This window comes from Scomber japonicus, chromosome 8, assembly GCF_027409825.1.
Source record: "Scomber japonicus isolate fScoJap1 chromosome 8, fScoJap1.pri, whole genome shotgun sequence".
Classification (NCBI taxonomy): Eukaryota; Metazoa; Chordata; class Actinopteri; order Scombriformes; family Scombridae; genus Scomber; species Scomber japonicus.
This window is the reverse complement of record NC_070585.1, coordinates 17901163-17973251: the sequence shown is the minus strand read 5'-3', so window position 1 is coordinate 17973251 and position 72089 is coordinate 17901163. Positions and strand designations below refer to the sequence as shown.

Here is a 72089-nt window from a genome sequence, read left to right as displayed (position 1 = left end):
CCATTCTGAAGTAGGCTGGTGATCCTTCCTGTCGAATTTACAGGCCCACAAGTCCCTGTGGCTGCAGTGAGAGAGAAAGCATGTTTGTCTTGTCAGTGAGCCAGAATAGCTTTCCCTCAGGAAACTCCTTAAAAACGCACAGTCAGACCTGAATAGAGTTCTGTGAGTCCTTCGCCACAGCTGAGGCAGCACAAGGCAAAGCCAGAAAGATTTCCAATCTTTCCTCCCTTTATTTTCAACTCTGTGATACCATGAGAACCTATTGTTATATCTGAGACAGCAGGAAATAGAGGGAATATCGAGAAATTGAAACTCAATTGTCTGGCTCTGAGGTGTCAGTTATGAGTTTGATATGTGCTTCCAAGAATCTCAAACACCAGCCAGACACACCGGGCCTGCTGATTGACGTCATCGGTGGCAGCAATGTGATTTTTACTAAGCACAATCAGTTAATCACCTGCATCTGTGTGGTTGCTCCTGTTAATTCATGCCACGATGAAGTTCTATATGAACAATCAGTGCAACATTTTCCCAGATATATGTGGGTCATTGAGACAAAGAAGCAGGACCATCAACGTTTCCTTGACCTTGTTTGACTTTTACACAAACACAACTCTGTTCGTTAGGAAATATGAAAAGTTGTTTGTACTGCACAGTCGATTCCTAATGTCTGTTATAAACATTAAAAGCTTGACTTTTTCAAAATTCTGTTGCCAACCTCAGACCCACCAAGAGCAAAAAAGCCTTTAGTATTATCCTATCCTGCTTCAAACTGTAGTCTGGATTCTGTATTGAGACCAACATACATCAACAAAATATTGATTTTAGTTTAACACACTAAAAATATTTATTGCAGTGTATCTGCAACATGTTGCTTGAGGCCTACACATGTGGAACTATAAACCATATAGAATCACATAAATGTCAGTTTTACAGTATAATGTGCCACTGACTTTTTTTTTGTTAGAGTAGCATAGATCCTGTCCCAGTATACTAACGGCTCTATACTACAGAAAAATGGAGCACTTCCTGTATGTGTGACTGATTTACTTCAGCTGCATGTGTTGCTTGACTTATAGTCTGTATCATATGTATTTAGATGAAAGAATCAATTAGAAACACATCCAGCACGCTTAACAAGGCCTTGAAATATGCTAATATTCCTAGAACTGTGTCCTTACTGTATATAAGAAAAAATGTTGTTTATTTGCAAACAGACTTTGCAAAGTTTTACAGTGTTTGGAGAATTCTATTATATAGCCTTGAAATAGCCTCATGCCTGTTTACTGGTTTCTTAACATCCTCTCTTATCCTGTGTTCCTTTGGGGTTACAATGCTCACATTATTACTGAATATTATTTTCCTACAGAACTTAAATATGAAAATCATGTTAAAGTAATTTACAAGATGCCAGCACACTACACTACAGTTTACCAAACATAACTATCTACATTTTATTGCATATTGCAGTGACCTAAATAATGTCCTTATGAAAGACCTAATTACTCTATGCATATGTGTTGTGGTGCAGTTCAGTCAAGGAATCAAAGCAAACAAAGCAGAGTAAGCGAGACTTAAGCATACACGCTGCAGCACATATTGTATGTACACACAAACCTTCTGGTTAGGTTGCGTGTGAAGACTGTCTGCAGAGCGAGACAGACTGCTCTCGGCTCCGTCTGCATTAGAGGTTATGCAACAAAGGCTTGGCCACACATCACGCTACCCTCTGATTGGCTTGATGGTGTTCACTGATTTGACTACACTTCCCCCGAAAACAGGGAGTTCAACAGAGAAGTTCAACTGAGTGAGGCTGTTTTGAATGAAATACTGTACAGTACTTCATTTTAGACCATACACAACACTGCAAAATCCTCTACGTAGAAGTCTGCTTTTCCCTCTCTTTTGGCAGCTAAACACAATAGAGATCTTAAGCAAAAAGAAAAAAAATACCTCACAACGGTTCTGGGAGGGAGTGAACCGACTGAACTGAAAAGAGGAAAAACATGAAGCTAAATCAACAAATCTAACCTCCTCTGGGTTCTAGTTTCAGTAGTGTAATCAAATATGGGAGGGAACTGTACTTTCAAAGCGTGACAAGTCAAAAATGAAAAAGCTGGAGTTACATAAGAATCTGAATTCCAGTTATGCTTGCTATGAAACGCTTGGGAAAGATATTCTTTTTTTGTTTGACCTCCTCATCCAAGACCAAATATAGAGTGACCAGTGCTAAGCCCAAAGCCTCAGCAAAGTCCTCAACTATGTAGCCTTATAAAAAAACATAATCTCATTCTGGTTAAAGCTTGTAAACAATCGAAGACCACCGAAGAAGCAAAGACCTACACTGGCTATGTCATGCTGCATTTCATTCGACAAGGCAAAAAGCAAGCCTAACCCCCTTGAAAAATGTTATTTTGTGATGCAAACATGATGTTTATTGGGATCACTGCAATTTATCCTGAACTCATTTGATATGATATTATTAGGTTAGGCAGGAACACAAACTGGTGTTTCAGAGGAAATACCAAAAAGTGTGTGAGTTCATTCTAAAATGATTCAGTTAACACTGACACATTTGTTATTCATTGAGAAAGATGTGAAGAAGTCTGTAGCCAGCTCACACACACTTACATGCTCATTCATGTCATGGTCATTTTTCTCTGTCATTGCTCAGTTGCCAAAACCTCAGGTCTTACATAAGCAAACAGCTCTGCATCAGTACATCACTCCAGGCATGTTTTATTGCTGTTTGATATTGCCACAAAAACATACACCCATTTGTTCTGCTGACAAGACAAATAGGTGCAAACAGGCATGACCTGGTAGCATGTCTCCTTCCCTCTGACCTTCTCTCCGTCATGTCGGTATCATTCTGTGGTATTAAACTGCCTGGCCTTGGCCTGCATCAGGGACAGCAGCACAAGAAATGAGACAAAAGCCCTGTCTCCTTTCCTGCCTCTGTGGTCCAGAGGTGATTCACCGACTAAAACAAATACAACACCAGTCATCAGGACGTCTACTTGATGCCAAACACTGCTGTGCATGTTAAACTCTGAGGGCTCTGACCTGCCTGGCATAACTCCCTGTACAGCTTCTACAGGATCTGTTCTAAGAAATGTTTAAAAATTGCCTCATACATTGATTTTCAGTGCTCAGGTCATCCAATGAATTATACTCTATTTGACTGACATTAGTGTGTCTGGAACAATTTCTGTGATAAACTGTGATCATGTCTCTTGATATAAATCGTAATTGTTTAGCTGTTCTTTTTTTGTGTCGTATGCTTACATCTGCACATATACTATATACTATGATATATAAGTCATGTATACTATATAATGTATTATTATTTCTGTATTTAATTACACATTTTACCATTATACTGTATGATAATCATCCAAGACATATAGGAAGGCTGGAGGGCACCATGGGTATGCATATGAAATAAAAAATAAAAAAATAAAAAAACCTCAGTAAATGAAGCAGCTGAGAAGATTTGCAGTTCAAAAGCGTTGATGCAGCCACAGATCAGCCACACTGGAAAATAACCTAGAAATATGCTGAAATAGTTGCATGATGTGCATTCAATTTTGAATCATTGTGATTTGTGTCATTCAAGCTGCGGAAGTGGCATTTTGGCAGATCTAAAGTGGTCTAGCAGCAAACATGCGATCTGGCTGCTAATATACACAAAGGGGCATCTATATCCAGCTTGTTCAGTATGTACAGTACAGTGAGTGCTGGAACAGCCACACACTGCAGGCACTTTACAGTATATATCATATTCCCATACGCAGCTGTCACTTGTAGGCCTCTGGCTAGAATGGTCCAATTCATTAGTGGGGCCCGAGGTTAACTCTTGGGTTTATTTATGAGGTAACATGACAAATTCATAATATTTCTTTTTTTCAAACCATGTTATCAAGCCGTGTATGAGGTGTGTGAGTTATTCGTGACTTAGGAGAGGTGGCAAGCTGATAGTAGGCACAAGAGTGTGTGTGTGTGTGTGTGTGTGTGTGTGTGTGTGTGCATATGTAAGCGTTTGCCGTTAACATTACAAGTAAAAAAACTTGTGCATTCAAAAGTAAGTACAGAGATGCAGCAGCAAAATGTGCAGTATTAAATATGATCATTAGTAGTTTGTTAATACTGAGACATCAGTGTGGAAGCAGAATGTTACTTCTAAAGAACTAATTCTTTACTAATTATTTTATTTAATGAAATATTCTAAAAAAAATAAAATCATTATACAAGTCCTCTTAACCCCTCCCCCCAACACACACACACACACACACACACACACACACACTTTAAAGTTCACACTGCATGTGCAGTGTTTGTTGGCTCACGAGCCTGTATGTGCATGACCAGCCGTCTGTGTGTGTACATTATGTGTATTGTTTGCTCTGAACGGTCTGTTTCTTTCCTCATGGGAACGCACAACCTAAATATAGAGAGCAAGGTCTGACCTGCTGCTGTGTATTTGTCCTCTACATAAAATAGATACAACAGGGTACGAGACGGCAAGAATCAAGGACAGCTGTGCCATATGCTTCTCAGCCACAACTGTGATAGCTGTAAATGCTCATTTATTTTTCATTTAAAAAAGCAAGAAAAAGGTTTTGCATTATAATGTTTGAATGTTTTTGTTATTATTTAGAAGATGCGGGGGATCTCAGTTCTGTTTGTTTCAAAGCAATGATATTGTATACACTTACTTCCACTTTTAAATTTAAACATTTAAATTTACTTTAACAAATTCCTACTTACCTGATAATTTTTCCAAACATCTCACTCTCCTTTTTGTTTTGTTTTGTTTTATTACCTGAATAAAAAGTCTGAGGTTAGAAGGTGTAGTATTCTTGACAGATTGTAAAGCTTGTGAGCATTCAAATAGACTTCTGGGCTACATACATTAATTTTATTTGACTTTACATTCATTCCCTAAAAGCACAGAAGCAGTTCAGAAGAAATAATCCATTCATTTGAATCAAGATAAGGCACAAATCAAAAACTAAAACTTAGCAGATACTAGATTTTCATTAAAAAATAAAAGTATACACTACTTTTTTTTTTTTACATGAAAATCTAGTTCTAACACCATTTTCCTACACATTGATTCACTGGTGTCACCAACCTGCAACCTGCTCTTTAAATGATACTGAGAGAGAGAGCGAGAAAAAAGAAAGGAAAAAGAAAACAATAAATGAACATCAAGAACATTGGAAAAGAATCTACAATAAAGACGTGTAAGAATTAAACAACCCAATCACACTGAACTTTCAACACCGTAGCTGGAAAACAAGGATAGATAATAGAAACATGAAACCCATCATTTCAGGCTAATTCTCATTCCACCGGTTCACAGTGCAATGAGAACATGATGAGATTTTTCAAGTGCCTGTCACGGGAAAGGTTTTACTGTGACTGTCAGCTTGCATTTAGTGGGTTTAATAGCTACTTGAGAAACCATCTAAAAATACTTGAAACAGATTGTTCTGACTGAAGATTTGTCATGATGGATTGACACCATGACACAGTGACGAGCTGTCTACCTTCACACAGTAATGAACATCTTAATTGAATCTAACGCTGTTGAGAATGTGAAGTGGGGAATAATCTCACACATTAATGTAACTCTTGCATAAAGCTTGTGATGTATGTCTGAACAGAGACCTTTTCTTTTTTTTCCTTAGTGGGCTCTTCCTTGGAGTGCATCCTCCCACATTTTTAAAGAACACTTGTTTGTTTGTTTGTTTGTGTTTTTTAGCTGAACAGGTATGCAGCTTCTAGGTCAAGTTACACCTTGTTATCTCCTAAGGGAATGTATTTGGAGTTGAATGAGTTCCTTTCGGACAGTCAGAAGAACTAATGGTCAAAGGTGAAGGTTGACTATTGAAACAAAAAATGAGAAACATGTTAGCTCTGCATTATAGCTGTAGCATAAGATAAGCCTATGAGTGCATGTGCATGTGTGTGTGGGTGTTTTGCTGTGTTTGCATGGTTGCATGTTTGTGTTTGGTTTGCATGCGCTGTGTTTGAGTTGAACACATGTGTAGGAAAGCACTTGTAGCCAGTTTATTTTTAATCACAATGCATGCGTTTGTTATTCCCCCCCCCCCCTGTTTTTTTCTTCATGCCACAACCATGATGTATCCGCCTTTCCCATTTTTCTGCAGGGCAACACAGCAGGGAGAGGGTATGACTCCTGGACCCATGCCAAGTTATGTTCAAACTCTTAACCTTATCGTCTGCAACTGTGGCTCCACTGATGCCAAGAATTAGTTCACAATGTTCAGCACTTCTTCAAATGTAGTCTGGGGAGGGAGGATTACCACAATGCCACCTAAATAGGCAATGATACTAGATAGATTAGATAGATTAGATAGATAGATAGATAGATAGATAGATAGATAGATAGATAGATAGATAGATAGATAGATAGATAGATCCTTTAAATGGGGGGAATGTTTTTAACCGATGTAACACTCCACAACAAATCTGTATATTCGCCCGGTGGTAATCTCTCTGTAGGTTTTGTCACAAAAATAACACACTCTGACGCATGAAAGGAATTTTTTTTTTCTCTTGCAGTCTTCAGGTTTCACTCATCTCTAACCCAGTGACAGCGTTTCATTTTGCAATGCAGCGTTGTGTATTTCAATATTTGGAGTATGTACAATATGTGCTCCTTTCGTGAGGATGAATGTCTGGGCCTCCCTTGAAACCTGTCAAACTCATCATACTTTGGCTGTGAGCACCTCACACTCACACTCTGCTAACAGTGTGTTATCTGTCTGGTATTCTTTCTCTCAGGCTGTCAAGTCACCTGAACCTAAGCAGCTGGGAATGTTGATCGCTGATATGTCTGCTCTGCAAATCGACACCTCCTCGCCTCAAAGCTCACCGAAACCACTTGATGACAAATGGTTTACCGATCAAAGAGGCTGTGGACATAAACATGTTTAGGATCGATAAATTATGGTGGTAGCACAGTGCTACAAGCAATGTTGTAATTATTTTGAATTGGTAAATGTGATTATTATTCATGGGGTCAGTTTTGTTCAATAGATTAGTGTTTGAATCATTTTATTGGTTTAATTATTCATTGCTTTTAAGTAAAATGTAGAACACAGGATCAAAGACTTTTATGTGAGTTTACATGCTTGTGTGCACTTTGAGTTCAGGTTCAGTATGTGTGTGAATGTGTGAATTGTTGCCACTGGCAGTAAAGTGTGTTATGTAAGGAACGCAGAGTGTGACTCACAAAACGGTTCATTGCGAGGCAGACTGACACATTATTAGAAATAATACCTGAAAGAATAACAGGTAAATTAAAATGTTGATAGATATATGCTCATCACAATTTATCACAATTATTGCATGAAAACCCATAAAGTTATATCTAAAAAGGACAGTAATCACTGTTATTGATTTCTTTCATGTGTTATTTTCGCACTTTTTATGCTCGTTACTTGATGTCGTATAAATAAGCAGTAACTGGCTGTGACATATTTATTTCAGAATGTAGTGTAGTGTATATAATGTGTAATATATTCCATTTTATATGCAGACTGGATTACTTATGCATACACATAGCCAAGCTCTTCATCACATATTAACATGTAGTCTTTGACACTTTTAGTTTTCCCCCTTTGGGCAGGACTGCGTTCATACTGAATGTTAAATATTACATTCAGCAGTGAGAAGTAAAGTACACACCACTGCTGAAAGTGACAGAAGTAGCTCAAAGGCACAATGATACAGTTTGTACTTGTCATTCTTCCTCAGGGGAGACATATACTGCTGTCATAGTGTTTTGCATCCATGACTGACTGTCAGCCATACTTGGATGTTTGCATGACAGATAAATGCGAAATTGTGAATACAAACGCTATGAAAATAGAAAAATCTTAAATAATACATTATGCGACAGCAACGTTTTTTTAAATGAAAGCTTCACTCTGTGCTGTGCATTACTATATAATACCCTTTATTCATGAAGACATAAGTGTTTTCCCTTGTGATCCACAGGGATTAAAACTCAGTTATGATGCTTGAGGAAGAGATATTCATTACCACCATAATTACCATTACCACAATATATTAATTTGCATAGTAATTGATCAGACCTATGCCCTGTTTCATAGCTGCAACCAATTTTTAGAAGAACTAATGAAGTATTACTTTGTATTCATGTATGAATGCAATAAATCGACACATTGTAATTTATTTTCCTCAGATATAAGAGCTGAAGAGTGAAGTGCAAGATGAAGAGTAGGATCGTGGCTGGCCCGGGCCTGAAAATCAATAAAACATTTAATTATACTGTTTGTTGCAATGTTATATAAAGGTTAAGTATGAAAACTCCACCCCAAAAGACGCAGCATCTGCAGTGAATAACTGCTGGCATGCAACAGAAGTGTAGAGCGAGCTAAACAAACAGGGGTGGCCTGACTTGTAATTTAAAAAAAACATCTCGATTTAGCTACCGATATAGGTATATAACGATTTGGCCCACTAGCAAACAATCTTTTCTTATCCACAATAGTTCTACACAGCTGGGGACAGGTTAAACGGCTGTAAAGCAACGCTCATAAAGTTCACAACCCCGGAAAACCACAGGAAGGCAATAAACCACTAGAGAACATGCTGTTCTACCATCCAAACAGAGCTCAAAGACGAGGCAGCCTCCCAAAATGGAAGCACGACAGGACAGGTGTGAACTTAGAAGATGCCCCAGACTCGCTCCGTTCCGTCTGTAACTCAGTGTACAATTATATGTTTCTAATTATAGGATTCCACTTTATGTGTCTAATTATATGATTCGGGAGAGAGTTTGTAAACAAAAAGTGATTCCCTCTTCTCATGAAGGTGCACCAACGGAAAGGTTTTCCCGCTTACCTGCAAGTTGAACTTACAAATTAAGTTATGTAACGAAGTACTGCTGAGCAAAGTGGGACGTCTGCACGCATGTTTTTAACTCGCAAAGAATTTATTTTATGGGAAACGGCAACATTTCACACCTACCTCACCAGGAAAAAGGTCAACATGACAAAGAGTAAGATATATAGACACCAAATTACATCATCACATTATCACGTGTGCAGTTCATATTAGGAAGAGCAAAGACATTGTCAGTTCCTGGATAAAGTTGTAATTCCAACAAAATATATGAAAAAAAAATCTTAATATGTTATCTCTTTAAATATCTTACTGTAAAACATACATGTCTGGGAGATGCTACTTAACATGGCAAGACTTGCCTTATTACCATTATTAGGATATTTGTTGAACCATAAATAAAGATGATACTGTAACTGTATAATACATTCAGTTTAATCAATGTGTGCATTGTGGTGAGAAAAAGAACACAATGACCTCCGGATGGCATATATCCTGCAAGGACCGGATCAAACTGGGTCATTGTGTAATGTATTTTCATGCCAGTATTGTTTGTAAAGAGGTGTCTGAGTGTTGCATAAATTTTTGGCATCACCTGTCTGACGTGCTTGTTGCCTCCTGTTCGCTGCTGGGACATCAACATGTCAGACACGCCTCAGCAAAGAAAGGAAAGTAGACAGTCAGATGTTTTTGTTCAATATGGTTTTTCCCCAGCCTGTTGGTCCACTTTCTCCCTGACTCCCTCACGCAACAAAGGTCAGAACAGGTCACAAAATTTCATGAGGTAGTTTTGTAACTTATTTGAGCAAGATGAGTTGAGAAATTGGAAGGCTCTGTGGAAGGGAACTTCTGCTGATTTAGCAGCTTCTTCTTTCCATAACATGTCCCTGGTGGTATTTCAAAAAAAATCAGTGTGGAAACTGTAAGTTCTCACAAGATTGCAAGTTGACAGGGCACTTAAGTACACAATTAAGCCATGAGAAAGAACAAATGATGTGGCACACTGAGCTCTTATGCTAATACACTGTTCTCATTGAGCATATCAAACATTTACTGAAAATCAGGCGCTATAAATATTCTGTTTTCCTCACACCACGACCACGTTAAACTAAATTCCAAGTTTTTATAACCGGAAAGGAAAATGTGTGACTGTGACAAAAACAATAAAAATCTCCTATTTCAACCTTTTTCTATTTGCCCAATGGATTGTTGTGTTTCTTAAGAACACCGAGCCCGAGACAAAGTTTAGTTTTTTACAGACATCAGGAAAACATTCACATGACAGAATGGAAATGTTATCTTTAACTGTAGATACACCAAGTTCAGTCTGACTGCAGGAATCCTGTACCAAACAAGGACTAGGACTAGACAATGAGAAGGCCTATTAATTACTGTATTTGTTTGCCTGCACATTAGTACTGCCTTTACGCTAACAGACCTTTTTTCCACAACAACCATTATGACATGTCACAGCAAGAAAAACACAAGTGTAATTTATAACACCTCTAATAATTTAATTACATTTTGATGAGTCACTGCTGTTGTGTAAAGCTGACTGGAAAAGCTTACTGTGACACTTGATGGGACAAAGCCACCGTTAATATTAGTAACACCTGTGTTTCTTCTACAACAAGTCAAAAAGTCAAAAGGTTAGACTCAGTACTGACTGCTCATGTCAGGACAAACATCTCACTGAACTTGCTCACTGTTTACACCCTTCAGTGTTTTTGAGTACCTGTAGCACACATATTTCCCAAACTGTAACATTATAAAACTGTTACAACATGGTTTGTACTGCAAAGTGTGTTCTTCATTGTTTTCAAATGCTCAGGTGTAAATAATATTATTCCCCAGCTTTACCTTAAAGCAATACTGGCATGCCTTTATGTACAATAAAACAGTTTTTTGGAAATTTTTGAATATGTCTTCTTGTCATTACCGGCCCCTGTAGAGATCCCTTCCTTGAGTAATTTCATTGTAAATGATGATGGGGACAAATGATGATGGGGGTCTTCAGTCAGTACAGGTTTCAGCAGACTGAGTACTTTCAAAGATACAGTCTTTAAGTTCTCTTTATGTTACTCTCTCTCTGACATGACTCAACACTGTTTGTGGAAGCACAAAGAGGGAATTCAATACTAACAAGACTGAAATTTTGGAAGGAACCAAACTGATTTGACTAACATGGGCAGCTGAAGACTTATATTGTTGTATAGGAAGGAATCTTTTCTGTCCTAGTATGAAGAAATACTCACAGCCTACATTAACCCTTTCAGTGCTAAGGGCATGTGAGTATTGTTTTAAGATAGACTTTAAAAAAGTGAACCCATCGTTTAATATCTAAATTACACATATTAGTAACACCAGTGCTTTTCCACTATAACAAGTCCAAAATAAAACCCATACATTTGTAAGTTATAATTTGCCATTTATTGAGAGAGAGATACATTGAAATTCACAAAACATGTTTGAACTACAACAGTGTCAAGAGAGTTGTAGTTAAAATTGGGTGCAGCGGCACTATTGTAATACTTCTGCCTTATATGGCTGGGATTTCTTTCAGTTTTGTTTTCCCCTTCCCTGCATGTCTTATCAGAAATGGCTCTTTCCTTCTTGTATACCATCATAAATAAGACAGTCACAATATGATTATTATCATAATTTTATTTCACTGTTCTGATATGCATGACTTGGTCCTGACATGATTTGCTGTGGCTGCCCAGTCAGCTCCACCCCACAGCACATAATATAAAGAGACTTAACATGGATTTAGATCTGTTTTGCCGATGTCAGGGTGTAACAGCTAATACAGACAGAAACCAATCTCACAAAAACCTGCACATTAAAATGTATTACAAGACTTTTTTGATGCTTTCATTTTATAATCTAAAAGTTTGTGTATGCCAAGGACTATGATGTTTTATTATCATCTCACATCTCACATGACAGATAACAAAAGTTTTATCAAGTTATTTATCATGATAATGTTTATCATTTGCATATGACATGGCCTAAGGGGGAATCCTCTACCATCTCTTTATAACACAACTGTATTCCCAAGGTTGTCCTAAGTTCATTTCCTGCTCTGTTTATGTCTTAAACTTCCTGCAGCCCACTGACGGCTCTCTTCACATGGGCCAAAAGTGGAATAGAGGATGAGAGATGTTTATCACACAAAGGACACAAGTCACACAATCAGACCACAATGGAGGAGGGGGAGTTGCATAATCCTTCACAAACTCTGTGGTAGAAAGTAATATGACCATAAACATGCTGCCTTAAACTGTTCCATAAACTCAGCACTATAAACTGCTTTTCTATATGTGCAGTTGAAAAAGCTCCCTCAAGTCTAGGCAACCACCCTCAGCTTTTAGTATTCCCACAAAAAAACAAAAAAAAACTCAACATCCTTCTTTTGTTATTATGTTCACTTGCATTCTTATTGCATGGTTCAGATATACAAGAAGTTAAATATAGATCAAAGATGGACTGTTCCTAAATTACAGCTGCACACTACTGAAAACAACAATGTGGCTCTTCTGTGCATTTCAAAAGAAGCTAATTCCTACCAGATAAAAATCACTGACATAGAGGCACACTGAGTTCCCACAAAATAAGAATTGAACTAGAGTCAGTAACCCTAAAAGATCATTTATATCAAACCACAATGCCTTATTTTATATTTTAAAAGGAAAAAAATCCTAGTCTGTATAATTTGATTTAATGGTTATCATATAGAAATTCTTTGTCATAATTCGTTAAGCAATCAGGATGACAATCTTGTGACTTGTGAGCACTGTTATGGAGAAACAAAGCTTGGGAAATGTACTTTTTTTCAAAAATTGTGCAGGTTATACAACCATCTCACCCTTGACCTTGCATGTGTCACATGCTAGGGTAGGGGTCTGTGCTGGGTAGGGGTCTGTCTCAATTTATTTGCAGGCTCTTGCTGTGCAGTCGTGCCATGAGCAGGGGTATCACAGTAAATCTGAAACCACTGGCTTCTGACCTTTTGTCTTTATGAATAAGATGTCCCGAGTTGGCCACATTCCTAAAGTGGCTTTCATCAGCTGGGATACAAACACCATGAACAAAAACAAGTGATCACTCAGGGCTAAGCCCCTGAAATGCTAAATGTATTGTTTTAATTTTGCTGCCTTAGATGTTAAATCAAATACAGTTTTTTTCTCTACAGACAACCAGTTCAGATTTAATGTGCCTTTTATATATATATATAAATGTTTACTTACTTTAAAGTCCTGTGGGTTCATCAGGTTCATCCTCCCAAGAACCATTGGCAATGATTTAACATCCAGGAGGAATCCATCAAAATATTTGTTGGGACTCAAACAAAAGACAAATTAATTTTAACAGCCACATTTGCACTGTTTTAGTATGGGGTACCAATTGTTTTTCACAAAAGGACATTATGTCAAAGATGAGTATCACAAGTTAGATGAATGCTGTAAAACCCCCGTTTTAACCACAGAAAGACATAGAGTCATGTCTGTTGCTGAAGACTTGACAGAGCAAGCACTTTTAGCTCACTTCTCTCTCTAAGCCAAAAACCTCAGTCACGTCAACTCTTTGACCTCGTTTCTGATGTTGACAACTTAGAGGATTACTGCTCAGCCCATTGTGTCTTATAGTGGATAAAAATAGAGGGCAATGTGTAAGAGGACAAACATGGCTACATCTACAAAGATGTAGCCAGACAAGCTCATCCAAGGATTAATTTGATTATGCATAAGTCGACAGCTATCAGTCTGTGTCCATGAGGCCGGAGCTTGTACATCAGAGGACGTTACAGAGGCAGCTGGCACACAGTCATGATCAGACAACAAAAAGTAAAAACATCTAACTAACCTGAGGTGCTCATTTAATAATTATGTATACTCAGAAAATGCTATTGCAAATTTGTAATAGGTCACTCTTACTGTTTTTTTTTCACTGTCCTTTGCTCCTCTCTTTCAGAGGTCAACTTTAACACTCACTTTTACATTGTCCTGTCAGCAGATGAAATGAGGGATGTGAGGAAGTATTTTAATGAAGTCATGTTTTAAGTTGTGTAAAGTATTGCTACCCTGCAGCTAACAAACTGTTTTGTTTTGTGAGAAAGTATTAATGGCCAATTTTCTATATTACATAACCGGTGATTATCAACAATTTGCAACTCTTTTGAACTTCTTTTTTTGGAAGGCAGAGTGACTTCTTGCTCATAATACAGGAAATGTGTAATGTGGCACTGCCTAACAATCCTGCACACTGCACGAATCTGATGTTTGTTTCATTCAGCTCTAACGTTTATGTTGACATGATGAATATGCTGACATTTCAGATGACACACAAGTTGTATATGTCTGCATGAAAAGCAGTCAGACTAAATTATTCCCCTGCATGCGAACTTAACCGCATGGAGGGAGTGCTCGCTTATCCCAGCACAACCCTCGACTTTCCAGCTGAAACAGATGTGCTTTTTTTTTCCCCCTTTCATTGCATAACACTGGAAATCCAAAGAAAAACTCTCCTCTTGGCTGCTTGGATACAAGCAAGCTCCAATTAAAATGTTAATTCCACACCTAAGGCTCATCTAACATGTTTAATATTTAACTGTACTTTATGGGAAGAGGTGTAGAGTTACTGTTGCTTTGACTCAGATCATCTGTGTTCTTATCTTTTGGAAGAACACTGCTGAGGGCAAAAATGGACACATGTCTTTAGTCATTAACAAATGAATGAATGTGAACACGTACTACACGTCAGCTAGTGAGCTTTTAACCCAGAGCGATATAAATGTTTGAAAGATGGAACAGAAAACATGTTGACAATTGGGTTAGGTAATTTAGAAAATATTGGTTAGAAGTGTTTAAATTACATAGTTATTGATTTCAAACACCTTTTTATAGACATATAAATGTGTTTAAGTGAGGTAAGATTAGTAAAACCAAATTTGAATCACATGTCCAGGAGAAGCATTTAGACATTTTAGGCTCTCAATTCATCATTCATGTTTGTGAATTTTAACAACAACAACAACAACAAAAACAACAAAAAGCACTTCATATTCAGAGGTAACTGGAGGGAGCAAATGAAGACAAAGACCAATGGAGCAACCTAAACAGCAAACATGGGGTTGTGAGTCATGACTTGAGATTCATGGTGAATTTGTTTCAGATAAAAAAGCCCACATGCACCAAAGTGAGTCTAGGACATAGTGTGACTAAACCAGTCCCAAAATAGACTATAGAGTGTTGAAGCAGAGTAGTAAATCGAGCCAAAGTTTTAATTGTCTTCAGATTTTTCTGTCAACATCTAAAGCCTGTGCTGTGTGTACAATAGCTGTACAGCCAGATGAATTTTTCCACTGTGCATAAGCATTAGCATTAGCATAAGTATCATCCTGCAGTAACTGACCCTGCACCCTCTCTTTTCATTGACATGCACCAAGTGTTCAGGTGTCTATATGGGAAGCAGAAAGACAATTATCTTGTGCAAAGGAGTCAATGAGTGCCTGTCTTTCTCCTCTGTGCCACATTAAACAAATGTCTTCTTCAGTCAATAACCTACGTGTCCCTCCTACCACTAATTAAACTCAGACTGCATTTCGGAGCAGGTATATTGATCAGGATCATTAGTTTCACACAGTTGTTTTGACTCAACACACAACAGGAGAGCACTGGCTTTCATTTATAAAATAGGGAAGACACTGTGTTTACTCTTGTGCTATTTGATCTGTGGTGGTGGTTCTGTTCTCAGCAATAGATGGATGTGAGCCTGCTCTACGCACCAGGGAAGCCACAAAATATCTAGTTACACACAGGCTGCACTGACTGGCTGCCAATCCGTCTGAAGGGAAATGCTACTAGGACAAACTGTTTTTCACTCTTGCAGATTCCAATCCTCTGGAAACATGGCTATTATTACTTCACTATCATTAGTGGTCGCCCTGTTTTTGACTTTGACTTTGGAAAAAAGTGTAGCCTACTAGTATTTTAACTTTTCTTCCCCTTAAAAATAAGATTGTGAGGTTGTTCTTGGTCCTAAGTTTGCAGAGCCTACACGCTAAATTAAAAGTGACTTTGCCTGAACTCGTAGCCTTGTGCCTCACTGCAATATTGTGTTGAATTCTTCCAAATCCCGTGTTGTTTGTCAGGCTGAGCTTGTAAACACGCACAAGGCTCACAAAGCTGAATAGAAATCAACATGTATTCAAAGATGTTGTGATGGAGTGGCTCCAACTTCCAAGAATGCGAGGTTAGTTTTGCGAACAGACAGAGTGTTGTTTCCTCTGAAATACAAATGAGAGGGATTTCACAGTGGCTCTCCTGTCTCAGTGGCAGAAAATGAAATCATCCTGGGTGGTGTTACAGCTGCCTCATGTGCGTTCTGTGACTGGATTTCAAGTGAGTAAATCTCTCTGCTGCACAGAATATGGTAAACTCAAACTAATCTTATCAGTTGTCAGTGCTATTCCCTTTGGACTACCAGTGTATTGGGGTGTTAGGCATTAGTAAACTCTAGATGACGTAATAGTGGCACGTGGACTTTTGCTTGGATGCACTGAAATGCATATATTTGCACAAAAAAAACTATGTCAATCCCCTTTCATTCATATTCCATGGTAGGATGTTTAGGTCTTAAAATATCCAGATCCTGAATTTCCATAGTTTTATAGAATTAAAGTTGATAATGAATGGACTCTTGATCTAACAGTAGTGCTTATGTATCTCTTTGTTGTGTATGGAGTAAACACAATCTACAAGGGTGCAGTTAATGAACACAAGACAGTGGATTGTATTGTGTAAACATAAGGTTTATTGCAAATGTGCAGTTGTATCCAAACACAGCAGCAAACATCTGTTTTATGGATACTTTTACAGCAACAATACCGTTATCTTTACAAAACACATAGAAACTTTATCACTAGCTACAAAAACACAACTTCTCCCTGTGAAGTTTTACACATGGTCCTGGTTTGCTCACCTTCTCAAAAAAAAAGGAAAAAAAAAAAGTCTTTGGTAACTAGAAAACAACAACAACAACAGAGCTCAGTGTGGAAATGTGTTCCTTTCTTACTATGGACAGGCACTGTTGTCATGCCATCGTTTTCAAGTTGGCATCTGAGCAAAGGACAGACCACATACTGGACGACGCTGCGAAAATCAGGAGTGCATCTGCAGCGAAAATGCAGCCGTCTGCTTGCTATCATCCCCACTACATTTATCTCAGGACGTTTCAGTTTTATGCACATTGTAGTCACCCTTTACTGTGAAGAGCAAGGCAAACAAGGTGGGCAGATATGCCTCCCCCCCACAAATATACAAAAAATAATCTTTTAAGACCATGTACAATGCTCCTATTTTACAAACAACTGATTTTTGTTCAGAATCACAAACAAAAACAGAAGATATAGCAGGATTAATTTCCCCCATAAGCAGCAAGCCCCAACTGCAGACAATACAAGATTACATGTTATGAATCAATGCAGTAGATTGATCAGTCTGCTGCAGTGATCCACCAGCTTTAGGCTGTACTGCATTAACCTCCACCTCTGTTGCCTTAGCTTATCCTGTTGATTATTCTTGTTATGCTTAAATGTATATGAACACATGAGTAATACATTGTAGGTACAGGAAAAGTCCTCATTGTGTGGCTGAAATGTGAAGCTGGGAGTCCTTGAAACTTGTACTTTGAGATTGAAAAAATCCACATGATGGGGCTCTACTCGTTGAGACTTGGAGGACCATCTCAGATGGGTCTACTCTGGGTGAGCAGGGAGCACCCACCTCACTTTCCAAGTTAGCACCTGCAGCCAGGGCCAGCCCGATCAACACCTCCTCACCCCCTCCCTCTGGAGCAAAGGGTGCATGTTGGAAGGGTTTGGCTTGGCAGGGAAAGCTCCCCTCTGTCTGAAAGCAAGCGCTCGTTGGTGTCTAGTCAGCCCACTCTCTATTCTTAGCGCTTTTGTCTACAGAAAGAGACTACAACAAAGAGTTGGACGGTATCTGAGGACGGGCCTGACACCGCACCAGTCAGAGCGTCTCAAGTTCTGTTATGTGCTTATCAGTGTCAACTGTTCTTTTGTGTCCCATCTGTCATTTACAGCCCCGATATCACTCCTTCATTGTCTTGAAGGGTTTTCGGTGGCGGCGAATTTTCTAACGCTTGCGTTAAAATGGAGGTCCATTACTGTAAAGGGACAGTGGCTCTGCCCGCCCCAAGGCAGAGCCACTTATACAGCAGAGCCAGTGCTGTGGTTGCAGGTCTGCAGGTGCTGTTGTTGCTGCTGCTGGTCTGGGGTCACCTGGATGCTCTGATTATCCAGTGGTAGCAGCACATCTGTCGGGATGCGAGACTGGAACTTCTCCATCTGCTCCGGACTGGCCAGGTTCTTCAACAGATAGTTCTCTCTCTCAAGCTGGTTATTCTTCTCCGCCAGCTCTTTGATCTGCTCTTTGAGGATCTCCACCTCCTCACGCACAGCGTACATCAGGTGGTTCTTGACAAGGTCCTGCCATAACAAAGAAGAAAAGATGGATGAGTTTAGATATAAAAAGTGATGAACAAGTAACAAGTAAAGGTGATTTGATCAGGTGATGCATCTGCTAAAGGACTGATGTGTATGAGTTTAGCTGCAGATATCTGCAAATCAAGGGTGACTCAAGAAATTCTGTGCCGCAAAAATGTTGTCAGTGTATGTCGTGTTGGACTTCCTGTTATTATGACCTGCACTAGTTCTTTGTCAAATTAATAAATCATACAGTATCTTGTACTGCTTTCAAATAACCAGGACTTCCCAGAGCATTTGTAAAGAACTGGTTTGTGCAGAATGCATGTGGAAAATGGTGTTTGGAGGGAGGTCAGTGGGTTTTAACAGTTTTGTACAAAAATCTAGTTGTCAAAGAGTCTAAAAGGTCATACGTTTGATGCTTGAGATAAATAATGTGCATCTACTTCTAGCCATTGTAAATGAGTGATTGTAAATTAACTTTATATTGCAGCATCTGCTCACTGAGAAATGCTAACTACTGGTTTGGACTAAAGAAAATTGGGGTTTGAATAGGTAACACTTAATGTCAAAACACATGCATGTATAGTGCAAGCAGTGCAATAGTGCAATATCTCAGCTTACCATCGCCTGTTCAATCTTGTTGTCGATGGCCACAACGCTAGCACCAGAGGCACTGTAGAAGAGAAGGGAAAAGAAGACATTCATTAATTAATCGTCCAATTGATAATTGATACTGCCAAATAATTCACCGGCATGTTGTTTTTTTTCCTGAATCCACAAGTGAAACAGAAAGTTTGCAGACAGAAAGGAAAACTGTTCACTAGGCAGTTATGTCGTTTATCTGTTGTTAAGTATATGATGCACGTTGATTGTTTTGTAAGTTAGAGTAGATTTTTACTGTTAGTGTTACAACACGCACTGATTGTAACATAAGGCAAAAGGCCAAATAGCTACCATAAACGCACAGGCATCTGTTCAAAGTCCAAGTAAAAAGCAACAAACAAACACAGCTGGACACACTATGTTCGGAGTAGTTTGGTGAGAGTAGGAGACAATGCCCATGGCTGCATAACGTTATATTTTGAATAGGAAAACACAGGCCTGCATTAGACTGTGAATAGACCCACATTTGACCCGACAGTCAACATATTTAACGCGTTATTAATTAAATATTGTATACAAACATGCGGGCTGAATCGCACATTTACCTGTTGTCAAGTTTGACCGATACAACATCTCCTCCGAGTAGCGAGGAGAAGAAAGAGATGGAGAAGTTATGCAACTGGTAGACAGCCACCTCCATTGGTGTTTTAGCGAACATCTCCGTGCTCATGTTGAGTACCAGACTCGTTTGAATTATACTTCTCGCCACGTTTGCGACTGGTTGGTTACTAAGTTGTAGATCCGGATTTGTTTCGTCTTAACTCGCGATGCACTAAACTCGCTGAGCGCAGTGCTGTGTCTGTGTCTGAGCTTCGCCCTTTGTACAAGCGACTGTCTGATGCTATTTCTGCCACCGACCCCTATTTGAATGACTTGTCTTCTGACGTCATGTGACGCGCGCATATATTATTCAAATGAGTTGGCGGGTCAGATTTTATGGTGCCTTCTCGCGCTGCAGGAAAATCTGGTTTCAAGACTGGAGGGAGTCTGCACATTTCGTGAAAACAACATCCAACTGCCTTTTATACATAATCACCGAGGAGGATTAGAAAATAGCCCTGCACGTATACTCAACCACAACGTGGCCGTAGTTCAATATTTCTGTTTTGAGAAACTTAAAAAAAAACTTTTACATTACTCTTTGTCGGCTAATTTTTTCCACTCTTTGACCCCATTTTGCAGAACATAACAACAATATGTGGGGCAATGGAGTATGCAACGTTGACTACAAACTACAGGTTTATTCATAATTAATCACACAAACTGTATTTTGTGGAATTAATAATGCAATTATTTTACAATTGACATTTTAGGCTGCTTTGACTAATTCAAAACTTTTTGCAAAATATCTGACTGTTATGTTAAGATTACTGCAGTCGCTATGGTGGGTTGAACACATCCAAATAAAGACAAAAGTAACTAAAATATAGGATTTAATGCAGTGCACAGTACGTCTCTCAACCCTTTAATTTACAACGTTTTTCTTGTTAAAAAAAAAGGTCAAATCAATGAATTTTGGATTGCATAAGGTACCGTCTTGTCATAAGTAAACAGGATCGCTGTTAGAAATAACAAGTTTAAGAGGAGCATTTGAATGCAGCATTAGATCTGCCCTGCCTCTGAACTTGTGTGCTCTCTGTTCTGCAGTTAACCCACAGACCGAAATCCGCGTTGACTGCTGAGAACTACATCACAACAACCAACACACAATGAAGACACTCGTGTTTCTAATAAATAAGGCCTCGATTGACCACAGACTGGTCGCATGCCACTGACCATGAACCATGTGACTTTCATGTGGACTCATTAAACATTAATACCATTTACTTTCGAAAGGGTATACAACGTAAAAGTGGTTGTTTATTAATTATTTGGTGTAAACTTTTACAACTGGCTCCTATTGTAAGAATAACATTTTACTGCCATCGTACGGAATGTACTGCACCATCCCCACTGTATTTGCACCCTTACTATAGGTACTTTTCCATCCTGTCTCGGTAAATTTCCCTTCAGTCTATATCTGAACTCTATCGGTCTCTAGTGGTGAAAAGGTAGAATACACTATCCCGCAGGTCTGTTCCTGGGCAGTGTTTACAAGGAATTTTCCATGCACCTTTTCCTGGCCCCATAATTTAACATTTCCAGGATGTTTTTCCTGCTTAGAAAACATGGAAAATGTTCAAATGCTAACATGCATTGGGCTATTTATTTGGGGCGACACAGATATTAATTTTTAGCACAACTATATTTAGTATTGGTGTCTCCTCACTGGAAGGACATACAGGAATCAGTCTCGCTTTACAAATGAAGTCAGGTCAGTTTTATTTGTGTAGCCTAATATCATCAATCACAAATTGAGTACCTCAGAAGGCTTAACAATCTGTACAACATACAACATTCCCTATCCCTCAGTTCAGACAAAGAACCGCAACCCCCCCCCCCCCAAAAAAAACAAAAACAAAACAAAACAAAAACCCTTTAACATGGAAATATATGGAAGAAACCTCAAGAAGAGCAACAGAGGAGAGGTCCCTCTTCCTGGGCAGACAGACATGTACTATAAGTTGTGTGTACAGAATCAAGCAAGATAACCCTGTTCTTTGATGTATGACCTTATGCACTCCCAATAGGCTTTTGCCCTTGTATGTTATGGTGTGTGACGCAACTGCGCTGCGCCTTTTGTACAATGTGTAGTAAACAATTTGTGGAAGACGTCGACCACAAAGAACAAATCAAAAACATATCTTCCGTCATCCTTTTTACCCCCCAGCGTTTTCCACTGACGAATGACACTGGCCATAATTGTAATTACACCTTGTTTTCACCGAGGTGTTCATGCCGGTTTTAATAGCTTTAATGTAATTATTCAGCACTTGTCAGCTGTCACATTATGCAACCTTTTTTTGACACAATTATATGATTCAATACTGATAATAAGCCAATTAAATTTCTATTAAAGAGCCTCTATTGCATGATACAATTTCTTCCAAAACATGACCACCTGTACATTTTCTGCTAAATTTGGTCCTCACATATCATTTAATATCTAACAAAATAGCTCAATATTCTATAAAAATGCCAACAAATTACTATAGTTAATGATAAAAATGGCTGATGTCAGCAGAGTAAACCAAATTCCTTAGTACATGGACTAGATTTGCCCCGTTTCTTGGAGAAAAGGGAGCTTTGTTATCTAACAAAACAATTAGAGTGGAAGGGCTGACTTTTGCTTGGTCTAACAAGGCTAAGCAGAAAGCACATTGACTGGGTATTAGGGCCCATAGTGGCTGTCGTCTTAGATTTCGTACTGTGACAGTACAGCTGCCAGGTTTAATATCAGGCCCTGTTGTGGTGGTGAGGGGCTGGTGAATTACCTTGCCCCGCTGTGATAGTCCCATTTAGGAGGGGGGAGTCACACTGATTGCCTGCGGCTCAGTTAAGATGCACAGATAGCAACTGCAGACAGTAGGGAGGCTTCCTGCCTGCTGAAGTAAAATATACCTAATGAGCCACATGCAGTAAGGTGATGACAGTATAAACTTGGATGTTCATAACCTTCCTGCTTTGTCTGCTTTAGTCAAAGTTTAAACACTGTTCATAGGCGAGTCTTAACAAGTGAAAGAAATTTATACACAGCTTTAGAACAGTTCTTGTTTAAACTGTATCTGCATTTTCTAAACAGTTGAAGTGATAATGACCTATCATGTCTTTACAAGAAATAAAGTCACTCATATTTTCTCTGGAACATTTATTATCGGACGATGTTTGACTTTGCCAAATCCGGTGAGTCACTCTAAAGCTAGGCAATGGGCCACGGTTTCCATCAGATGTCCCCAGTGAGAGCCAACCGCGTTATATAATGCTGTGATTCATTTGCACCAATGACTGAAGAAGAATGAAGTTGCACCATGTTGCCAACCTCCCAGCTTTTGTTGTGAGGAGCATTTTGTGGTTTTGACTCACCAAATTCAAGACTTACACAAGACAGCCCAGTGCAAAACAACAACTTCAAAGAAAAAAGATGTATCTATCTGAATCGTCTATATGCAATCATTTGTTGATCAAGAAAATGCTCTTTTCGCTTTCTTTGACTGTTTATGTCCTTTCTGCACTCTAACAGATTTCGAATGTATGGCATGTATGACAGTATGGCCTGAGACCACACAGAGGCTGTCTCAGAGGAAGCTGTCAGTGTGGGCAAGAGGACTGGTTACATCCAATGAATACTGAACATCCTACACACACTTGGACACCCAGAGGCAGTCATTATTATCACACTACCTATAAGTCTCCTGAGCCATGAATAGCAACAAGGCACATGGTCTTGTTCTTGTTCATAAGGCTTTTCAATAAATTCACCAGCCTGTCAATTACTGCCCTAGGATTGCATGCCATTATGCTTTATGTGATAGGGTGCATCAAATATGCTGTACACGCAGAAGATGATGATAGGACAGACATCTGACAGGACAGCATCTCAGACTGCCAAGTGTATCATCAATTGATATTAAAAAGAAAACTTTTAACAGCATGAGCATTCAGGTTTATGTTAGAGAAATATAAATGCATTTCACATTACATTATGCACATATTGCTGATTGTCTCTATTTATTTAACTATGACACAATCCAGCGCTGCTCAAAATGACGCCACCCATTGTAATCCCATCCACTTTATGACACTTTATCTACAACACTAAATTATTTAGACACTGACACACTGCCTTCTTCTGAACTGTGCTTAACATGGTCATCAATCACTGACACTTGTCACTGTCTTTCCAAACATCCTCTCATACACAAGACAAACTTTGACTATCCTCTGATGCCCCACACTTACCGCCGATCTGGTCTCTTGAACAGACTTGGTGAGTAAGGGGGCGAATAGCTCATAGCTCTCTCAGGATAGTTGAAGTGCTGGTAGTGGCAACAAAATCTGTGCGATGGTTCAGCCACCCGGAGGGCACACACCGACCTGGGTGAGGGTGGCCTAGCCCAAGTAGGGGCAGCTTGAGAGGGACGTGTCTGCGACTGTCCCATCTTGACTTCCGAATGAAGGGGGTGTTCAAGAGGCAGAAGCCCTTTGACTGTTTGCTCACTGTTCTGCTGTTGTTTGTTCTCAACAACTGTGCCCTCAAAGCACAAAGAGACAATTGAGCATAGGCGATACCTCTGGATATGCAGCCATAACTGTGAGTGCCATGCTCGGACTGGCACTTGTATGATGTCTTTCCAATCCAGTGGAACACAATGCCTCAGAGTCACAATGACAGTGACAGTTCCGTGCAATGGCACCAGCTGTTTAATCTTTACACTGCTGGAGTGTCTGTGTCAGGCAGGCAGAGTGAAATATATTTCTCCAACTGTACCTGAAGGGAACAATCTTCATACCTATCTCCATACCTCATTTAATTAGTGGTAATATGTAAGGTAATAAAACACATAGTTGCACCATTGTTCCAGGATGTGAAACTACGCTTTTCTCCATATAATGACTATTCTGGGCACAGAAAGACTAAAGGAAGCCAAAAAAAAGAGCAGTGTTTGTTCACTTATATAGCCACTTATATGGAATGGCCTTGGAGCCCTTCTCCACAGTAAATGTGTTACACAACTGCTTATAATTTGTATGTAAAATCAAGCCCAGACAGATGAATTAGCTCAACAGTAAGTTATGTAACATTTTTGATTACATGTTATGTTCATAATCTCCAAAGACTGTATAATTCTGATTAAGTGGGTTTGTCATATTCAGTAAGCCTCCTTTGTCACCAGAGGTGTAATTAATACACTAATGTTTAGAGAGCTTTCGGTGCTGGTAAAGGTGTGACAGCAAATGTAAGCTGCTTCTGCTATGATTAATTGCAAGCTGCTTTCTAGTGTGTCAGTTTTGCTTAAACAACTAATATCTCTTTCAATTTAATCCATTCTGTCAGTAAGTGAACTTTTGACATTGTGTATGGATTGTGATGCGCAGACAAGTGTTTACCACATACTATCATGTAAATTCAGTATGTTTTTTTTTACATAAGTATCTGTAAGATTTATCACCATTATTTATCACCATACTGGATTTAATGTTATAGTGTTTTGTGCCATAATCTGAGGTATGAATTCAGCCTTGAATATCCAGAACCATAAAATAGAAAACTTCATTTACTTTCTAGTCTACTGTGTACCTTCACTTCAGACCCAACAACAATAATTGGAAAACATTTGATTACATAGCGATGCATAGTTTGATAGATGTCATATTTTGCTCAATGAATTATTACCATGCAGCCTCTAAGTCAGCAAAATGTAATTTAGTATTTCCTGCAGCAGTGAAATTTCTAAAAATGACTGATCATAATCATTAATCTCTAACAGCAACTTGGTTCGTTCTGGTTGGTTGCACACCACCAGCAAAGATTATGAACGGCTTAAATTGTGCATGTTTATACCCATCATGTCAGGAGCAATTCATTTCAACATCTAGAGGGTTTAATCTCTTTGTATTCACTTTAGTCATTGAAACTCAGGTGGATGTTCTGTTGTTGTTTTTTTTCCATCTCCAATTACATTCAGCAATTAAATGATGATCTTCTGTAAGGTGTAAGGTGGCCAAGTATCATCCCACACATGACCAATACTGTCTGTACAGCCATGGAAAGATACACACACACACACACACACACACACACACACACACACACACACACACACACACACACACACACACACACACACACACACACACACACACACACACACACACACACACACACACACACACACACACACACACACACACACACACACACACACACACACTTCAAATGAGAACAATATAAATGATTGACAGGGTGATTCATCATGTTATCAGTAATTAATTTCCCTAAATCTTTGAATAAAGTGACGGAAGGGTGAAGAGAAAACCGTCATGACTTTTGCTGTCATACCTTTTCGGGATAGCAATGATGTCATCAAGTGTGTATGTGCAGAATTATTACAGATTACTTTTTTTGTCAAACCCTTTAGCTTGTTCATCCTTAAGGCAGCTGTTACAAAGTCAAAAGACACAACAAGCAGGTGTGTGTGTGTTTGTTCACATCTGTACTTTACAACATCTGTGCTTTGAATAATATCTAAATGAAAAGAGTGTTTAATAAATTGCTGAACATGTATGTCTTTAGCAGTCTAACCATTGTTCACTCACCCTGTTCTTCACATGCCTTGATCCAACTCCTTGAGACAACACAGCAGCCCACAGTATGCTTCCCAAAAAATGACTACACTTCATATCTACCCATATATGTTTATGTGCTTTTTGTGATCTTAGCGTTGTTGCGTATGAATTTAATTTTGTATCCCATTGCCCTTTGTACAGTGACTTGAGGAATTATTTGTTTGAAATGATCCAACTGAAGAATCCTGATTTGTTTTGGTTATCCAAAGCTGATATGTTGAATTAGAAATGTTGTAAATGCATTTTGGTGAGATTTAGATGCTTGGCAATTAAGACAGAGAACACTGTATCCATCACAACAGGACATTACTGCCATGTAAACTAAATGCTCTGAAATGTTCTTTTGCGTCTGTGGAACTGTACAACATGATTTGTCATGTGGCCATACTGGATTTTATTCTTTAGTGTCTTGTCTGATTAGTTTAGTGTCTTGGGCAGGTCACCAGAAAGGTGCAGGACACTTAAATCAACAATTGTTAACAGTGTCATACAGTTAATTTAACAGTAGCCTATACTGGGACTAATAGCAGTATGCAACAGAACAAGAAATGCTGTAGCAAATGGTGCTGTGTGCTATATATTGCAGTTAATGAGCTTGGGGACTTTGCAGCATCTGGCATGAGGTCGGACAGCTTTGGGCTATAATGCAAAGATTTACCTTGTGTTCTAACAGGGAGAATGTCATGGCTAAATTTACTGTGAAAATACTGAAGTAGAGCAGAGACCAAGGGGAGAGTGTTAAGAGAATATCGTTGGGTCACCACCCCTACCCCCCCAACTCCACCCGTCAAAAAAAAAGGAATAACAGTATGTTCTAGCCCCTCTAGCCTATAAGAGCCCCATCTGTACTTTAGTGTAGTGCATACATGTGTACACATAGGAACACACACACACACACACACACACACACACACACACACACACACACAAACACACACACACACAAACAAGATGGTCTACTCTGAAAGATAAGGGATTAGACTGCGGGTTTGGATGCAGTAAACTGATCTCACTAATGGCTCTGTAGATGCTCTACAAAAGGTCAAAGGTTGTGGACTCAATTGGCCATGCAGTGTTAAATAGCAGTGAACTTTTATTAGCAATGGAAAAGCCCTTTGATTCCTTACGGGTCGCCTAGTTTACTCATTATTTTTTTTGGCTCTGGCGTATTTATAGGCAGACAGCATTGAAAATCAATTAGAGTTTCCAATCAAAACATGTAATTGTATATTTCTTATCAATAAAAGAATATTGCCCAATAAGCACATTGCATTTACTTGATTACTTACTTTACAAAATGTGAATAGTGACACTCAAAGAGAAATGGCTGCCACTTTGCATGGCACCTGTGATAAACACACTGTTGACTGGATCATGTCCCAGAACAAAATGTTACTGAGTTCAGAGCCACCTGTCTATATTCATCTGCCTATGTTACTTTAGTGTACTGTACACCTCAGCTGTCTGACTTGGTGTGGTTGTGTCTATCTGTGTCTAGACTGAGTCGCCTTCGGCTGCAGAATGCTGGCATCAGACTGATGGGAACGCACTGCGCCGAAATCCATCACTAGACTGTCGTGACATGGCAAAAAGGAAATCTACTGTATACCTTAAGAAAACAAATATAATGTTAGAGGTGACAAAATCATCAATTATCACCTGGTTTAATTTGTGGTTGTCAAGTGGAAGAAATAGGGATGATAAAACTCTTTCTTGTCTTCTTCTCCTTTACCTGCCTCAGACCTCCTATCTAGATTGCCTACATTTAATATCCTTATCCGTTCTTTCTACCCTTGCTCCTTCTTCTCACGCTTATGTTCCCACCTTCTTTTTTCATCCATTCCTCCATCTCCCTCTAAACATCTCTCCCTCTCTTCATCTCCCTACTTTCCTGATCTTTTTCCAGCTATGTGTCTGGCTGAGCATGCAGCTGTGTGACCCAAGTCACTAGCAATGGGGACTGCACCGGAGGGAACCAGGCCCTCAATGAGCCGTCCCCCGGTGTGTGTTTGTGTGCTTGCTCGTGTTTTTGTTCGCCCGTGTGTATGTTAGCGAGTGTGGTTGGTCACACGTTCGCACATGTGCATGCTCATGCACATCTAGCCTCGTCAGCACAATCTGGATTTAACTGGATGATAGGCACCCTGCTAACTCTCGTTGTCAGTGTCATCCAAACACTGAGTCGTTCCCACAGACTCCAGCAGACTCCTCTGCTGAGCATTAAAGCTAATCATGTGTCACCTGCGAGATGACGATGGAGCAATGGAAAAGTTCCCATGGATAATTTAAGAGAAGTCACTGGCGGTCATTAACATCTTGACCTCATAGGTGAGGAGTTTTAATAAAACTACACAAAAACGCAAATATAATGATAAGACATTTAAACACATTTCAATTCATATAACATTGTATAACTTCTAAACCTGATTGTTTTACACATATTCATTTTGTGCCATCTCTCTCCATGCTTTAAAATACAGTTTAATGTATACATGATGCTATCAATGATAAAAGTGAATCTATTTGAAGTCATTTCAACTTTGCCTACAAACCATCACCTGCAAAATCACTGTATTTTTTAAAGCTACCTCAGAAACAGCCTCAGAGTCCAGTCATAGATATCAGTCAAGTTAGATGTGTTTCCACTAACTTTCTTATGTTTGCCTGAGGAAGCTTCATCACCCTGTCATCTGATGATCTCTACAAGCCAAACAAATAACATAATTCTCTTTCAACAAGGCCACAGGAATAATTTACATCACAATTCAATTAGATATCCTCCTTTGACACAAGGTATGCTCTGACTCAAGCAAGACAGTGGTGATGAAAATATGCCATTGACAGGTGGTTCAATTAATCAGTCTATGAGTGTGTGTGAATGAGTTAATGTTGACATGTATTGTAAGAGCCAAGTGGTTCGAAAACTAGAAAAGTGTTTTATAAATGTCATCTACCATTTACAAACAGGACTATTTGATTGTCACACTGAATGTTAAACGGTTGCCTGAAATGAAAAACATTGTGGACCAGTTCTCCTTGGAGCTGAATGTTTAAATGTATAGTCTTCTAACATTCACTCCAGGGATCCAACTCCCTGTTTGAGGGAACTGTTCCCCTCCCCATCAAGACTTTGATATATTGAAGAACACTATTGTAAAATGGGATGGATTGCTACAGACACAGCATCTGTGCGGTCAGACATCAAGCAATGCTGTGTTTCATATGTAAATACTGTATGCTCATAAATTCAGCCAAGCTGTACAGTCGTATTAAGACCATTCACTGAGAAAAGCCACTTTTACTTTATCTCAGAGGGGAACCTGACATTACTGAAAGCGCAGCTGTGAAAGTGCACATCTCAGACCTCATGTATATTCAGCACTTCATATAAGTCTCCTGTCCAAATAGCACCACAGATTAAAACCATTCAACTATGGAGTCTGAAAAACCACAGGGGCAATAGGTCTGCTCAATCCCACAGGGGCAACGTGTGGATCACATGCAAGGAGAGAGAAGGGCTGAAGCCTGAGAGAACATGGTGTATACAATGTTTCCTCAGCCTGTCTGCGTGGTGAGGATCGCCTACCGACAGAGGACGGGCTGACACAGACAAGGACGAGGCCAGATGTGCGGGCCCCATTCTACTGAGTTTCAAAAGGAAACATTTTGCCATTTTATAGAGGAGAGCTTCAAGACACATCAATGAAAAAGTGCAATTAAGGCAGCCACTTCTTCTTCAGGAGAAAAACTGAAATGTCTATCCAGATGTTGGCCACCCATGTGAAAACTGTAAAACAAATACATTCAGGCTATAAACACACATTACATCATGAGTCTCACAGCTAAATTGAGGAAAGTTAATGAGGACTTATTAGTGTTAATTACAATTCACTCTAAAAAGAAAAAGTAATAGTAGTAATCGCAGCTTTGATGATACTTTGTCTGTTTTGTTACATATCTGATAAGGTCCTAATCTTTCCTAGGATTAACAGTAATAAAATGATGAATAACATAATAACATTACACCACATTTCATCACTAAGCATATATTTTAGCAGTAATCAGTAGTGTGTTTGATATTATAAATGCATATACTGTGCTAATTTATTTATTTTTAACCAGGAAGGATGAATACAGGTAAAATATATATCTCCATTTTTCACAGCTGCCAGAATGAACTTTATAAAATAATTTAATCCTGCCCTTCTGACTTGCTCAGCTATTATGGACATCAGTATGTTTATACTTTATTTTTAGAAAGGTTTCACACTGCACAGCTGTTTGTTCATATCTCTCATGGTGCATTTACTGTTTTTGTAATCATTTATTCACACATCTGGCCCATGCATGTATATCAAGCGATCTGGATACAGTGTTGGAAGCAGAGCACCATTCATTCCTATAAAAGTTGCTCAGTGAGCCACCAAAAAAGCCACCTCCTGCTGTAAAGAAATGACCTGGATGCTCCATGTTCCTGTAGGTCATGCTGACTAGAGACTTCTGCTGGCTAGGTCCGGTTTCAAACCTGTTGCTAACTGGAATCAGGATAAAACAATTTGATAGTTAAGCTCTTTTAAGCTTTCAAAATGTGATAAATGACCAAGTGGATCAAAGTCTTATAGTGACATGAGTCATTTTGCAAGGGTTGTAAGGCTCAAAAAATGTACCCACGGTTTCACAGCCACTCCTTTTCCCATGATTTTGTGCAAGAAAACTGCTTTTTGGGTCCCTGTTGGACCCGGAAGTTCTAATTCGACAGTTTTGCCACTGTGACAAATTTGCTTCAAAGCCCGGCACTGTTCCTAGGGGCTTCATCTGACCTGGATCTATGTACTCTATGTGAGCCAGAAAAAAATCCTCTTTAATTGATGATTTACAGACCTATGGGCTGTATATGATTTGTATGTTACAGCGTACTCATCACTAGCAGTTTATATAAGTCTGATTAAACTGTGGAGATGCCTACTTGGCTACTGATTAACTAGAAATAATTAACTTGCCTCGTCTTTGCTGCACTGTTGAACTGTGCAGGGTAATTCCTGTCAATGATGCTGTGCCCTTTTTGCATGTATATTTTGACAGACACTTCTAATATAATATATAATATATAATAATAATTCTAATTTAATAGACACTTCACTATAATATGTGAGTTGTAGAATCGTAAAAAATATATTGTACATATTAATAATTCACTTGGTTTACTTGATGGAACAGTCAGACTTTGTCCTTAAGAATGACACACATTTTTGAAGCAAGAGGTTCAAACCTGATGCATAGACACTACTTCTCTTCAGCTTAGCTTAAAAGTAAAACAATAGCTTAGAATGAATTAGAATTTCAAACCTCTATAGTTTATTGCTCAAATCCAGTGAAGAAGGACTACAATGTAACACAAGAGAGAGAACTATTTCAGGATGTGACTCAGCCAGCGGAAGGATCACCATCAAATGCTGCCGTGTGATCCAAATAAACTGGGGACATAGTGATATTCAACCCTGCATGGTGCTGGACTGGGATGTTGTTTGCGAGTTTACAGGAACTCCAGCCTATCCTGCCTTCAAAAAGCTGCAGTGAAATTAGTCAGGCACAGACGCAAGTCTTGTACGCTTTGTTGATTGGTCATTTGAGGCTTTCCATTTGTAGACATGCTACTGTGTCAAGGAGTAAGGAAGAGATAAGAGCTTGACTCAGTATTTGTTGGCGCTGTTGAATTCAGAAAATCTTACAAATTCAATACTTTAATACTGCAATAAAATAATAATAATAAAATTGCATGAAGCTTATACAACAACTCACAACACATTGCAATACAATGAGTATAGAGATGCCTCACCATGGCTATTAAGGATACAGGATTTTAAGCTGTGAGTGCAGTTGAGGATAGCTCTATGAAAACACATTTCAGCACCAGCTCATTGAGCATGCAGCTTTGAGATTAATGCAAATTTGTGGACTAATTACACTAATGGTGTCACTACTTTGCAATTTGCAAAAACACAACACTTGTTAAAAATTGCTTAAAAAATGGATTAAGAACTCATGAGTGGGGACATGTTTTGCATGAAATGTTTAACACATCTAACTATGATGGATAGCTATTGAGTTTAAGTTGAAATCGGTAACACTTTACTTGAAGGTAAAAAGACAACTTCTGGTCATGTCACTTTGATTAATGTCAAGTTCTCATAATCAATACAACCCAAACAATGTCAACTTGTCATTACAAAAACCTAATGACACTTAATGACAACATGGAATTACAAAACATAAATTACATTTAACATAAACTCCAAATATATAAGCTCTGATATACTATAGTTTATGGACTCTTTGTGGCAACTGATTGCCAGTTACAGTTATGACAGTGTCATGTCACTCTTATGACGATACCTTCAAGTAAAGTGTTACCTTGAAATCTCGCATAAATTTAATTTCAGTTCCACTGACAAATAAAATGTTTGAAATGATTGTAGAGCTGATAGCAAAAAGTTGAGGTCCATGCTCTCTTTGTAGAAACAAACAGGAAATACTTCCACTTGAAGTGACTCTTGAACTTAGGAGTCGGTCAGAGTACACAGGACAAATTGTCTTTTTGAGATGTCATTTTCTTGGTCTCGAAGCTGCACAGAAGAATGAGTAAACAAGCTCTGCCATCCCAGTCATTGTATAAAGGCTTGGGTAAACAATGTAGGCTAAATTGGCCGGCCTCCACCGTGTACCTAGGAGGTCCAAAGTTCATTTATGAAACCACAGGACACTCTTGTATCTGTTTTGCACGCACACACTACACAGGTACACAGTCACACTCCCATGAAAGCATGAGTGTGTATTCAAGCATGCACGCTAACAGCACTGTGAAATTTACACCCAGGTATGCATGCAGAAAGGACAAAAGCATATCAAGGCACGTAGACACACATACACAGAAATGGACAAGCACATACACACAAATGTGAGCCACTGACGTACACAGATAAAGCTCAGGCACACAAATGAATACACACAGGCACGCACAAGTACACTACACACTCTGTTTTTGTCTCTGTCTGAACGTGTAGATTTACAGTGTTTGGCAGGCAACAGCTCACATTCTTAAGACACTGAAATAGAGAGATTTTTTACCAACTTGACATCTTCAGTATGAGCAATGAAATGCACTTTAGAAAAAATATGCTCTTGAAGATGAAGCATTTTCACTTCTATGATCTAGTCATGAGCTGTGGTTCAGGACAAACGGTAAACTCAATCGAAAATGGAATAAATAAAAACCTTATTTGAACATGCATTGTAGAACAACATGAAGAACCGGATGGTTATGTTTGGGAGAAAGCTGACGTAAAATATCTAATCAGATCTGGCCTATGGACAAGAAGATGTGCGTAAGAACCCTTTATTGTTTTGTAGATGGACAGATTTGCCCACGTAAGCAGTGTTTAGGGGTCAGTAAGGTGTCATTTTATCTAAAGTCTATCTTAAAGTTAAGGCAGTGATGGATGAGGTTCCCACCAGCATGGCAGTGCCTGGGCTTAGTGCCGGCACAGCAATATGAGGGAGAAAAAACGTGGCAGCAGAATGACAGTTTAAAATGTTATTACCAGTTTGGTAAGAGCAGGCTTATACTGTACATTGCAAAGAAACTAGCCAGAGAAAATATTAGAGAGAGGAGGAAAAGGGGGGAGGTCAGGGAGGTCAAACATTCAGGCACTGTATTCTGGGGCAACGCACTGATGCATGGTTGTTTTTGGCTTCAGCCCTGTAACAACACAAAAGCACACTGCAGCAGATTGTGAAATAGGAGATATATGTCCTACTTAGTTGTATTGGTGCTGAATTATCGAACACAAGAGCAAGTATGTGCCAGCCCACACAGGAATTATGTCTTATGTACTGTATAATCTGTCAGCAATCAAATGATCTATCCAGTGTTTAGTCGATCCAATTGCTTTGTATCAGTATTTAGTCAATCACAATTTGATTTTCACATTTCTAGGTTCACTAAGTTCATAAGCAGCAGCACTAAGTACATGCATCTTAACCTTTTAATGCCTTAGTTCGTAAAATGGTTTGTTATCTTTATTAATCTCTGTAACTACTTCAAGTGAAGTGCAACCTAACCTTTGTGTTTTAATCTTCATCACGACACTTTGTTGTTACAGTAAATGCACCTACAATTCATAAATGAAAGTCATGCCAGTTGAGCTAAAGGAGATATTTAGAGGAACTATTTCAGGATTTGCAGAACTGAAACAAAATCGGGTATTTCACAGGTTCCCACACCCACTGGATACTTCATGACCTGTTCAGTTACACAACATGCCCACAGTCATGTTTCCATTACTTCAGGGGACATTGCATTGACTAACAACATATTTACAAGAGCTTAACCATAACCAGCACATGCCTAACCCTAACCCTAAACTTACCTTGACTTAAAAACCAAATCTTTACCTTAAAACACACACACGCGCACACACACGCATGCACCAAAAAAGGCAAGTCATTATGTTTGTTTTTCACTGACTGGCTGATTTTCTTCTTCACACCCATTTAATGACTGTGGTGTTCTCTCTTGGTGAGACTGTAATTATAGTCCAACCGCAAAGGAAGGAACACCGTGTAACGCCTGCGAGGTAGCTGCCAACCTTAACAACATGTACACCACCAGAACAAATCATAGTATCAATAACAACAGCGCCCCTTGATTATATTCCAAATTATCATAATGTTTGAATCATACAAGTAAGTGATTGATTCAGCTGTGTTAACTTTTGTGTCTTGTCTGCCACCTTGTGCACAAACGTTTATCCTGCTACGCTCTCTCCGTCTCTCCTCTCTTTTGTCTCGGCTGCACGCCTCCTCCTCTAACAGCTATTGTTATTCTTGTCCTTTCACACTGTCTCTGAGCAGTAAATCCTCCCTGACTGGCATGTTTCAGGACAGCCTAACCCTGACTATGCCTCAAGGTAATTATCCTGTCTCTGACCTGTCTCGTCATTCCTCGTTGCTGTCTGGTACACGCTCACCTTTTGGCAGAGGTGTTGTTATTGTGTGTTCATCTGACAAGGGCGAGAGAGTTTGAGATTGCACTCTGTATATGTAACTCTGTACTACATATGGACGCAAAGGTAGGAGGGGTCAGGATGGAACAGAGATACTCGTGTTTACTTTGTATGTGTACCATGTCTGCGCTCGGTTAGAGGTGAAGATAAAGTACAGTGAGGCTGCCTGTTCATGCCCTTCCATACTGTTTTTAAAAGCATAAAACAAAACAAATCTTGGAACATCTATTTGTTGCAACGCTGAAGGCAAACACAGCAGGCGCACACATATCATGCAGTTTTCTTAAACTACAGAGGACAGGCTTTTTTGGGCACACAGTACACAGAAACATGTGTACTGTGTGAATTAGCATAATTCACACAGACCCATGTTCAGGCAGATTAAACACTTTTTGACACGCCCATGAAAGTCACGGAAGTGCTGCAAGATATGCATATTTCCTTTAACAAGGAGATAAAGCAAACCACATTATGAGGTAATATTTCCTCCATTTGGCAAAAAGGACAGAAAAGCAGAAAACACCCATGATGTTTTTCATTTTGATTTCATCTCGTCTCTCAGCTTCTCTATTGAAACTGTGTGACGAGAAAAAAAAATTAACAACAACAACAGTGGGGAACAAATATGCAGAATCATGTAGCAGACAGACATGCAAATTAGCGCAATAACAAGAATGCATGGTGTCGCCTTTCATTGGAGCATGGTTCACCAGATACCGTGCGTCTGTGCTCTGTAGCCTGAGGACAGCCCCTTGCTTTGTATCAAAGAGTCACCAAACACCAAAACAGGAAAATGCAAAAATGAGGAAGAGAAAAGGAGAGTAGGAGAAAGAGGGAGGGAGGAGAGGGCTTTCACAGCTGTTGTTCGGCAGCGTTTCCTCTGATAGGAGGTTTTGGCTGTACTCCCAGTTCTTTAGGTAAACTGTCAAAAAACATGGTTACCTTGAGATACGGGTGGTTAGGGGGCATGTGAGGATAATTGGAGAGAGGAAGATAAAAAAAGTTTTGATATGATAAGGATGTCAAAAAAAAAACACACACAAAAAATCAATAAATTTAACCAATATTTGATTTAACCTTTTCCTCTGTGGTTTAAAATAAAATTCTGCCACACATAACCTGGTGAAATCCAGCAGGATATAGGATACATCTTTTTCATTTTCCAATTTAAACCAAGTCTCTTTTACAATTTTGCATATAAAAAACATTATCTGATAGTGACAGTATATAGGAAAATGAATGCATATGCACATGAAGAATTGTATTAGAAAGTGAGTTATTCTACATCAAACCCCCACCTGTACTTAGGAGGTGACACATCCCAGAGCTTGTTCAGGAGGATGTTGTGAACGGGTAACAGTGCCGACATCTGCAAAACTAGTTAGCCTCTTAAAATTGGATCAAGATGATAAGCAGAATTTAAGTCTTTAATCTGTCCTGTTGCACGTCTCATTGTGTTTGTGACTGCAGGTGGCGTGTATTATTTAGACTATCGCTGCTTAGAATTGATATTCTCTGTTGTTGTTCTTCCATAAAGGCCTTGAACTGTGTGGAAACCTGTTTTGAACATAATTACCATCTTAACAAAGGACGTTAGTTATGATACCAAGGCTCAGACTGAGCACAAGTCATTGAGAGTTCAACATATCTGCAATATCATCTGTCGCCCTTTTCATATCACAAATCTTAAGACGGGGATTCCCAAGTGATTTGTTTGGAAGAAACTCAGATTGCTTGCTGCGCATTGAACATCCAGTTTTAGCCATTGCACTAGTCTCCATCTGTTTCCGTGGAATATAAAATATCAGTTAAGATGCCAACAGGAGCGGGAAAATGAGAGCCGCATTCAAAATAGACAGGAGGACCCAGGAGAAGTATTTAGCGATGCTGTTTTCATTGCGATGGCCTAGATATTAATGCCACTTACTATTGAAAAAAAAACACTCATGGGACAAGTACTGCCTTGTCTGAATCTGATATCTCCTTCTAGAAGGCTCATTTGAATATGAATAAGAGGAAGTATCCCGCTTGTCTTTCAGTTTCTTTTCCTTTTATATCCACCCCTTGTTGGCTGTCATAGAATAACAGCAAGGGACTTTGTTTTTTATCAGGGTGTTTCTCTGAATTTCCCTCTGATATGAGTTACAATAGCATCCTTTCCCAGCGGAGGGTTAGGAAGCGGGCTCATGTACAAAAAGTGCACCAGAAATACACCTTCATTCAAACCACTAAATGGATCAGATAACAGAGTATTTAATTTAAGACCATCTGATGATTTTACTGACAAAATCCTGAAAAGGCATGGAAGGACTGCCTGTGTTTTGCCAACATTTCCACACTGTTTTTGTCTATCTGTTTGTTATGTAACCTTTGGTGAGAACAGGACACTGTCATGGAATCAGGAGGAGCAGTCAGCCATTGAAACCCTGCAGATTATTATGCCAAGACAACTCCAGTTATCCATGAGTTAAAGGCCCGGAAAAAGCTTAATCAAATCAAATCAATTCACACATTCATAGTCGTGATAAACTTTCCTCAAATTTGATAAATAGTAATTGAGGATGCTCATTGTTGGTCAAATAGTCATGAATGTTTAATGATATGGAGGGGCGTTAACTTTAATGTGGATTTACAGTAATGTATTTGTGTGTGGCAAGTTAGTTTGTTCCTTTTTTGGCTGTCACTTCACATCAAATCAGAAACTGATGTGGTGGAAATGACTGTATTATATCTTTATTAAATTTAAGTCCTTTAAACTATGTAAATATTTAGAAAAGTAATCCATAAACACCAACTGAAGTTGAACTCAGGTCTTCCAGTTAGCTGTCATTTGGCTCTACTCCCTTTGTTTTGTCTCTTTGTTTTGTGCAGTTTCACAACTCATTTCAGATTCCTACACTGTACCTCACAGTCACTACATGCTTAATAAGCTACAGCAGTTGTTTTAACTTTATATTCTGGCCAAAGAAAACCTGACAGCTCATCAACATTGCGAGAGGAAAAGAGAAGTTTTGTAACAGTATTATTCAGTTTGTGCACTGCTTCCCTCCCACACAGACATGACCTGGCATATGAGAGTAGCCTAAAGGAAAGCAACATTTCAATTATGCTAAACAAGCCCGGGGGTGATGGATCAGAAAAAACATTTCGGTCGGGGTGCGTGACCTACACAGATGGAAGTGTGTAGGAGAAGGAGAGAAAAGAGTTGTACACCACACAGACGATTATGATTCCATGTCCGATTCTTCTAGATGTGAGGCACTTCTTTTGCTGTGGAGTACAGCAAATAGTTATATGTAAGCTGTTCCTTATAAAGCCCTCAAAAGTTAAAACGGTTGCCGCCAACCTACAACCCATTTATAGCTTAGCCTCCTGTACAGCCATGTTTTTTTCTCTTTGGAATTCATTTAATCTGCAATGCTTGAAACTCTGTTCTCTTGACTTATTTGGGGTGACCTTTGCTAATCACCAAGAAACTTTATAGGTGAATAGGGGGTCAACTGTCAGTCTTCCTGTTCGGCTCAAGCTCCTTTACAGTAAAAAAAAAAACAAAAAAACAACCTCCTGACCCCAACTAACTTCCACACTGCTGGCGCTCAAGCTCTGAAAGGTTGTAACCTCAAGTGTTACATAAATTCCTCTCTTTTCTGCCTCTCTGCCAGAGCAGCACAAGCTCCACTTCCCCTTATATGACACCTTGCATTCAGGCTAGAAATAAATAGGTCTTTGTGTGTTTTCGGGACCCTGAAAGACTTGTGTCAGAGACGTGGATGGCAGACTTGATGGAATCTGTGTGCGTGTGTGGTGTGCACGGTTATTTGCAAAAGAAAGAGAGAGAGAGCAGGAGAGATCAGGAGGAGCAGATGAAGGAAGGGAGGGTAAGAGAGTTTCAGCATTCATCAACATTCTTCCTAAAGTCCCACATTTTCTTGGCAGCAGCCTCGCTGATTCCTAAAGTCAGCATCAGAGCTCGATGACTTTTCTCCAGACATGAGAGTCCTTGTTTAGCCTAATCCCAGACTGTGTAAACACCACAGCATGCAAACATAATGATGATCACTGACTCATCCCTCTCCATGACACCATAGTGGAAGGAATGCAGAAAGGGGTCATTTAATGTCACTGGTGCTAATTGCTCCTCATGATGGCACAATAAGATGGCTGGGGAGTGAAGCGTAACACTCCATCAGACAAGACTAGCCCAGGCCGCCCCATGGTACGTAGACACAAAGATAGAACTCTTGGACAGGATACATCTTGTTATTTGTGCTCATCTGCGTCTGCTAGTGCCTCCCTCTCTATCTCGCTCCCTTTCTCTCTGCTGGGGAACGGCCAGAAACAATCACAGACTCACTGAAACTTGGCACATGTGCTCATTTTTCTCCTCCCTCTCTCTCTCTCTCTCTCTCTCTCTCTCTCAATCTCTCACAGACTCTTGACTACCAGAAAGGCAACTAGAGAGCAAAAAAGAGCTTGGCAGAACAGGTCCATCTTTTCATTTCCCTACTGCTGCCTGCCAATGGGACCAAATTGGTCCTTCTGTGGAAATTATGGTGAGAAGAACTGACTTGACTTTAAAAGTTTTTTTCTTTCTCTTTCCTTCTAACTTTCTAAATTTCTTTTGCTTTTCTTTTTCCTTTTTTCTCCCCAACTTCTTTATTTCCCTCTCTCTTTCTCACAGGGCCCTTCTCCAAAAGTGCAGGAACACATGAAGCCAGTGAGAGTTTGGAAATTTGGAAACTCTGGTAACAAACAGGAAACCATATTCATTACATAAAAGGCATAGTTTGATTATGGTTCATGGGGTTTTGCTAGTCATTTGACCTTTTCAGAGCATGCCTACTGTAAACTGTAATTCAGAGTGACAGTTACAGCATATTACATTCACATTCTGCCAAGCTGTACTTACTTTTACCTTCACAGACTAAAAATGTTTTCTTGATGAAACAGAGCATGCTTCAATTAATCTGATGACACAAATGTGTTGCACCAAGGTATGAGCAGTTTGCCTAATATATTCCCCACTCAGTTTCCCAGCTTCACAGCTGTGTGAAGTCTCTTGCTTGTTTTTCTTATCCTCTCAATGCTGTGCAAACCCTGTTTAATGATGTAATTACAAATGACAGCACAACCAGAGTTTCCAGACATGAAGTGATGTTGGGGTGACACGTCTTTCAAAATGAGGTAAACTCTTCACTTAATGTTAAAATATCACTCAGGTACTATATATTAAATTAAAGATGTCAGAGACCCCAAGTATAAATCCAATTACACATTTACTTTTATACAACCACTTTACACAATTGCTTAATGACCCAAAACAACACAATGGTGCCTAACAGAGTTTGACATATGTTTCCTGTCCAAAACTGTGTTCTTTTATGCTTCTTAATACCAAACACATTACAATATTGCTCATTGCATGACAGGAGAGTCCTGTTTGGGAAACTTTGGCCACTTAAATTACACATCCACCCCTGGAGCTGAAAATTGTTTACTAGAGAACATAAAAGTGCAGTCAGAAAAGAAAAACACACTGTGTTGCCAAACTACAGATGTTCAGTAACTTCAAAAATAGACCATGTGATCATTCTTGGTGCTGTAACCTTTCCTGTGTTCTGGAAAGCGTGACTCATGACCTGCAGACGCTTGGACTAATAATTGTTTTCTTTCGACAACTCAAGGAGCAATTCTCAGTAATGGGCTGTGGCAACACCATTGCTAAAGTATGTCTAACACTAGCTTCATGTACTGCAGGGAAAAAGACACTGTGAGGCGGTTTGCGTAAGTATGTGGGTGTGTATGTTTGTGTACTTTTGCATAAGGATGTGCACATGTTTGTGTATTTCAATCAAAGGTATCTTCCTCTCTCCCTCATGTATGTGTGTGTGTATTTGTGTGTGTGCACTCAGGGTACATCATGTACCCAACCTATGTGTGAATAGCACCCAGGGAGAATAAGATAGGCTAATGATAGGCCTGGCTCAGGCCTGCTCCACAAAAGGACTGTCTGGCTGCATTGTGTAGCTGACTATTGTGGTAAAAAAAAAATAAAAAAAACTGACTCAGTGTGGGATAACGACACTTGGGATTATGAAACAGGCATCAAGAGACAAACAGAGGAAGGAGCATCAAAATGAATCTAAAATGAAGTCTGAGCATGCCAGTCGTTTTAAGGGATGCTGCCAGGAAAACGAAGAGTGAAATTTGTACCAGAATTTCATCTAAGTTTTTATACAAACTCTTTCACTTTGGATAAAAAAGTCAGTTGAGCTTTTATATGCAGGCAGCAGAATTGCTTCTTCCCCCTGTGGAGCTGGAGAGGATACAGTATGCTCATGAAAAGCATTTGTTTCCACTCCAGATCTACTGTTCCACACTCCAGCCAAACTTTTACTTGGCCCTTAATAGCAGGGTGGGTTACCATATTCTCACTTGTCTCGAAAAAAGAGTGGGAATCCCATGCTAATGAAAATAGGACAGAGGGAAAAATTTTACTGCCCTCCAGTCGGCAGCTTGTACCATACAGCCTGGGTGGTATGGGGAGTGAAAGTCTAATAACTGCAGCATTTCAGCTTCCCTAAATCTACTATGAACTCCACTGGAGACAATGCATATATTTCCCACAGTCTGACTAACAGTGGTAAAGTGGGTTGTCGTGTGTACGTGTCTGCAGTCTTATAAAAAGAACAAAACACAGTGCACTAACCCCTAATATCAAGTGTTATGCAAGCTGCATTAACATCTAATGCCTATTTAAAGAGTGTAATTATAACATATTGACTATCTGTGATGCTATTACTCACCACTTTTCTGTGATCTCAAGTCAAGTACAGGGCGGTGTGTGTGTGGGGGAGTGTGTGATGGCAAGTGTTGACAGGCTGCCTTATTATCTAAATAGGCGCCATAGCCATGCTCCAAACAGATAAGGCAATGAGGGCAAGCCATGGTCACTCCAACACTCCCTCCCCCCCAAGCCCTCAGACTTATATAAGTCCAACGGCTGCCAACTAGAGCAACTGAGATGGAGAGTTTCAAAAAGAAGAGGGAGACAGAGGAAAAACAAGTGAATGGGAAGGAAGAGAGAAGCAAATGAAACATGAAGCATGAGAGTCATTTAATTAATGGATGGGTGGTACAGCTTCCCTCTTTTGAAGGATATCTTGAATAGTTTTCTAAGAGCGCTTCCTTCTTTTCATCCCTCTCAAATATTGTCATATTTGCTCTTTCCAAATTCCTTACAGGTATCTGCATTCAGCTGTGCTGGCAGGGCGGGGATGCTCGTATTTGTCTTGACTTCACATGTAGTTTTCATGGACTTGTTTGAGGAATTCTTCACCAGTCTGTTTAAGTCATGTTTGTGTGACATACTGTAAGCAGAGCCCTGTTGGCTTTTAGCTCAAAGAGTATTCACCAAAAGCCACAAACATTTTTCTTGACAAATTTAACTCCATGACCATAACAAAAACATTTACTTGACACTTGTATATTAGAATTATATGATTTATAACCTCAGCAGTGCATTCACAAAAGCATTAACTTACAAGTCGAACTGTAAAAAATTGGTTTTATTAACATGCATTTCTTTACTTTAATCTGATGTTTCCATAACAAGGCAGTGACAAGTAAATTCAGAAGAAGGGTGGGGTAATCCTCTCTCATAAATCTTGAAGAATTTCCCAGCACACTCTGATCTTGAGAATTTGACTCAGATGGCAGACATGAGGTTTTACTTATATATTTCTAATCCACCTCTGGTACATACAGTATTATTTCTCCATTGCCTGTTACTCAGGACATAAAAGAGCAAAGCTGGATTCTGCTGTGGTGATGTATCAACAGTGGCATAATGGTATGGGTCACCTTTGGGTGTTTTATACTTTAAGTGTGTTCATATACAGTATGTGTATGTGTGTGCAAATGTGTGTGTGGTTTGTCATAGGCTACATTAGTGGACAAAAGCCAATTATAAAAAAGTAGATTTTCGGATCAGCGGTTAAGGTGAGGATCAGGCAATTTGTGGTTATGGTTAGGGTAAGTCGAAGAAATTAATTTAAGTCTATGTAATGTCCCCAAAAGTGACCACGGTATGACATGAGTGTGTGTGTGTGTTTGTGTGTGTGTTACCAAGGAGTGTGTTAGATGAATAACTCATTCCTGACCCTTGCAGCTGTCATTGAGGAGTACAGGACTGGGTGATTAAAAGATTACAAGGCTTATTTTTTGAGACGTCTGCTATCAAGGTCATCTTGGATTGTTTCTGACCAGCCCTTAAAGGATATGGTTGGCTACATTAGATAATTCCAGAGAAGACCTATAAATCAACTTTTTATTAGTAACAACAGTTAGTTCTAGTTAACTGTCTGTGCTGCCACGCCTCAAGATGTAAATCTCTCAAAACTGGGCACATACAATATATTCTCGTCTTTAAATTCATGATTTTGCCCTTAGAAAGACAAAATCATTCTAATTTGTGTTTTTTAAGGTGTGAGACTATTTTCAACCACAGATTTGGTGTACTAACAAGTACTTGTGGCACTAGGAAAGTCTATGTGGTATCATCTCAAAACAAATTACAGTGTTCATCTTAATGAAACAACATGTCACCCAGTGCAGTGGTTTGTCGGATGTCGGTTTTGGAAAACAATGAAAGTCTATGAGCCACAGGATTAGCCCATATATCAGGGTTTGGCCACAGCCGGAGCTTCTCAGAAGGATTAATTCATTGTTGGTTTTGGTCTTTCATGGGATTCATTGACAATAAAAAAAAATAAGAGCACTACCAGAACTTTGATTCAAAATTAAATGTTTCCATATTATCTTAACTTATAACTTATTATTTATCACTTCCCAATCATACAAGCAATAAAAGGTTGTGGGCAATGGTAATAATGTAATTGTTTGTGTATTTGAGTGTGTTTAAGTGGTAAATACATGACACACACACACACACACACACACACACACATATGCATACACACACATACACTTGCACATAATCAACAGTGGTAACAGGCATCTTCTGGCACAGCACCAAGGACAGCCTATTCACACAGTCACAACACAACAAGGCAGTAAGTCAACATGTCCATTAAAAAGCCATTATTGTGCATGTCTCTTTAAATTGTACTCTGTGATAAAGTTAAGCACAGTGACAGTATTAGTTGGGCAAGCACACAAAAAATGTGCCAACATGTGTTTGAGAAACCAATTGTTCTTAACACTATGAATCAATCTTTGAGTGCATGAATGTCTCTTTTCAACACAGAAGTGGTCAAAGCCTTCGTTGTTGAGGAAACTCATAAAAACAACCATAAAACAAACACTTTTGATGGCTTTTTACTTCCTCCCATCACCAAAGAGTAACTTCCTTTAGCTATAGGAAAAGGTTGTGACTTTTACCACAGGCATCCACAGTCCATCTATATCTTAGAATTTCACTAAGCATCAACAGCATGCTATTTTTAGCAAGTCCTGTCTATGTTTTGTCTTTGCGCCTGCCTCCTGTCTGGCTCTTTGTATAGCCTACCTCACTCGTTCTCTGACTATCTCTCTCTCTCTAGCTCTCCCTCTTTTCCCCTGACATTGCTGAGACCTCGCCTTCGTGGCCTTTGTTTTTTAAGGATTGGCTCCTCAGAACTTGCTTGGCCGCGAATTTGCTTTTCCACCCAGACGTCCTTCCCTTCGCCTTCTAGCCACTAATCCTCGTTTTTTTGTTTTTCCCATGCACCTGCAACCCATGAAGTTATGTAACTGTCTCCAAACTTAGGACTTTTAGTTTTATTTTCCATTTTACAAGGCACACCAAGTTGTTCCAAATTTTAAAAAACAACTTGGATTAAAAAATAAAAAAAAATTGTAATTGAATACAGGTTGTGTTGTCAGCAAGGGTGTGTTTTACATGTACAGTGCTTTTTATGTGGGCAAAACCAGAAGAACCAAAAACAGCAATGAGAAGAATAGTTTCAACACTCAGTATATTTCACCTCCCTCATATTGTTGTGAGACATATCCAAGCAAGACATTAAGATATGCTGCTTTTCACTCTGATCCCTATGTGTGTCCATTACAGCTTGTATATAATAATTCATAGAAAATGGTGGTGTAGTTGCGCTGTATGTTTATTCTGAGTTTGCTTTATGCTGAAGATTTATTTCATTATGCTGAATTTGTCTGACAGATAGGGATAATTTTACAACAGCAGGAAAAACAGAGGAAACTGTATTTTTTTTTAATCTTATCCTTACATCTTTACATTCCTGACTGATTTGTGTGCTTCTACACCACAACAATGTTATCTACACAACAAGCCTGGACACACTGTAGTACACGTTGTTTTTCTCTTGCCAGATTAGTTTTTCCCTTCTTACTCCCACCATTTGTTTCCTCTGTTTTGACCAGGTGGAAGAAAATGTATCCACTATACTGTATATTTACTTACTGTAATAAAACACCAAGTGCTGCATTATGATCCCTTAGCAAGTTCACCAAAAGTGTGTTTCGCTTTTGTAATCTGTCATGCAAATAATGCTCTCAAAGACTGTGCATCCAGAACTGTCCCTGTGTTCAGGTCTACTTTGACTGATAACTTTCCAGGTGTGACCTACATGTAAATTTACTCAACAGGCCACATATCCTAAGTGATGATTATATTGTAATTTTGGAACATTATTATGATCAACTGTCCTGTTTTAAAGCTAAAATACAAAACTGCAATTTTTTCCACAATAATGCAGAAATATGCACAATAGCTCTAGTTGAATGTATAGATTCTGCGCTAGATTACACATGGAAAAGACACCCTCTCTAACTAAATAAAGGTATTCACTTTCAAAAAGCTTGGACCTCACTGGTGAAGCTATTTTGTGGTTAATATTTGGATCACAGAGTGGAGTTTTAAAGCCCAGCAGAGTCCCCTTACACAGCTGGATCCTATCTCCACTTGATTGGGGGAGGGCTAGGTCATGTTCAGTAGTCAAGTGGAGCACAGCCAAGGGCCAGTGGTCATCTCAGGCCAAAGTGAGGAACACTGGCATAATGAGGCATATGCTACCATGGCAACAATGCAGTTACAAGTGTGAGATGGACACATACAGCAATATCCCAGCAGAACATCAAACTTAGTCCAAGGTTATATATCTTATTCAGGCACTTCCTGTGCTATTTATTATACAAAACACAAGTTTGGATTTTTTGCACAAGGTGAACCTCGTCTTCAACCTTGACTTTCAGAAAAAAGTAGACAGACATTTCTGACTGATAAGACTAAATCCCTGTCTTGTCTCTCTTAACCAGAGAGAGACCTTTTTTAACTAACATAACTGAACCAAGACATGAAAGTTGCATACAACAATACACACATCATGCAACTTCTTGTCTGGTTGTGCAACTTCTTGTCATTGTCATTTTGGGGGCTTTTTTTGAAGTTTCTCTCTTGCAGTAATGGGCCAAAGACAGCAACATGAAAGTCTGTATACCTTTGCTTTGCTTTACAACAATTTCTTTCTTCAAAGTTTTAACTGTTGCCTGTAACAGAGCTCTGTATTGTAGGCTGGAGGGTAAAAACTCTTTGTCAGTCGTGTTCAGTCTCACATCAGTGCCTTGACACTTTGTGATCTCCTTTGTGCCACCACTCATTTTGAAGTTATTTTACGTTTTTATTTTGACAGCTTGCAGAGTTGACTGCCTCATCATAGACCTTAAGCCTGTGATAAACACTTGTGTCATCGCTGCAGGCCCTTCACCCCTCTTTACCCTGGCATGTGATGGTGTTTAGTGGCTGCTAAATACTGACAGAGTGGTGAAGGTGTGCAAAAGCACTGCTCTCATTCCAGCCAAGTGCAGCTCTTTAACCCTCAAAGTAAATCAACACATTTTCTTTAGTTGTATCCTGTGGAGACCACAGATCCTGGTCTCCTCAGGGCTCTCTGCCTCAAACACCAAGCAGGACTTATGAGTTCAACTTCTCCTCTCAGCACATTTCCATGACCCTTGAATCATTTAGATAACAAGTTTGGTGGCTACTGCCACTGCCTGATATTCAAGTCCAAAAGATCCCTGGTATGCCTCCTCTGGCTATGCTGAACATTTTATTCTGTTAAAGTGGCAAATGAGAATGATTGCTGCTCTGCAGATTGACCACACAGGGTGAAGTCACAATATAAAGCTCAGCCAGGCTTTTCATCAGTAGCCGGGCCCTCCCGAAGCGAACAAAAATGTATGAACTTCTGCAAACCTCAGCTCAGCAAGGCAGCTTTCTTGTTTCAACTGTGACAGGATTAAACTGTGAGTACATGTGTGAATGAATGAGTGCTTTTGTGTTTCTGCTCATGTCTGCATGAAAAACCACAAGGGTACGCATTTAAAATCAATGTTTTAATCCTGTGAAAAAGTCTGAAGTAACCATGACAGCCGCATGATCCATGTCTGTGATTCTATCTTGAGGAGAGAAGGTTCAGGAACAAAGTGTTCTGGCAAAAGACTCTGTTTGTCAGGCAAACAGTTGAGCTGGCACAGACAGATGCACGGTCACATTGGCCAGTAGCATGGGTCAACACATTGCCCCTGAGCCAGAAATGTCAAGAATATTGCTTATCACTTATAGCATCATGTTTTTCTCTTTCTGCGAGATTACAGTCTTGTGTGTAATTTAATCATCTACACTGTACATGCGATTTCACATTTCTGATGACAGAATTAATGTTTAATTTATTTTAATATTCTTACAAAATGCACAACCATGAAAATATAACTATTGATGAAATGCATGATGCGGTGGCACTGGAGTTTTGGCATTATGAGCAAGTCCGAAGTCGCTTGTGTAACACTAACAAAACACTGCCAACAAGCATTATTCATAGAATGATGAAGTAAACACTGCGTGCAGTGAATAATACTTCATCTAAACATATTCAAGTATAACTTCTGGTCTAAGGACATGGTAAAAGTATTGTCCTGAATATTTGAGAAACATTATCTGTTCTCTGATTTCATTCGCCTTCACTGCCAAAAGGGCTCTGGAGTCCTCAACCCAAAGTTTCTTCACCCGTAGTTCTTCATCCCACAGTTTCATAATAGCACACCCTATCACTATCATAAATACATCGAGAACACACTGTTCTTTTATTGAATAATGATGCTCCACAGCAAAAATATCACCCTAAAAGGTGTCAAATTAACAAACATTAAAACAGATGGAGAAATAGTGTGAATGTGGAAACTCTCAAAATAAGCTAAACAGTACATGATTTATTCTGGCAGAAGTTTGTGCTGCTGTACAGTTTGTCAGCTATTAAAAACAAGCTTTTTTCCAATAGAAAATGATACAGTGATTCCAACAGTGATACAATTTTACTGCAGAGTTCTATAAAACAAAGAGTCTAATCATTGCTGCCATCAGTTGGAGTTGTAAATGGTTTTGAATCTATCGTACTCTCTGTACTCAAGCTGTATCTAATAATTCCACAAGAGATAAGTAAAGCCTTTAACAGCCAGAGCATATAGCAAAGTTAAAATTTAACTTATTTGAATGTTCTTTGGCAGCTCGGCTTCTGGAGAAATTTGATAAAAGACTGATAATGCTCCTTAGCTGGAGAACATTACTGATATGATAACATCTGCAAACAACTGAATCAATGATTAGCACCACTGCCATCTCTATCCCAGATAAATCTTTATCAGATTAGACATTAGTGCAGATATTTAATTATTTTTTACCACAGATAAGATTAAAGCCACTCAAAATCTTTCTAGGGTTTCTGTCTCAGAGGAAAGCCTATGTTGAAAAGCAGTAGGTGTGTTTTTGCATAAAAACTTGAATAAAAAAAACAAAGCATTTATTTATATTTCATTCAACATATTTGTCTAAACCACAACAAACATCTTTCACACATACAGTTCGCTGGGATTGTTTTCTTTCTCTTTACTGTGAAATATCAATAAAACACAAACTTAGTAACATATGTATTCCAGAATTGGGATTGAGAAACAAAAAACCCACAACAGCATTAAGAGAAAATAGGATATAAAAACCAGTCTGCATTAAAGTCACTAAACAAACAAACAAACAACAAACTGGTAAGTGAGAGGGCAAAGGTCAAGATTATATCAACATTATTGTGCACAACAATGTCGTAAACAGCCATAAACTAAAAAAGAAACTCCCTGTTTTACTACCTATCAGATTAATGTTATCATTTGACACATGTCTGACATATATATGTCATGATCCTCTAACACATATCTCTGTTTTACTGGCACAAATGGCAACAACAGGTTTGTGTTTTGTATTGCTTACTGCTATTTCTCAGTTGATATGCTTCATTTTACTCTTTCAATAAACATACAACTTCTCTAAGTGAGCACTGTCAATGCTGGCTCAAGTTCAGGAGTTCAGCGACGGTCAGAACTGTAGCCGGCTGGAGAGATTGTAACTGTTAATTTGAGACTAAAGTCAGTTCGACAGTAGCTGCCAAACAAACTATCAAACTGGCAGCAACTTAGTAGCTGGACATTCTCTTTCACAAACACTGCAAGGTGAGCTGCCAGACACTCTTTTATAAACACGATTTGGCAGCAACAGAGAAGGCATCCAACCAGTTTTAATTGACCTCTAACAATAAAAAGATCATTTGAATTGAATCAATGTGACAGCAAACTGTTGTTTTAGACTCGTCTTTTGTGTCTGTAAAGTATTATTTTTGGGTTTGATTTTGTTTACCTTTTTTTTATTTTATCCACCTACCTTTTGGTTATTTTCAGTCCTACTTTAAGTGTAAGTCTAGGAACAGCCATTGGAAGCATGTGTTTCTCCAAGTTTAAACATGTCTTAAAAACAATTATAATTGTCCTTAAATTGAGAAGTCTCAATTGAGGAAAATACATTACAGAGTTAAAACAGTGCACTTCAAATCATCAACAATTCATGAACTCTAACAGGTAATAGGTCATTGTCATGTTACGCAACATATCAAATATGCAGAATGATAAGCATGCATGATGTAGATATAAATAGACATCATGAGTTGCATAAATATTTACACCTTGCTTTGTGCTTTGGCCCTTTATTCCAAGTACTTAATGTCTCTAAACTCTCTTGTTGAACTCCTAATGTGCTTTCATACAGTCTTAGCTGAAACTCATTTCTGGAACGTAATCAAAATGAACTCCCTACTCCTGGTCTATACTTAATCCATGACTGTAAACACTTATGTCAGCCTTTTTAGAAGAAGTGCTGATGCAAGGAAACTGATTAGTCTTCTTTAACCATCTGGCTGATCTAAACTGAATATGCTCCCTATCCAGCACTAATATTATGATTTCATATGTACAGATCCAACAGTGAAAATGGGGACTTTTACATCAAGTTCAAATATAAACCCTCTATTGATATCCTAATGAAAGAGCCATCAGCAATGATTACCTTATTAGATAAACATGTAACTGTCACATAAGTAAACAAAAGACATACCTGTGAAAGAAGAGCAGAATAGATAGCATGGTCTGGTCAATATTGCTGTTGCTGTTGCAGATGCCCTCATTGAGCAGGAAGCAGGGGTCCCTCACCACCGACTCCAGGGAGTCCTGCCTCATGATATTGTTCAGCTTGTCCGTGTTCAGGTTCTGGTACATCAGCTGGTTGCGGAGCTGGCGGAAGACACTGGGGCTGGTAGGGCTTGCTGGCAGGCCTCCTGTACCGAGGCCCCGAGCTGGACTGCCAGACATGGAGTCATCACCTCCATTGGCCAGGTCCAGGCAGCAACTGCAACAGTCCAGGCCGATGGGCGAGCGGCAATCATCGTCTGACATCTCGGACAACAGGTGGATGCAGAAGAAAGAAGCCCAGGTGAAGTGGGGCAGGTGTAGCAGTGTCAGACAGATGAATGAATTGAAGACAAAGTGAAAGACAAAACTGTCAGTATCAGGGTGTGTTCCTCAGCTCTGGCAGGTAGACAGACAGGCAGCGTGGGCAGGTCTATTGTATCGTCCTGTCTCCAGTCCGAGGCCAGGAGGGCTAAATGGCAGGTTCAGTTGCTCCCTGAGAAGTGCAGTCACGCTGGGCCACTCTGCCTGCTTCTATCCCTGAGTTTCCCCCTCCTGTGGTTCTGCTGCGTTTAGCCTTTTGTTCGGGGCCGGCGCTGCTGCAGTGTGTTGCTACTGTGGCAGGAGAAAGAGTGAACGCCCCACACACACACACACACATACACACTCACTCACACCGATTCAGCAGGAGTGCGCTTGAAAGCAAAACCCAGAAGCTACTTGCTGCTTATCACTTTTTTCCCTGCACTTTTTTTTTCTTTGGCTGGCGTGCCTAGAGACAGAGGGAGGGAGCAAAGAGGGAGGGAGGGAGGGTGGGGAAATCCCTGTGATTGGTAAAGACCGTCGCTGGTTACAGGCGCTGGGCCCTCCTCTTTTATTTCTCAGCCTAGTCGTGAGCGCATTAGTGGAAGGGAAATAGAGAGGGAGTGAAGATTCAGAGCATGCTTAAAACGTGCCGTTCTGCCAGCTCCACCCTACCATGCTGACAGCACAAGGAGTGGCTGAGTGAGGGAGGCTGCAGGAACACACACAAAGCCATGATAACATGTCTGTCTTGCTAAGTTATGAAAGGAAGAAAAAAAACGAATAAAGGTTTGCAGTAGATGTAAGTTGCCTGAGCCGCATTTTTTACATACTTATGACTTTAAAAGAAAAGTTTATTTTGTTAAGCTAGAGTGTGTTTCATACATTTTTGCCTACCCCAATTGAATGAGTTTTTAAATCGTCAATGGTAACATGGTTCACGATTTCTTTGCTCATTTGCCCAGGATTGTGAAAAAGCCTAAACAGTCACAGCAAATACTCATAATCATTTTAGCTGTAAATAAATCATGTATGGTAGTGCACTGGCCTCACAGCAAGAAAGTCGCTAGTTTCATTCCAAAGCCAGCTGAGGCCTTTCTGTGTGTAGTTTGTATGTTCTCTCCATTTATTTTGCCAAGTGACATTAATCATTATGAATCTCATGTAAGACAATGCACATTGATGTTATTTGTGTCACTCTCCAGGTGTGAGTATGAGACAGAGAGAGAGAGAGAGAGAGAGGGGGGGGGGGGGGGGGGGGGGAGAGAGAGAGAGAGAGTTTCTCCTTATAAACATATCTTATCAGGCCTACCCTGTGTTTGTTTACGATTTTGTCAGCTCTGTTCCCAAACAGTTTTCGATTGAGCAAGAGAGTGCCGCGCTCTCCTCCTCCAGACGAGTATTTCACAAGCTCTGGTAAATGCCAGGACAATGTCATTACAGCCATATACACAGCTCCAGGAGGAATTCACTGCAGAGCCTCTGACCTCGGCCTCTGACCAACAAGTGTACTGCATGCTGTCTACAGATGGCCGGTCATGCAAGAACACAACAACAATATAACTGTGAATAGTATGTCTTTCTCTGAGGCATGCTGCTGTTTCTGCTGCAGTAAAAAATGTAACACCACGCGTTGCTGGGTAGCAGTGGGATCAATTAAGCAGAGAAAATGACTGACTATTGCTTTATTGAGTGTGTAATGATGTCCTCGGGCAGCAGGGCTGCTACACTTTGGTTTTTGAAAAGATGGGTTTGAGGACAGATTCAGGTGGATAGTGCCCTCTAGTGGATAACTCATAGTATAGTCATTGCTGTAAAGATTAAAGCATTTGTGAGTAAAATATTGTGCTTTCTACTTAAATATAACGGCTCTTCTTCATGAAAAGCCACAATTTTGAACTTAAAACAATTATTACTCAACTGACATTGGCCCAATAAATTACTTGGATGTATACACTGAATAGTAGTCCTATGAAGTCATATAAACCTATAGCCTAAAGGTGGATGAACTGAACTCATGCAGGTTTACTATATGTGTGGTTTTCTGGAGGACATGAAGAAGAAAATGGTCTTTGCAGACAGAGAAGACGCAAACAGTGAGAGTATAAGTGAATGAGCTATCAACCATTATACAAGCTGTATATTATTCCTGATGTACAACTATGCATCAGTCCAAATACATGTCCAATATAGTCTACTGGAAAGAGCTATGAAACTGAGAACAGAATTGGATGAGATGTTCATGATTACCAGTAAAAAATAAATAAATAAAAATAGATACCAAGAATGAAAATCATTATAATGCAGAAACAATTAAACCAAAGTTACAAATTATAGACCTGGTTAAATGTCAAATGACCTGTTGTGCCTCGGAAAGAAAAAAGTATCGCATAAGAAAGACCAACATTAAATAGCCATAGGAAGTTTAAAACAGTAATTAATCTGTAAAAGGTTAAAAGAGTGAAGTACAAAACAATCAAACCAACATTAAAGTAACAGTTACTTAACATAGCTATAAAGTTGGATTTAGCCACACGTTAGCTTTAGACAGCTAGTACAATGGATGACTTGATTAGCAGTAAACTGATAACAGAAAACAAACTAAATTTTATATCACAAATCAAAAATAACAAGAGTACCTACAGACAATTCTACACAGAGGCAGTTGGGGAGTAACATTAGATAAAAGATGCTTGTCAGTATTTGCTTGAACATAGATCTGATAAAAGACTATGACATGTGATAACAATGGTTGCTAGTAGCAACACAACACTGAAACTGACTGCTGGTGGCAGAATAGTCCCAGCAGCTGGTGAGATCTGAGGACACGTCAGTGCATCTGGAACAAAGTCCAATGTACTGTGTAGCACAGAGCACAAAGTCAGTCAGCTTATCACACAATCTGTAAAGTTATTCTCAGTTAAAACACTATCTGCACCATTCATTTGGAACTGAAACCAAAAGTGCCTGTTAAATATCAACTAGAATAATCTGGGTCATACCTATTCAATTTTATACATGTGTACTCAGGACATAATTTAATTTTTGCCCTCATTTTGTATAATCAGGTATAATCCATTTTGGCATTCTTCCTGAAAATGATTCACCATCCAAGCTTGGTGTCGTATGCCTAAATTTAATTCATTGTTGTAATACAATTGCTTCATCCCAAGTGAATGTAAAAATAAATGATAATTACTCATGAGAATGATTACAAAAATGGGACCCAATATGTAAAATGTATTAATTAATACATTTCAAAGGGGTAAATCCACACTGAATGAAACTGGCTGTACCCTATCAGTGACATCACAACAGGTGTTCTGCTTTTGACATCTAATGGAAAACATCAACAAAGTGGAAAAATGCTTGAAAGTTTCATAGAGAGCAGTGTAGCAGTATTTTCAGCCTTGTGTGACTCAGATTGGATTTCAGTTTCAGTTTTCAAATGTGTACTGTAGAAGATTTGTGACATTCAGATTCAAATCCAGTGGGAGTTGTGGTACACCATAAATAAGTTCTCTTAGTCTAATCTTAGTTGTCCAATAGCATGTTTCAGGAGAACATTTTGCCTCCACAAACATAGACTGCACTGACTTAAATCATGTGGATGGTATATATAAATTATTAATTTGATGAGAATTGCCTTTCACAGACACACTCCCACAGCTGTCTAAACTAGGTCAGTGAAACTAGGATAGTAGAAGCTATTTGTTATCAGTGGCACATTCCTAAAATCTGTCCAAATAACAGTGATAAGTTCAGTCAGACCACGTGGCATATGACCACATTTTATTCTTGTGTGCAATTTGCAGGCAGACAAGTGATAAGAGGCATGTGTTGCTGACTTTGTAATAGTAATTACCTCCACAAAAACAGAAAGGAGGAACGGCTGCAACATTGTTTCTCACAGATGGCTTGTCACTGTAATCCGAATTGCTTTTTTCCAGTGACATTATTAGTAAATTGTGCAGTCTCTAATGTATTCTTTCTGAAGCTAAACTAAAACAGAATGAGGGCTAAAATGGAAATATGAAAAAAAAAACACACCAGAGGGATTTGGGGCATCTTTATGAATTTCTCAACACCAAAATAAATCCATTATTTTGCTATGAATTACTCATTTGTGCTAGGCACCATTTTCCTAAACTTGTGGTTTACAGCTGGACTCCACAGAAAAAACTGCATTTTCTTAGTACAAATAGCAACAGTATTTTGTTTTTAGAGCACTTATCGAGGTGAATGATATTATATATGACCTATTCTGTCATTTACTGTTAGTCCTCCTGCACTGCTGCCAAGTTTTTGAGCCTTGTTTCCTCTTCCTTATAGTTACAGGAAACACACAGGGCTTTACTTGAGTGTGGAAAAAAACAGGTGACCTCAAAAATCCAGTTTGCAGCACTAGGAAACATTTGTATTTGGTTATGACTGTAGACTGTAAAAAATGGTTTGTGAACTCCTATTTTGAAGTCTTGAGTTTGCATTTTCTGGCCATCTTGAAATTTTGGAGCCAGAAGTGACCAGATTTGGATGTGAGGGTGGAACTGACCCTAATGCTAGCTGCTAACTGCTAGCTTGGTCAGCATGGAGCATTTACAATTTGGGTTAACTGTGATAAAGTTGATGCTAATTTTCATTTGCGGAAAATAGGCTTAAAATAATTAAAACAAAATGTACCTACGGGAAAAATCTGAACATCTGACTGGTGTCAAACATATGGCTCACTGGCTGCAACTGGCCCGCCAAGGGGTCCAATGCGGCCCACTGGATAACTTTGCAAGGTATGAAAATTATAGAAAAGTAATTCCAACGTTTCAACAAAATGTGCCCCTATTCTCACTTATTTTCATTTGCCATTCACAGTCAAGAACATCCAACTTGAGATAACTGACTTGCAATGATATTCAGATTTGAAAGAAAAATGTGCCTTGGTGGGCTTGGACATATGGGCTTGCACACACATTTTATCAGTACTTCTAAGCAGGGCTCCCCAAATTCACAGCCCTGACTGCAAAATTGTGTGCATGTCTGAGACTATCTATTGTGAACAAGCTTTTTCTGTGATGAGTATCAATAAAACAAAACTGTGTTCCAGGTTCACACACAAGCACCTGAATGACAATCTGAATCTGGCAACTGCTCAGGATTTGACATCTAATATTGATGCACTTGTGAAGGTTTGTTGTTTTTACTCATTTGTGAGACTTCATAGGGTGTTCATCTGTTTCATAAATATGTGGTTTATTACAGTAAAGTCATAATATATAACATATATTATAGGTTATTATGGAACGGTTTTACTGGTTCGACCCACTTGATACCCCTGTACCTCTTGTAGTACAACCAGATGGTGAGACTTTTTTAAGTGACCAGAATGTTAACGTTCATGAACTGCAGACACATTGAAAGAGCAACAGCTACAACTACACCTATACTCTGTGGGCCTGATTTACTAAAGGTCTGCGTGTGTAAAAACGTGTGCAAACTTGACATCACCCACAAAAAATGTGCAAGCTGATCTACTAACGCAGTGCACTGAGGTTTGCATCTTTCAACTGTGTAAGTGTGTAACTGTGTAACTGCGTTTGCCATAATGAATATGTAATATGGGGCGTTTCAACCCCTGTGTGCAAAATACAGGGAGGAGAAAATGCAAATATGTTTTTTAGCACGCGCATTGTGATTTACCAAACCTGAAGGTAATTTTACTGACAAAAACTGTGTCTATAAATAATACCTTTGAAGGGCAGGTATTACGTAACTGTCTGATCACTGCGCTCGGATGACTTCTGTTACTATGGAGAGGAGGAGAAGGAGGCACAATGACAGAATACGCACAGGATGGATTGTTTCCTCAAGTGTTAATAATTTTGGAGTGGAATATTTTTGGTTTTACTAACAACATTGACTTGGTCACAAATATTCTCCCATATGTTGGTTTTTCTGACAATATTAGTTTGTTTTTATGACTCAGTATATGTGTTAACTTCTTCCACTAGAACCTGATCACATTTCAATACTGCTGTCTCCACCCCGGTGCAGGTGCACTGCTTTCATTTACACAGTTATTCTTATTACAGTAGATCACCCGCGAAATGCATGCAAACGAAATCTACTGCACTGTGCACACAATTTAGTACCCTTTATTTGGGATCTTAGTAAATAAGGCCCTGTGAGTCTTGGATTATGCAAAACCTTGGCAAAACATGATGGACTTCTTTGCTTGAATTTAATGTTACAGATGTCCTTACACTCTACTTCAAGAAATAGCAAATTATGGGACAGTCCAGACTTTTTTGGCATGTCGTTCGGATGTCAAAACAAAGATAAAATCCCTACGGTGTTGCAAGACTGTGGTCATTAATACAGAGGCCCCTCAACGGACTGTCCTGGCTCTCTTCCTGTTCACTCTCTACACTAGTGTCTACCAAGGGAAATTGGTGCAGTCAGGGAGGTACCTAATGCACTTGGACAGCAAGCTGGACTGGAGTGTGAACACCAAGGCCATATACGAGAAGGGCCAGAGCTGACTCCACTTCCTGAGGAACCTCAGGTCCTTCAGTGTTTACAGGACAATGCTGATTTTGTTCTATTAGTCAGTGGCAGGAGGTATTCTCTTTTTTGCTGCTGTATGCTATAGGCAGCAACATAAAAGCCACAGATGTCAGCAGGATAGACAGACTGCTGAAGAAGACAGGGTCTGTCTTGAGAGTCAGCCTGGACCCAGTGGGTATGGTGGCTTAGAGAAAAGTACCACCCACCCACTTCACGACACATTGGCTAGACAGAAAAACACATTCAGCAAAATGCATCCTACTTCAGTACCACAGAGCAGCACAGGAGGTCCTTTTTACCCACTGTCATCAGACTGTATAACTCCAGTCTGATGGAACCAGTTCAGTGCCACATGTACTGATGCATTCATGTACCAATCTCAATGTCTGACTTCAAACATTTCCTAAAAAAGTTCCCAGTTTATCACTAGAAAGTGACCCTCAAACAGCTGATAAAGTGTAAATAACTGAGAAACTGGGACACATTTCCTACATTTAGAGTTCAAGTCAGGACATTTCAAATATATGACTAGTGGAGTACTTCTACTATTTAAATCCTGTTGTTGCTTTTTCATTTGTCTAGTTAACATAGTAACATCTAGTTGTTGAATTATCATGCAACTGATCAAAGGTATCAAATGAAGGTTATAAAGTCATGCTGCTCTTGACGCTTTCTCTGCTGGAAATGGTGCAGGAAGGTGACCCAGTTAAAAGGTGAGGGCAAAATCCACCTGGGTCCAGCCATATGGAACAAACTATATAACTGATTAGTGTTATCTTCTCCCAGGCATAACTAACAAGTCAATCTGTTTTTCTTTATCAATTGTGCTGCAGAGTCAATAGATGTGTATACCAATCTTTCAAAAGTTGGCTGGCATTTCTCTTATAGCCTACTGCCCCTCTTATATATAATATTGCAGGATTGACCTGATAATTACTGTGGCACTGTCAGTTCAATATGTAGATTACATTGGTCAGGCTGTTACAGATGTAGAACATTTGTCATGTGCATGTTTTGCCTAGTAGTGGTACATTTCTCAAATCATCCTTGACATTTGCAAAACCCTTCGACCAGCCTCGGTCATTGTAAGCCCATGATTTAGAACATGGTCTACAAGTGTGGCTCTTATCTCATCAGGAACGCGCATTCTTCTTCGTCTTCTTCATGTAAAGAGTTATACGATGAACTAATGCCTAAATGTTGTGGGGGGTGAGACTATTCAACAGAGACCCATTATGTATAATACATTTTGATCAACATGACATAAGCAATTGATAATTTAGGAAAGAACAGAGAATTGTACATAATCATTTGCATGGATGTACCAAAGCATTTGCAACTTGTTCAAATACATGAGAAACTGCTTTTTTGATTTGCACAAGTGACACAATGATGTGAAGATTGAACAAGTAGTTTTGAGAATTTCAATTCTGATCTGAGAAATGTACCAACGCGACTGAGAAAAACTGTAATATGGAAAGAGCTGTGTGGGAGATAAAAGAAAATCTTTTGCAGCCAATGCCTGAAGTCTTGGACCCAAAGACATCAGCAGACATGTTGTATCTTCCCTGGTGATGCCCTCACTGCAGCCATCTTCAGGCCATGTATATTGTGGAGTCTCCCTGTCTGTAGTCTTGTCTTCAGCAAGTAGAACGTAGCTCAATCAGATTGAGATAACAAAAGATAAGATAGGATATTCCCTTCATTATTCCAAAGCAAAGTGGGCAGTAAAAATAGAAGAGTGTCATTTAAAAAGAACAATAAATAATAAGTAGGTACAAAAGCAATAAATAATAATAGTAAAAATATAATAAAAAATAGAGAGATAGATGGCTGTATGTTTAGGATTGTTGTCCTGCTGAATGATAAAATGTCAACCAATGAGTTTTGATGCATTTGTGCATTCATCATGTGGCAACTGTAAGCAGTAAAATCATCAATAAATGCCAGTGTGCCAGTTGGAATAGCCACCATACATGTCCAAGCCAAAACAGAACCACCACCATATTGGACAGATAAAGTGTAGTATTTTGAGTCATGAGCTCTTCCCGTTTTCTCTACACAGTCCTCTTTCAATCAGTCAGACAGAGGTTGTTCCAAAACTCCACCAGTTTATTTTAGTCCGTTTTTGCAAACTGCAACCTCACCTTTCTGTTTTTGAGGTTTACCATGGGTTAATATCTTGTGTTGAATTTTCCAGGTTATGGTCTAAAGAGTCTCCTCTTGATTGTAAACATGCATACCTACATCCCAGAGAGCTTTCTTAACGTACTAAAGCTTTATTTTCACCATATCAATGATTTTCCAGAATAGTGCTCCTTGGTCTACCAGGTTGTTTTCCACTTTCTAGTGTTTTCTGTGCGCACCAGCTTTACCCCTTCACTCTTCATATTGACAGACAGCTTCACCCAGAGGTGGACTTACCATTAGGCAAACTAGGCAATTGCCTGGGTCCCTGAGGTTTCCAGAGGCTCATAAAACCTGATTAATAAAGGTTGCTTCGATTTAAAGCAATTATTATTGTTTTAGTCTTAATTTGCACCCTTAAAAATACATAAAAATGCTTAATCTATCGTGATCGTTTTGACTGCTCCCCCTCCCTTCTCATGCAATGGACTACTCCATGTTACTGCACATGTGCAGGCTTGATTCAGGAAGACGGTACCAAAACAAACTTGTTGGCGCGGTTTTGAGTTGAGAAAAATGAAGCGGAGAAGGCGAGAGGAAAACAGTTTTTATCAAAACTACAAAAGGTGTCGACCTTTTTCACAGTGACACCGAATCTAGGTACTCGACAAGCTCAGGGTTGGGGACTAACGGATTACATGAAAAGGTGTTATGTATTTAAAATACAAAGTCTACAGTCTACAGTCTATGGTAACAACGGAGAAATTAACCTGACAACTATTAACAGCACCCCCCATGAATTAAAAATGTCCTAGGGCAGTTAAACAAGCACGAATATAGTCATCTGACACTGTGACTCGCGGAATAAACCGTGAAAGAAAAATCCAAACAAACTTCCCATTGAAAATTTACAACTCCAAATTATACCATACCTCCTCTGTTTTTAATGGTTAAAAGTTGTGTCTGGTTGCTTAATATTCCTAACAGCTACTCCAACGTCTCTGGATCATTTTGAGTCGATTCAAGTCAGTTTACATTTATTTACATGGCATGCGAACACACGGCTTTTGTCTCCATCTAGTGTTTGAACTGTGCTATTGTGACAGATTTAGCCAACTGCACTACTTTCTGGAGGAATAAGATCGTTCTCTAAGGCAAGTGTTAACTAAAATCAGTGTCCCAGATAAACACGTTCAACTAGACGATTTTGAAGCAAGCTAAAAGTAATCTAAAAGTATTTAGAATACATACTTGAGTAATCCAAGGGAATACATTACAGATTACATTTTATGACATGTAATCAGTAATATGTAGGGGAATTCATTTTAAAAGTAACCCTCCCAACACTGGACAAGCCAGACACTCTTGCCAGTAGTAGCACTGTTGTCAATGTCAGCCGAGGAGGAGATGAAGTGGAGAGTGACACAAGTGGCCCTTTTCATCACGAAGATGTGAGTGTTAAAGCAGTTGAAATGGTAAACTATATTAAATGCTGATTAATATTCTTATCAATTACAGTAAAAGCGTTGAGATGATTCACTTACATAATAATCCTCAAGAAAGATTTAAGGACTTTATCTAGCTCAGGAAATAGGAGAATTTTCTCAAATTCACACTTTTTAGTTAATTCAAAATCTTTGTTTGGTGATAAATATTATATACTGGACACATTTTAGTGTGATACAAAATATTATTTATTATTATTATTATTATTTATTAGTCTGTTAGGGCTGTCAAAGGATTAATTTTTTTAATCGCCATTAATCACAGAATTTCCATAGTTAATTGCGATTAATCACGTTTTGAATTGCATGTTTAAAATCCTGTTATTTTACATTTCAAGGCAGTTTTATGCCCATAATGTAAAGCATTTCTTACCAGAGTGTCTTAACTGGGAATCAATCACGGCTCCCACACTCCCACACTCCAAAATGGTACTTTGGTGGAGCTGAGGCTCGCTTGGCTGCACCTGGGTGTTTAGCGTGGAGGTGCTAACTCAAACTCGACGTACTCCGGTGGTAGTTAACCACTTAACACACGCCCCTGTTTTTTATGCTGTTAGCCTAAACGACATGCCCAAGTTGTGAGCAGCACAGATCCCACATAGTTTGAGACTCAGAGATGTGTCTGGTATCATTGGAAAGGAAACACTCTCAGGATTCTTGTAAAAGTGTGTGATTCTGTGACTTACTGACAAAGAGTGGCAGAGGTTACAATGATGGGGTTGTTTACTCGCCCATAGGTTTGCCTTTACAATGACATGTGTACAGACATTCAGAGACCTCTCAGCGGGATATAGACACAGGCCACAGCCACATGTCTTGGCTTCATGCAGTCCAAATTTGGAGTCAAAAGACCAAAAGATGAATTTTTCAGAATTTTTATTTTTCAACAGGTATGTCCATGCGTTTTCCTCAGGTCCTTTTTGGAGACTGCAAATGGACACTTGGTTACCAAAGCTGTATAACCGCAAACAAACACCTATAACTTCACATCCCCTTTGCCTACAATCAAAATCTTGGTCTCTAATGAAGTTTGTTTATGGACAGCCAAACTTAATAGCTTAGTGTCATACACCGTTGGAAACCTAAGACTATTGGCTAAAAGGTTATCAACTTCATTTCACCGAATATTTCCAAAGGCTAGAACAGCAGTCAATCAAAGCCATGTCGACATTGTTGTCGGTCACATGTCCTCATTGGCTTTGGAGACATGTACTGCCTAATCCTAAACACCGATTGGCTTGTGTGTGGTGTCGTCAGAAGCAGGAGAGGCTCACGGTCGTAAACATCTAGTCACGTGTACTCTGAGATGGACGTGCAGGTCAGGAAATGACGTAACGGGCCGTATATGGTTTGTTATTTGTGTTATTACGTTACGTGTTGGACTAAATACATGTTGACATATTGAGGAAAGTATTCCGGTTTTATGGAAACGGATTTCATATTTCACAAGAATGGATACTTGGCGAGCTGTACAGAAAGCGCCGAGTCATAAGATGATCGTTGTGGATAAAGGGAAGACGTTGAAGGTATGTAGGCATTATAGCTTTTCTTGCTTAGCTCAGGGGCTAGCCGAGCTAATCGCTAATACTATTACGGCTGTGAGCAACCATATAAGTCGTGAGTGGTCTTGAATGAATCAGGACAATCTAAGCTTTCCAACGATGTACGGCATGAATATATATGTTTAAGGGTTGGTGTTTAAAACATCCAGAAGAACTTGTGGCTACCTCCTAACATCCGTCCCGTCCCGTAAACGGAACAGCGTGCGTTAAGTGGTTAAACTCTGTTTGACACAGGTTGCATTTTACTTTTGACTTGTCAACTGAACCGTCTCGAAGTTTTTTAAAGTTAAACAAGCCGTTCAAAAGTCCAGAAGCTCCCTTACTTTCTATCACCGCCAGTGACGGACTGGGATAAAAAAACGGCCCTGGCATTTGCACCCACAAGCGGCCCAACTCGCAGATGCAGACCCAACGCACGGAAAGAGAAGCATTTTTGATAGCCCCAATGATGGTGCAGATAAACTCCCATACTTTCAACAACTGCATAAGAAAATTGTCATATCAATGCACAAATAAACCATTATGAATAGATTGTTAGAGCCAGCCGCTCCATAATAAAAACATTTGTCTTACCGTCATGCAGTTAACAAATTGCGAAGGAGCCTGCTCCTTTCCACACCCTCAAACAGCAGCGCTTTCTTGATCTTGTCTCTCTTTTTCTCCGCTCCCCCTTTCTGTCGCTTAGTGCCTCTATTCATTTTTTCTAACCAGTTAATCGTATAATCACCACCACAACCAATCTACTGAATGACTTGACCACCATTAGTCCAACTTCCAACACACAAATGCGCAGACGCGATTTACTACACTTTTTTACTTTTTTACGCGATTTACTACACTGCCATGAAATTCCCAGAAGGCATTGCTTCATTTTAATTTTCTCAAACAATCAAATACAAAATACGAGTAGATTTGTTTTATTTCAAACCATGAACATTTTTTAAAATCATAACAAGAAATTTCCCTTCAAAAGTAAAGCAGGCTGATGTAAAACTTGAAATACACCATGACTATGATGTATACAGGTATGTGTGGTATAAATACCAATCAGGTCAACAGTGTCTAGTATTGAATGCAAAATCATAAGAGATATGAACCCTAAAAGCGCGGCGGAAACTTATTCAGCATGCAAGACAGAGGGGGCCGCTGTGATCTATTTGGCGTGCTCGACCGGTCTAGACCTCTGCGCGGCCGTTCTGACATCTGCCCAGTTCGTCCCTGCACCGGCCCAAATAGCACGTCAGCCCAAGATTACCAGTCCGTGCCTGTCACCGCAGTAGGTTTACTGCAGGAGCCCACTTCAAAGCAAAGTGCTACATCTAGAGGAGCCGTCTACGGGTGAGTAGAAGGGCCAAAAAGGCTTGCAAAATAGCCTTATTATAACGCGTTAACGCTGACAGCCCTAATGTCTGTCATGCACAGGAAAGAAAAAGTGGAAGAACACAAAGGAAGACAGAGAAAGGGAGATGAAGAAAACATCACAAAGAAAAAAGAGAAAGAAAAAGAGAAAAGGTAAATTTGATAAAAAATTATACTGTTAAAATGTTTGGCCCCCAAATGACTAAATACGGCCCTGGCTTCACCTCAATCTAACTGTCCACCTGTCAACTCTCCATCATCTCTGAGCCACATCAGAGCTCTTCTGTGCATCAACCAAAGTTGAAACAACATATAGTGGCCTAGGAAACATTAAGTTAAGTTGTCAAGTGTCTATTTACTCGTGACCCTTCTAATCTATGCACTATGATTGCACAGGAGTTCTTTCAAAATTGATGTAAATCTTCTCAAATTGAAGTTTAAATTTGGCACTTTAATACTTTATCCAATATTTTATATCAATTTGAATGTTTTGAAGTACAGAGCTTGTTGAACAGAAAATGTGTAACTGTCCAAATTCTTGTTGTCTGATGTGTATATGTTACGATTTCTATGAGTATATAAAATACAGACTTAAACCTTTTGTTGCTGGGTCTCTATACAACATTTAGTAGGAACAATATTGCAGCAAACAAACATTATAATAACCTTATAATGATTTATATTTATTGGACTTTTGCTGTGTTTTAGTAATTCTGATGTACTGACACTAGAGGGCAGTGAAGGCAAACAGATGAAACAGTATAGTTCAATTTCATGTTGGTGGGCCCCCATTGCCACTGTGTGGTACAATATGCTTTTGTGTGTCTATGTGTGTTAGTGTATCAGTGTATCAGTGGATGGGTGTGCTGCAGCTTGATTACAACTATTCGTGCAAGTTTGACATCATTTTGTTTTAGTGACAAAAAGTAATTTGGAGCCATAACAATTCTCAACCTTAACCTCAACATTAATGTTTACTGCTTTTGGTTGTTTTGGTGCACTGCAAAACAAATGAGAGCAATGTAGGTACAGGGAAATACTGAAGACACACTGCTTAATGAGAAAGGGAAAAATAAAAAACATAACACACACACAAACAAAAAACACGCCCATGTGGTTTTCATAGCATACTAAAATAAGCAATGTATTAAATTAATTTGCATTTGTCTTCCAAGTGCTAAATAAGCCTAACAGATGAAAGTCATTATGCATTCATGCTCAGCATTGATTTGACAGACGCTGACACGCTGCAGAAACAAATCCAAACAAGCACAAAATGTTCTCAATATGATATAAATATTTGATCAGAATTCATATTAACAGCTTTGAAAGCTGACATGATTACAGTTGGACAAGCTGTTGTATAAATGTCTACATCAACATTATATTCATATGAATAAATATTCATTATAGCAAAAGCACCACTACAGTACCATTTCATTATGAGATGGCCTAAGTAACATCTAAATCAGTTACTAAATTACCATAATTTGTTCTTTGGATTCAGTGTCCTAAGGAGTGGTGAGGAGCCACTCCCTTATGTCATGCCTATCTTAGTGCATCATCCCTTCGCTCCTGCTCACTCCCTTGCAAATTTGATCCTCTGCCATTGGCTGTGATTGGCCAGACAGGCTCAAATCCTCTCATTGGCTGGTGAGATATGGTGCTTAATCCTAAACTTCTCTCGCCCTCTGAGGATTACATTTGCTGTCGTGCCATCTTTAAGAAGTGTGCCCCACTGGTTAGGCTTGGATTGTGGAAAAGTAAAGCACAAACTCTTTACAGTCAATCTCTCATCACAGGAACATACAGCACCAAACCCAAGTGGTTAGCATTAGCTGGCTGTGAAGGAGATTCAAGCCATGAGTTAAGCCAGGGAAGTAATTACCACTGTCAGAAAGCTGAAGTCTGTACTCATTTTCCCTCTGACTGTCAAGGCTGTCTCAAGCACACCACTACTCTTTCCTTCCATCTCTCTCGCTACACAGATTTAATTCTATGCTTTGATTCTTTTCCTTTTTTCTTTATCTTTATCTTCCGCTCTGTGTCAATCTGTCTTCCTGGGTAAGGAAACCTGTATTGACTCAGTGTCAGTAGCTACCCCTGTTTGCCCTCAGCTTTGCTTGCACTTGGTCTCTATCACCTCCCAGGCTTTTCTCATCATATCTCTCATTTGCTCTCAGTGGTAAGACTGGCAAAGTGAAAAGAGCCGCAACTGTGTTCTTGTCACTTCGTGTTTCATGGAAGTTCAGAGGAATTGCCTGAGAAGATGTTATTGAGCTTTATCTGTGACTGCCCCCTAATTAAATCTGATGTGATTAAAGTCATAGATATTACTGCACAGTCTTTGATGCTACTTTTTGAAAAGGTCTAGATCTAGATTTTGTTTTCATACTCTTCTCAGTGACAGATGCCTGAAGAAACCTTTGAATTCAGGCTAAATATATAATTTATACCAAATACAAGCAGAATTCCTCTTATAACTGACTGATTGCTGTGAATGCACTATGATCTCCATGAATCTATAGATGTCAAATTATTTTTCATATGCAGACCTTGGCATGAATAGATAATAATAATAAAACATGATTTTTGAGAAACAAAAAGAATAGAGAATCTGATCTGATTGAATAAATAACAGATTAGTATTTAAGTGTTCTCATTTATGATTCACTTGTCCCTGCAGTCGGTGTTTGAAGTGTTACTGCTTTGATTTCTATGTTTGATCTCCCCACTACGTTTGTCTCTGGCTTATTTAAAGTTCAAACAGATTTGTGCTTAGCAGCTGATGTACTTTCAACCAAAGCATTTAGATATCACTTCCAACAATCTCTCAAAAAAGGCAAGCTCGCCAATTTTTGGGAAACATTACAACTAAATGAGAATTTGCGTTGTAGCCTACCGTAATGACTCTGAAAAAGGATATGTGTTTCTTACGCTTGCACTCTCAACTCTCAACTCTCAACAGCTATGTCTGTGAAGTTAGTGGAAATACAGCTCGGAATTTTTCCAAAAGTTTCAACATGTGTAGGAAGACATTCCCAAAGACTAATCTTGTTACTGATGCTGAACTTCTGTGTGAGTAGCTTCTCAAAGTCAGACTCACATACTTAAAGCGCTTTTCTCACTTTATCCCTATAAATAACATCCCTGTATCTTAAAACAGCATGTAATTCCAATCATAAAGATTTATTCATACGCATTTTCCATGCAAACATGGAGATGCAAACCAGGATCGTAGGCATTGAGGTATGAATGAAAATAAGATCTGAGGTGTTGATTAATGTGAAAACTGTTAAAGCACATTCATATTGACATATGGACATAATCAACCAGCTGTGCCTGAGTTGCCAGTGTAATCATGTGCAGGAACTCCTCACGAAATGGAGCAAAGTGGTAATAGCAATCAATGAAGTATTGATTATCTTTAATGGAGGCCAAGCCAAATAAATGAAACAACCACAAGTAGAAGCATGCGATAAGAGATGTGACACATTTTAAATTTGTCTAATCTCACACAGTTAGAGCGCTCAGTCCAAACCACATGTAAAGGCACTTTAGACATGATCTCTTATTTTGTGTTTTTGTCCTCCGCTTACCCATGCATGAGCACAGAAGCACAAGACTTAAACGCACACATACACACACAAAATAGAGAAATGTGCTCTGATATTCAAAATGCTTTGAGGACATAAATTGTATGTACCTGTTTCTTTCCTACAAACTGGGTAATGTGATCGTAGGATTTGATTAGACATGCGTTTTATGTGTTTGTCACAGGAAAAAGTTAGTCAAGAACAAAAGTCATGGTTGTTGGGTTGGTTTTGTTTTGAGCAGTGAAAATTCTTGTTAAGGGTAGGTAACAAAAACAACTTACAGTAAATAGGCTTCAGGTTTTTGTGAAAAAATTCACTCATAGAGGATGACATCCATAATGAGTTAGTGAATTAAACGTTGGTCACCAGAGTTTAAGGCCATCCATCACGTTTAAGGCTATCCATCACTCCCAGTCATTTAGTTTCAACTGCATTCAAACTGAAAATGGCAGGCGCACTCTCTCTGATTGACCAAAGCCTGAATGGCCTCTGTTTAAGAGAAAGCCTCTGCTGCTCACTATCTGTGGAGCAGCATTGATTGGCCTTGCTAGGCTATTTAAAGTCTGCCTCCTATTGGTTAATTACATCATAGCCCTCAGCAGATCATTAGAACAATGGATATGTTTATTTACAACTTTTCAATTTCATTTGTTCAGTGATGAAGGACACGTGGGTAAAAATTGAATTAAAAACAGCCTGGACAGGGTTGAAATGACTTCTCATGCCTCTGAAAGCCACAGTGTTGTGACAGTTTAGTGACTGATTGACGCTGCTGATGAATGCATGTTTGTTTGTTCCTGGGGCTAATTGTAGCACTCAGCATTTATTTGGTCAGCTAGAGAGGATGTATGTCCGCAGTGGCTAGTTGAAGGTGAACATGCCAGCAATCCATGTCTGCAGTACAGTCTAAAGCAAGTCTCAGCTTAGTTTTTAGGTTGTAAAACTCAACTTTTAAGAGTAATTAAGGCAGAGTATGTGATGTAACTGACTAAGTCCTTTACAGTGGACGTACTAATGCAGGGTTTTGTCTACTTGGCCACATTCTCTGGAATACTGATACTGCAGCTATTAAGATGAGGTGTTTTCTTATATTTCCAAAAGAAACTCGTTGTTTAGAGTAATTCTCACAAGCCCACAACTAAAAGAAAAGGCACTACACTAGCAGAGCTGTATCTTCTGTGACAGGATAAGAAAAACTGCTGGTGAATACAGCTCCCCAGCAACTGTGCCCTGTCACTCACTATTAATTAAATCCTGTCGGTTACTCCACAGACAGGTCCTTATTTTGGACATACATGATTACACCAAGCACAAAAGCAACAGCAGGGGGTCTGAAGTCCACCCACCTGCACAGTCACACTACATTTTCAAGGAGAATCATCACAGTGAAATGATTTAATTTCCTGATTTTTCTCATGCGCTTTGTTTGCTGCAATGAATTCTCAGGTCATGAAAGAGGGAGAGAGGCCTGAGGCTGTTTTTAATAGAAACAATGCTTTGCATAATGTCTCTGCATTTCAAACAGTATTGGAAGAACAACGCTAATTGTAATGTGCTATTGTACTCAGTGTGTGTGTGTGTGTGTGTGTGTGTGTGTGCGTGTGTGTGTGTGTGTTGCATACATTAATTTGTTTGTGTGAGTGTCTTCCCATCATGCAGTTCATCTAAGGTCAAAAGGCCATGACCTCACACACAACATGATAAGGGAGTCTTAATAATCCAATGAGGCTGATGCTTGAATTCTAAAATCCAGTAAAGTTTAAAACACAATGACAGCCATACAACCTATTTACATCTCTGTTTATACATAATACATAATATAAAACTGCCTCATTTTTCCCATCAGAACCAATGCATTTTATTTCCATGGTGGAGATTTCTTTTTTAATTAATTTCAAGACAGGTCAAGTCAATTCTCAGCTGAGCTATGTATTTTCCAGAATGCCAAAAAATAAGATATCTTACTGAATGATAGATTACATTTTCATCCACTGTTGTAGAAAAGATATTGTCTGAGGATAACAATAAGATGAAGCAATTCAATGAGGTATGGAAATACATTTATGATGTGTGATAATACTTAAAAAGAAACTTGTGGCCTGATTGGGAAGGGAGAGAGAGACAATGCCATCTCTTGCGTGTGTGTGTGTGTGTGTGTGTGTGTGTGTGTGTGTGTGTGTGTGTGTGTGTGTGTGTGTGTGTGTGTGTGTGTGTGTGTGTGTGTGTGTGTGTGTGTGTGTGAGTTAACATGTGTCTCATGTCTTGTATTGTATATCTTTTTTATGTTTAAATATATTACACTAATGTTTCATGTTAGCCCAACGCCATTCTATAGATATTATAAGCAAAACCTCATGGTAGGAAGCATGAAATTATATGAAGATAAATAATAAATATATAATATAATAAAGTATTTTTTTTAGATCAGACAACAAAACTTTAAACTTCGAAATAAATTGTCTTTTACTGGAAAGACTCCTCTTCTCCAAACACTGTAGGTCTCCCTTGAGTCTGATTGCCAGAATGATTGGCTTCTCTAATCAAGTTCCTTTCAATCTGTAATTCAGTAAGTGGATTTGGAGAAAGACCAGTCTTAACATGCTCTCTGGGGTCATTCAGTTTGTACAGCTTTCAGTACTACAAAACAGTTTTTAATGCTAGTTTCGTCATTAAACCGTGTGACCAAATTTTCTGAAAGATTCAAGACAAGCGAACATCAGAGTAAAGTCACACATCATGTCAGTGCATCCTGATAGATGTCAGACAGAAATGACACACTTCTCTTGGAAGTTACATCAGTCAGACAGTTTTAAAACAAGCTTGTCTTTACATTTGGAAAATAGAAAAGGTAATCATACCACAGAAATGTTTGATGTCCTCAGAGGAACCGAAGGCACTCTGGAAAGACTGAGCACAACATCTCAAGACTCTAAAAGTGTGAAAACATCCTCACCTCTCACTTCTCTCCCTGTGTGGCTCGACCTCTACCACGCTAACTTTAGCAACAAACACACTGGTGTACATTTCCACAGATGCCACATTGGGAGGGTCTGTAGGAGGTCAGTGGTGCCGGTGGGATAGTATGAGCAGATTTCAAAGACTTCAAGATCAAAGGTCAAGACAACTGTGCCAAATTCCCAACTGTGATACTGTGTCTGGTTGCCGTGTTAGTTGACTTTGGAACCAAATAAAATGCCACTTCTAAAGCAGGACAACACTGAATAGTTTAGGTGAATGAGGCTGCGTGTTAAGTGTGTATACGAGTGTGTGATTTATATATACTTGTTTCTAAGTGTGTGTTCGTGTGTATGCGTGAGTTTTTAAGGATGTCGGCTTCTCTGTGTACATATGGAGGAAGTGAAGTGCTGCAGGGTCACCCAGTGTGACAGAGAAACTATTTGAGGCCTTAGTCTTTGATGTCTATCCAACAAATCAGATCATCTTCTGTGAGCTGTTGGGTTGCTGGTGGTGTGCTGGCAAACAAATGTTCTGTGCAGCACTCTTATTTGCCACAATATTCATATTTCCACTCATTATGAATTTCTGCTCTTTTTGTTTTATTTTGTCTGGCAGTCACACTTCCTGCGCTGTAAATTGATGAGACATTCTATCCTTCCATGAAATTCTGAGTAGCAATGTCTTCAAAACATTTTAATTATGTTTTTGTATCTTGTGCTCTTGCATTTTCCACTAAATGTATCTGCTTATTAGTCTTTGTAGAAATAACATTGATAAAGTTGTGCTTCTTTTGTTTCTTCTTCCTTCCCTTTTCTTTCCTTCCTCCCCTACATCTCTCCCTCTGAGCCATGTCTTCCAGTCAGGCCCCAGGCCAGCTGAGTTTGTGGCCAGCTGAAGGCAGGAAGTCCCTCTTGGAGGCCTGGCAGTTTGGTAGATTGTTTGGGTACCATGACAATGAGTGGTCATGACTCTTAGGTATGGGCAATAAGAAATGTTCCATTCTAGATGGTGTCATTAAGAGCCCATGGGTCCACAAAGTGGGAACAGTGGGGGATTAAAGGGGGCTGTCCGGAACAGAGCAGGCATGCCGCCAGGGAGTTCAAGTTAATGTGCTGTCACTTTGTACCTGCCACTCTGATTTCTCACAACCAAGTCTTTAAAAGCCAGGGCCTTCTTCCAGTGCTCAGCTGAACACCCTGCAGCAGCAGCAGTGA

General features: G+C 39.2%; 1 protein-coding gene across 2 annotated transcripts; it reads right to left on the bottom strand.

Moving 5' to 3' along the window:
* Positions 1-16702: 16702 nt before the first annotated feature.
* On the bottom strand, positions 16703-51648 carry tsc22d3 (TSC22 domain family, member 3). Of its 2 annotated transcripts, none has more exons than XM_053323303.1 (3): positions 50837-51648; positions 19037-19088; positions 16703-18415 (listed from the first exon to the last, which is right to left on the bottom strand). In XM_053323303.1, exons 1-3 carry the CDS (start codon positions 51172-51174, stop codon positions 18137-18139), a joined length of 669 nt encoding a protein of 222 aa, XP_053179278.1. In that variant the 5' UTR covers positions 51175-51648; the 3' UTR covers positions 16703-18136. The 2 variants fall into 2 exon arrangements, with proteins under 2 accessions (XP_053179278.1, XP_053179279.1); XM_053323304.1 differs by lacking the exon at positions 50837-51648 and adding an exon at positions 19624-20279.
* Positions 51649-72089: the final 20441 nt, after the last annotated feature.

What these genes read in the sequence shown, in the direction of transcription:
- tsc22d3 (XM_053323303.1), bottom strand. Translation starts at nt 51,174, where the DNA reads ATGTCAGACGATGATTGCCGCTCGCCCATCGGCCTGGACTGTTGCAGT. An exon ending in ATTCTGCTCTTCTTTCACAG is followed by an intron (nt 19,089 to 50,836) that starts GTATGTCTTTTG and finishes TCTCTTCTACAG; the next exon opens with TGCCTCTGGTGCTAGCGTTG. An exon ending in ACAAGATTGAACAGGCGATG is followed by an intron (nt 18,416 to 19,036) that starts GTAAGCTGAGAT and finishes TTGTTATGGCAG; the next exon opens with GACCTTGTCAAGAACCACCT.